Here is a 72,089-nt window from a genome sequence, read left to right as displayed (position 1 = left end):
TGCTTCCTTCGGAAGATTATACAGTGATACTTCCCCCGGGGAAGTTTCAATATATAGCTAGTCTTCCGTGGAAAATCTCGCTGTATATAGCAATTCGTCCCCCTTCATAGCAACCCCTCCCCCGAATAGTTTTTTTTAAATCGTAAAACAATGTTTATATACTAACGTTTTCAGTTTTTGAAGAAAAGTTATCCGTTCTATATGAATACTAGTAAATTTTTTAATGATATCATTTTAATAGTGGTTAATAATTAAATCATTTTAACCATTTAGTTAAACATAGATAATTTTCACGAGTATTAATGGATAATGACTCCCCCCCCCCATGGACGCAGCCCCTCCCTCCCCCCCCCCCCGGGTGCAGTCGCCCGCGTGGCACTGTGGTTACGGCGTCTGCTCTAGAGTCACGAAACACAGTAGTAAGGAGTCGATCAATACGTCGTGGGTTCGAATCATAGTCCCACTATGGGACGTGGAGTTCGGTCCTTCGGATGAGATCTAGACCGTATTATCCGAGGTCCCGTATCGCAGTAGGTGATGGCCCGAAAAAAGATCCCTCACTGCTCAATGGCTATAAGTGCCGGGTATATAGGACAAATTTGCAGCTCTCCACCGGCAAGAGGTGGCTTCTCCATTTGAGTTAAAAATTCTCCAATTTAAAGGGACGTTATACAATGTACAATCACACCCCCAAGTCTCAATATATATATACTGACTTCCGTCTGAACGACCTCCTATGGGGTAAGTTTCACCACATGCGCGGATCTAGAGGGGGGTCGGGGGTCAGCCCCCCCCCCGGAATTTACAAGGTTAAGAAATGTATATACTAAAGCAAGAAAAAAATTACCTTGGAATCCCCCACCCGGTAAACATGAATATGTGTGAAATGGGTATAAAAAGTGAAGGATTTGAGGCAATAGAAGTCATAGACTACAACCCCCCCTCCCCCCCCCCCCCCACCCCCAACGAAATAGGATTTTCACGTTTGGGCGAGTTTAGGTTGTTTTGTTTTCTTTTTTTGCTTGTCAAGAAATTTCTGGGATTGGAATTTTTTTTTGACAGGGGTGGACCCCCCCCCTAGAAAAAAAATTCTGGATCCGCGCCAGCACCGGTAGAGGGGAGGGTGGCCACGAAACATTTTCCTAAACGTAACAGACTTTTTACTACTGGCAAAGTTCAGCGAAAGGCTTGTTGCCCCCATCCCTTACACTTTTTGTTGCAGCACAAATAGTCAATTTATATTTTAAAAGTCATGTACTTAGTGAGTAATATATGGTACTGAGAAAAGTTTACGAAATCCCCCTCCCCTCTGTTCAATGTCTGTTCTAAGTCTATCTTTGGAAAGAAAAGTGGGGGCTAAGCCCCCCTCCCCCTCCCCGGTTCCGACGCCTATGTATTTTCAAGTTTGGACAATTTGAACATTGCTGCGTAAGTTTAGCCCCCCCTTTCCATGGACACGATGCAGTATAGGTTTAAAATGGGGAAAGTGGTGGTGTTTTGAAAAAAAAATTGGCACTGAGGTTCAACCCCCCCACCCCCCTCCACGAAATTGGATTTTTGTGTTTGGACAGTGGACATTTCTTTTTTTGGCTTGTCAAGTTTTTTTTTTTTTTGAAGTTCTAAAAAAAATTTCTTACACTTTGCCCCCCCCCCCCCCGGGCCCCAACTTTCACTTTGTCCGACGCCATTGAAATCCTATTTCGGGGCGGGGTGGGTTTTGGGTTAGATTCAACTTCTTCTATAGTATCAAATTTAATAAATTTTTCCCTACTATACTACATTAACCTTATTTGACCCTTACCCTTACAAAAAGTGGGTCGGCCCTTCAATGAACATATTCAGCAAATTATATAAAGTTATGTCTGAAATAAGAGGCCGCTATTCCTCTCTGCCCAGAGAAAATAAATATGGAGTTTCCATCATTGGATCAGTTCAGAAGTTCGATTGATAAAGTATTAAGGCAGAAAATTGAAAAATCTCGAATAACCCCGGCCCGGGTTTGCTTACCTAGTTTTACCAACACTCGTAGCGAACACCCCTGCCACCTAGCGTTATAATGCGGCACTAAATTTTGACAACTTGTATTCGTCTTCATTGAATATGCTTCATTCTTTGTGTGATTGAATTCACGTTCGTAATAGAGATAATCATTTAAGAAACTGAATCAATTTAAAAGAAAGTAAAATGAATCTACAAGAATAAAGCAACATAGAAGTAAGGGCAAAATGAAGAAGAATAAAAGTCAAAGTGAAATGTAATAAAGACGAATATGAAAACAATAAAGCGACATACAATTACAACAATAACAAAGCATAAAGAAGTAGGCAGAATAAGAATAAAAGCAAGATACATAGACTTTTGGCGGTAATTCCCTTCCATACAAAAAATCTCTATAAACCTGAGTCAGTTCATCAATGATCGCCATTGAAATTTTTGCAAACCTTGTCCGACCACCTGGGTCTAATCCAAGAGCCATTTGCATGTTGACTTATAGTATCCGAGATATATACTCATAAAAAAATCGTAAGTGCCCTCTGAATCTTCGACACCTCTCAAAATCACAGATATGTTTATATGGCTTCTTTTTTTTTTTAAAAAAAGGAAAGTACATGAACACAATAAGAACACACAAAATTTAGTCCCAAGACAAAAATGGGCCCTATACATTCAGAATAGTGTTTTAGGAACATAAATTCAAAACGTATTTGGATTTTAAAAAATCGTTAACTTTTTTTTTAATATTTTATTATCATTTTATCGAACAATGAATGATACCGGTAATTCGATCCGCGATCCGTTGGGTACTAGTAACCAAGCCAAATAACTACTCAATTAAATACTCATCCATGGTTGACCATGTTTTACACTTTAAAACTACGTAAACAAAGCAAATCATTGTAAACTTAATACAATAAACAGGTATGGGTATTCTGTGCTAAATGCAATCTAATTAAGATTCGATCTTTGATGCGCTCCAAGTTATATTTACAGTATTTTGTTTCGTTTGTAAGGGGTTAAATGTACTGAGAGGCGTGGCTGTCGAGTTCGCCTCTCAGTATAATAAATTCCTTACAAACGCAGTGACGTAGCATCGTTTTAGAAAGGGGGGGGGGGGGGGCAGCCATAGAAAATTTTTTTTACTCACCTGAAAAAGTTGACAAGCAAAAAAAAAAAAAAACACGAAAATAAAAAGTTGCCCAAACACGAAAATCCACTTTCGGGGGGGGGGGGGGGGGGGGGGGCATTTCTCAATGTCAGCTGTACTTTCAGTACCAATTCTAATACAGCATTTTTCGGTACATCACTAAAAGTGGGGGGGGGGGGGGGCAATCAGGTTTTCAATTAACATTTCCTATAGTACAAGAAAGGTTGGGAAAAAAGTGCCCCCCCCCCTGTTGCTACGCCCCTGAAACGAAACAAAATATCTATAAATGACTTGTGTCATGGTCATTTGCATATTCATTAAATAGTGAGAGTAGGCCTAAATAGTAGGGTATAGAATCTATATATAAATAAGCAAAGTATGTGTCTCAAGCTGTTCGTTGAAGCACCAAATTGAACGCGACATGACGTCATAAGTCCATCCTAAATGCACAGCGTCAAACTGCGCCGAAACTTAGACCATAGGCGCTCCCCATGTAATTCTGTAAATGACGTATGAAAAAGTATATATATATAGGTCTACCCCTCTATACTTTTATTTTATAGTATAGAGGGGTAGACCTATAGATATACTTTTCATACGTCATTTACAGAATTACATGGGGAGCGCCTATGGAAAAAACGTCTACGAGATTTTGATTGCGGATTTCTTTTCGGATAACAAGAAGTTTTTAAAACTGAGCCACCCCCAGAAACCCCCGAACCATCGGCATCCCCATAAACCGACTATCCACAGGGGAGGTTTGCAAGACCCATAACCGATAAGGAAATAAATTTTCTCACGGAGGATCAGGAGTGTAAGAATACCAAGTCTAACACGAGGTGAGCGGAGAAAATGGCGGGAGGAGAGAAATAAACTTTCGTCAAATACCGGTGAGTTTATTCCAGAATTTTCTGCAATACGAAAGCGAAAAAATATACTAGGCAATTAACATTAGGGCGTAGTGTAAGTGGTAGCATATGAAAATCAAAGTACTCAGAGGTACAGAGAGCCGGGCTCATTTACAGATTAGAATGGATTTCTTACACGAATCACGTTTATATTCTGATGAAAAAATTATTTTAAAACTATCAATATAAATGATAAGACACTGACAGTGAGTTTTTTAATCCTAATACCACGGTCCGATTGTGTCAGAATCAGAATTAATCTGGTACCGCAGGTGAATGTAAACAAACAGGCCAGTCTGGTTTCCTCTCCTGCTTTACCTCGTATGTGTAGAGATTTACAGTAACACTGATTATCAAAAATCCTCACGCTAATGAACTATGTTCTTTGACTTATGAAGTTTTCAAAGTCATTACTACTAATGTTTATTTTATATAGATAAAACTTGCGTTTTATTTTTGTTGCTTTATTTAGCGTTTGTATTTTCTCAAAAGCGGTTGAGAGTAAGAACTATATTTTTGCACGTAACTTTAAAATGGCGACTATGGGGTCAACATCCTGCCTTGAACAGGATCACATAAGCCGGTAATTGCTCTTTGAGCAATAAGCCCGGCTAAAAATGGTATTGAAAGAATTTGGACACCCCCCAACCTTTCATATGTTTCAGACGTGGTTTTCTGTTATTCTGTTATTGTAATATTTTACAGGGGATCGAAGTCTTTATGGAATTTTCGATTTGTATCTGACAACATTGGGCGACGATGGACTCTTTAATCGAAAGCCTTTACTTGGTACTAAAGCACTTGGAATTAACAAGCTCAAGTCGATGATGAAGGAAATGTGTACGGTCGGTGGTTTAACTATGCAAGCCACTCTGGTAAAAGAACCTGCGAAACTCAGATGTATTTGTCCGGAATCGATGAGCAAGAAAAAATGGCGCGTACGGCTCATCGTTAGGAGAACGCTGTTCGAAAGTACAAGAAATAGCTTGAAACAGTTAGTTCCGGACTGGATCAAACTCGCACCAATGAATATCAAAGTTGAACCACCGACTTGTTCTTTAAATGCCGCTACAACCGCTGAAGAGGAACCCATGGAATTTGATGTGAAAAGGTCTAAGAGTCTACTTCTCGTAGCACAAGGAACCCAGGAAACAGGAGTGTCTCTCGGAAATTACTGAAAAAGCTCTGTTTCAAAATTGTCAATTTTCTTTCAATTTCAATTGAATTTGAATAATCCCTGTATTAAATTTGTGTTATGCAATGTTCAATAATCAACGTGTTACATGTACATGTAAGATGCAAGTAGAGAACTGTTTAGGTTTCAGTTATTTGTAAAAACATTTACAATAAAATTGTAACGTATGTTCAACATATGTTGCACTTACGTTTATGTTCCGAAACATAATTATGTTCGCCATAAAAAACGATCAACATACGATTAACATGTTTCTAGACTAAACATATGTTGATTATACACAAGAAGACGAAGAGAAGAAAGACCAGTGGCACATGGGATTTGGGCATTGTTGCAGACAGGTTGAAAAGCTTTCAACTAAACGGCCAACCACTTCACTTATCCAATTGTGTGAGCGAGAGAAAATTCGGACTAGCACATGTTTTGATTGTTAAATGCAATTTTCCGGAATGTGGTCTCCTAAACGAAGTACCAACAGGTACTGGCTATGGAACGCCATCACTGCCTTATAGCATACAACTATGCATTTATTATGTCAGTTTACCATTACGCAGAGCTCCAGATAATTTTTTACCTTAAAGTGTATTTACTCCCTGATTTTCAAATCAATGCAGATTTTGGTTTTCATTAAAATGATTAAAGATTATTTTGTTTATATATAAATGTTTGACGTTTATTTTGATTTTGAGCTTGTAATCGAAGTTTTGAAGAAAGAAAAAACGTTAAAATTCGGTTACTGTATTTATTTAAATAAATTTTGAAAATACCAACAAGACTTTTTGCTAAGATTCTTTTTTGACAAGGAAGATTGTACAGTAGGTCAAGCTACCATAGAGTCAGAGAACTTTTCCTTTGTTTAAGATATCGTATCAAGAGTAAACTGAGAGAAAAGAATCTTCGTTAATATGGCAAGTTGAGAGAGATGAAAAATTGGTTATGAACCCATAAGAATAAAAAAAATTATGCCAAGTGTATAGTCTTTCTACATAGAAATGGATTTTTATCTAAATCTCCCGAAATGGAGATCGTCGTCGTCATTACTAGAAAATTCCTGGTCACTAAAAGGCTTTTAAATCTGTACTTCGTTTTGAGAAAAATCAAACACGGAGTTAACCTCAATTCGTATCGTTAAGTAAGTCGTACCTGTATTCTTCAAATTGTTGTACGCAGTACTTTCGTGATGTGATGCGTATCTATGATTGCTAATGCGTAATTGTACGCTCTATTTTAATTTTCAATGCGTATTATGTAAAATTTAATGCGTATTTACGCAAATACGCACCTTATCTGGAGCTCTGATTACGTGATGTGAACATATCTTTACGTTATGTCATTTTTTATGAGATGATGTGAAAATATCTTAACATCATGTCAATGCTGCATTACATGAAGTAAATGCATTCTTTTATTATGTCAGCACTTCATAACTTGAAGTAAAAAAACCATTATTTGAAGTGGTTATGTGTTTACATTGTGTTAAAACTTTATTACGTGAAATGAATGCTTCTTTACATCATTTCATTTCTTTAATATGCGAGGACAAAATTGCATTATGTCAAGCAAATTGTGTTTTATAATTAATCTTATCATTACATGAAGTCAAAAGTCCATTCCTTTTTGAGAGTGTATATTTCTATTATATCAAAACATTATTACGTGATATGCATTTATCTTTATTTTAAGTCGGAAGCATCATGATCTGATGTGAACACATCTTACCTTTATGTCAGTGCTTTATTACATGGTGTAAAAAGTGTATAAAATAATGTGAACATATCTTTATATTATATCAACACTTTATTACATTATGTAAAAACTCCATTCCGTGATGTGGATATATAATTACGTTATGTCAACCTTTTCTTATGTGATTTAAAAATATCTTTATGTTGTGTTAATTCTTCATCATGTTGATTCCAAAAGTTCATTACCTGATGTAAAAATACATTTTCATTATCTCAAAGCTGTATATGTGGTATATAATGAATGTTGACGACCGTGTTTTAATGACTGGTAAGAGGGGGGGGGTGCTCCTTATTGATTAGGACGAATTTCAGGCACATAATATCACCCCCCCCTCTTTTTTCATATATAACTTTACTATAGAAAATGTAATGTTCATGGAAAGCACAGCCCCATCCCCACTTTTTCTTGAAGCATAGTCCACTAAGGGTAATGTAGTTATGTTTGAGAAAAAAAAATTAGGACTGTTTTTTTTCGGATAGAATTTTTTTTCTGGCTGACCTCCCCTTTCAAAGAAGGAATTAGTAAATTTTTCAACCATTCCAGTGCCAGAATTGTATTACAAAAATCTATATACCAGTCTAAATCAGTTGAATATGCCTTTGCAAGCATGCATGGGCACATATCAGTGGCGGATATGGGAATCTTGAACAAGGAAGGGGGACGGTATATGGTTGGAGACCAAGGGGGGGGGGGGCTCCTAGGCTTTATAGTTTTATAGAAAAAAAGATTTCAACTTAATTCAGCTAATCTTATGCAATGTCCTACAGATTAAAACCAATAAATTTATTAATCTTATGTATATTTTGGTCACTAAAGATGGAAGGACGGGATTCTTGCCCCCAACCCCAAACCCACCGTTGCACGTTTGTTATACGGTGTGTTAACACTTTAATAAAAAGGAGAGGTAGAGACTGATAAAAAAAAAACATATGACAATGTTCCTAATAAGATAAGAAGTTTAAGACTTCTATAAAAAAAAACAATTCAAAATGAAAATAAAAAAATACTGCTCAACTCATAATATTTGATTTATTTAATTATCAGATTTAAGTAAACGTCATTGAAATTCGAATCTGACTTTAATTCACAGTTACAGTGTGAAGGCATTGCGCTGCACGTTTCAAGATTGTCAATCATTTGTCGCTTTTCGTTTTCATTTAATATGCCATTCCCAAATCGCCGAGAATTTCTCTCCCGCCATTTTTAGTGCCTGCGGAACGCGGAAAATACGTTATGCTCATATAAAGGCCGAGGATACCCGTGTTCGCATAACGTAATAGTGAATCGACATAATGTAGAAGAGTGCGCACAGTATGATATGAGCTTTCCACATCTGATCAATACGAAATAGCCTAAGATACATGTATGCTGACAATAGGCTGAGCATTTTTGACACAATGTAAAGACACAATGACATAACGTAATAACGATTTGTCAAAAAGAAAGGGCAAATTCACATCATGAAATTGATTCACGTCGTCATGTAGCATATTAATGACATAATGTAGTAAAAGAATTGACTATATGTGACAATTTTTTGACATCATATAATGAAATTCTGACATTGTATTATAGCGACTTGATATCAAATTAAAATAAATTCACATCAGGTAATGAATTACTTAGACCAAATAGTAGAGAGTGCACATAATGTAATACTGAGTTGAAATTATATAAATGTATCTTAACACCACGTAAAAATCTTTTGACATAATGTCACAAAGAGCTGATATAATGCAATGAAAGATTGCCGCAATATAATTGAAGTGTTAGTAAATGTCATAAAAAAGTTAACATAATGTAAAAGAAAGTTGTCGGAATGTAATAGTAGTGTGTGTAAATGTCATAAAGAGTTGACCTAATGTAAAGGAAAGTTGAGATAATGCAATAGTAGTGTTAGTAAATGTCACAAAGAGATGACATAATGTAATGGAAGGTTTAGACAATGCAATAGTAGTGTGGGTTAATGTCATAAAGAGTTGACATAATGTAATGGAAGGTTGAGACAATGCAATAGTAGTGTGGGTTAATGCCATAAAGAGTTGACGTAATGTAATGGAAAGTTGAGATAATGCAATAATAGTGTGGGTTAATGTCATAAAGAGTTGACCTAATGTAAAGGAAAGTTGACACAATGCAATAGCAGTGCGAGTAAATGTCATAAAGAGTTGACATAATGTAATGGAACGTTGACACAATGTAATCGCAGTGTTCTGCTATAAGGCAGTGATGGCGTTCCATAACTGGCCCCAGGTTCAGGGGTGCTGGTGTTATGACGGGGCTCTATTGATAATATAGTGAAAATACAATACATGAATTCTTTGAAAATATTCTCTGCGCGTAGGTATTAAATAAACTAACCAAGTGCATAGTTATGATGAGCAAGAGTGTCTCTACCAAAATTGTGAATTTTATGACCCCAGGATCAGGGGTTCTGGTGTTAGGGCGGGGCTCTATTGATTGTATAGTGAAAATACATGAATTCTTTGAAAATCTTCTTCTCTGCGCCTAGGTATTAAATAAACTAACTAAGTGCATAGTTACATTGTATGATGAGCAAGAGTGCCTCTACCACAATTGTGAATTTCATGGTCCCAGGGTCAGGGGTGCTGGTGTTTGGGTGGGGCTCTATTGATTATATAGTGAAAATACATAAAATCTTTGAAAATTTTCTTCTCTGCTTCTGGGTATTATGCAGATGAACTATCCTTATAGTTATGAACAAGGGTCCTAATCGTCCAGAAATGTGAATTTCAAGGCCCCAGGGTCAGGGGTACCGTAGAGGGGGGTGTACACTGTACTTATAGACTGAAAATGTATGAATTGTTTGAAATCTGGTCTTGGGTATTAATAAAACATTTTGAAAAGCCAGGATTCCTTTTCAAAAATTGTACAATATGTGGATTTAGGCCTGAGTTTCAGGGATTCATGTGTGGTAGGGGTATTAACTAACCAAACCAAGCAACTGCTTAGTGTATAGTTATGATGATCAATGGTGCCTCTTTCAAAATTGTGAATGTTATAGCATTGGCTTAAAACATGAATCAAATTCAATCAATGGAAAGTTGTTGTATACTGCAACCTATAAGAGACCTATAAGGCTCATGGGCCTCTTGTTTTAATTGTCATTTTGTCCAAGCATCTTCTTGTTAACCACTCAAGTTTGAATCAAAGTGTACAAAAAAGAAACTTAATTTTCAAAAAAATATATTATTTATGTTTTCAATTATGTAGTCTTGATATGATATTTTTAATTTTCACAAATGCCTCATACATGATAACTTAATGTTGGTAATGGATTAATTTTAGGAGTGAAGACAACCTGTCAGCCGTCAGTTTTGATGGAGCATGGCAGATGCGGGGCATAGGACAAGCACATGATAGCCTCACAGGTATATATTTACTATTGGAGTTTATGAAGAGACTTACTTTTACAATAGACGACTGACTTTTACAATTTAAACAATGACCAACTCCAATTACTAAAATGTAAAAGTCAGCTGTCGAATGTAAAGGTAAGTCTCTTCATAAAACTCCATTAAAAAATTGAACAGGTAAACTAAAGAATTATACTACATATTAAAAGTCTTATGAAATATGTAATAGGCTGTCACAGCAATGCATTAGCACCATATATTTACATAAAAGTATCAAAATCAATATCAATACAGATTTCATACATCAAATTAGGCCATGCATTATTTTTTGGGGAGAAAACAAAGAAACGTATTGGGTAATGGCCAAGGAATGTAGAATGTGTGCAGCAGCAAAAAGTTAAATCAGTTCTGCTAAGAAAACACAAATACAGAGTAAACTGGACAGGTTCTGCTAAAGCAATGGAACCTGCAATGGCCTATCAAATGCTAAAGAATGTGTGAAGATGAAGGAATAAAGGTTTTTTAATGTACTTAATTTTGCCATTCTATGGGAAGCTTAATAGTACGGTAATTGTAATGTTCAGTCCATATTTAAATCCAGTCAAATCGCTTGTTTTAATGAACAATATCGGCAGAGGGTCAGTTGGTATATGTATGAAAGCCTCTCATCACCATGTATTGTCTACTAGGTTCAAATGCATTTTCTTCTTTTTCTTCTTTTTTCTCCCTACCACGATCGGGAAACAACGAAAAATCCGCCACCAATATAATGTACGAACAATGGACCAACATTTAGCATGAAAAAGGCAAACCAGTATCAGACTCAGTAAGAAACTGCACCCACCGTTAAGGCTATCGAGTCGAACACCGAACCCACGAAATAAGTATACAACAAAAGTTCAATTATGTTCTTATTCGTTTCCACTCAAACGAACATAAATAATTTATAAAATAAATAACAACATGTATATAGATACAGAAGCGCTCTCGTAAATGTAGTTTAATTACGTGTACAAACAATAATACAAATACAACAGTTGCTTTGCTTCTCCGCAACTCTTAAATCTACAAAACAAAAAAGTATCATTAATAAAAACCAAGATAATATATGTGAGGGCGGGTGGGCGGGGGAATATGTCTGACTGCACTGTTAGAGAGAGAGCCTTCGAATGGCGTTAAACTGTAACACACAGTAAAGCGTGCATGCTTGAAAAGAATACCTGTAGAACAGGTATTCTATAAATACATTAACCAATCGGATCGATTATCTATTTTAAACAACACTATGTAAACACGTGTACGATAGATACACGTGTTGTGATACCTTCAATAAATACATTTATGTTCTTATTCGTTGCTACTGATGAGATACTTTATAGTTTTTATAACTAAGAAAATAGGCGGAACCAGCCAATTATTTTCTAACGCCCAGTTTTGCGTAAAAGAATCGACAGCTTCTGCCCCTGGGTTCCAGAAAAGTGAATTAAATCTAGACAATTTATTGTTCTTTGCACTAGCGAATCTATCGATAGTATGTGGACCGTATAGAGAATCAATAAATTAAAAAAAATAATGAGACACACCCCAATCTTCATAGTCGACAAGTTTACTTATATAATCGGCTTTCTGACTGTTGTCTCTAGGGATCCACTGGATATCGATAGAAATACTACAATGAAGCGCATTGAAGTGGTAAAATTTCCCGTTCGAATGGAACGTTTTGAGCTATCTTTAGAGTGTTTATTATCATCTTATGACACGCCCATTTCTTTAGAAATGGATAAAACGGTCAAGTTGTTTCTTCAAATGCCTGTAGAACAGGTTTTACATAAACATAATAGCCAGTCAAATTGAGGATCTAAATAAACACCGAGGAAACACGTGTTCGACCGAAACGAGTTGTGGTAACTTTAATAGACATGATAAGTTCAAAAATATGTACATATTCGTTGCAATTTGTGTTTTACAGAGTCTCTAACTATCTTTTATATTTTTTTTAAAGCTCCATTTCAGTGTAACTCATGATGCTTGTCGCGAAGAATGGGGTGTCCTAAAACTACGACGAATATTTCTTTCTCGTTTCTAAAAATATGGGCGTGTCATTATGTTATAATTGACGTTCAAAACATGACTCAGAACTTTTCATCCAAACGGGAAATTTTACCACTTCAATGCGCTTCATTGTATATGCTTCCTGCAAAATGAAAATATGTTAAAAGCTATTTCTTGCAATTCTGTCTTCATACTACCTGACTGTAAAATATTGACACAGCTCTGGTTATCTGTAAACCATTTGACACATTTTTTAAACATTTCATCAAATGAAATCAAAGCTAATTCTATTGCCTTCATCTCTCTCCATGTTGAACTTTTATTCATTTCATGCGGTACCTGTAAAGTGCGAAACGAAATAGAAACGAAACGAAACGAAACGAACTAAAACGAAACGAAATCTGCCGAAACGAAACGAAATCTACCGAAACGAAACGAAACCTACCGAAACGAAACGAAATCAAGACGAAACGAAACGAAATCAAAACGAAACCTGCCGAAACGAAACGAAACAAAACTATCAATTTTTTTTTTCAAATCAAGGTACGTGTATATTATTATATATGTGTAACTGCATATGGGCATTTTTTTTTTTACTTCAAATAAAATATATATAGTTCAAGCACTTGTTAATATAAAATTTAATTACCGATAAATTATGCTCCCTTCTCAGGCTAAAGATGTATTCACATGTTTGCCAGCTGCAAATATGCACGAGCGTACTACGCATGTATAGTTTCGATATGGGCAGTATTTTCAAATTTTTATACCTTAATCTTATTTTCAGTCCTTATTTATTTAGATACACTATATCTATCAACATTGATGTGTTACATATAAAGGCTCGTTTATGTACGGGTCGAAGTAAAGTCACTGTACTGTTCATTTTCGTCGAAAGCAAATTGAAAGTGGAGGATTAAGTATAAGAAAAAAAAATTATACCTTAAAAAGAAACACCTGACGAGCAAAAAAAAAGAGGAAATGTCCGTCCAAACACGAAAAGCCTATTTCGTGTGGGGGACGGGGGTTGAACTTCATCAGCAATTTTTTTTCCAAACAACACCACTTTCCACATTATTTTAACCTAAACTACAACCTTTCTGTGGAAAGGGGGGACTTAACCTACGTTTAATATCTATACTAGGTCTATCTTTGGAAAAAAAGGCGGGGGGGGGGGGGGCTTAGCCCGGTTCCGACGCCTATGCTGTTGTATTGCTATTGCGAATGTCTTAAGCATACGATATACCAGAGACTTAGAGTATTTAGTATTCCATTCCGAGGTATCTGGTTTTATCATTCAATTATACATGTAACAAAGGTGATATCACCTATTTGAATAGGTGATATCACTTTTTGCTAGTAAATTTTAAAACGGCGCCCCATATGTAACTCCAACAATAATCTTGTGTATCCTTTCTACGTACATACGGTCCTAGTTAATTTTAGGTGTTGGCCCCCCCTACTTTTTGCAAAGATATATATCATATAGGCATTGAAAATTGGGGTTTGCCTTTTTTGTTGGTTAAGCCCCCCCCCCATTCAATTTCCTTCCGACTCCTATGTATGAGCTTGAAGCGAAACAAGCAAATTCAAAGAATTGTGGTCCCCCGCTTTCGGTATCTTTGTGGGCAAGATATCATTTTTATGGTCAAGGTCAATAGGTCAAAGTTTTTGGTATCCCATGAAAGGTCTTGTCATAAAAAATACATATATTTAAGATATGAAAGTCCTAGTTTCTACCGTTCAAAAGTTGTGACCAAGGTTAAAGTTTTTAAAAAGTAGTTAAAACTCCAAGGTCAAGGTCAAAAGGTAAATGTTCTTGGTATCCAATTAAAGGTCTTCTTACAAAAATAAAATATGTGAAGTATAAAAGCCGTAGCTCTTACCGTTCAAAAATTATGGTCAAGGATATAGTTTTTTCATAAGAACGTAAATTTCCAAGATCAAGGTCAAAAGGTCAAAGTTGTTGGTATTTATTGAAAGACCTTGTCACAAAGAATAAATATGTGAAATATGAAAGTCCTAGTACCTACCATTCAAAAGTTATGGCCAAAGTAAAAATTTTGAATTTTTGTGTAAAAGTGGGTCAAACTCCAAGGTCAAGGCCAAAAGGTCAAATTTGGTGGTACCTAAAGAAAGGTTTTATCACAAGGAATACACATATGAAATATGAATATTATAGCTCCACTAAATCAAAAGTTATGGGCAAGGTTAAAGTTTTTGTGACGGACGGACAGACTGACGGACAGACAGACGGACCGACGGACAGACAAATGAGATTTAATGTCCCCTCGCTTTTGCGAAAGCGGGGGACAACAATTGTCTATGGTGCTTGAACTATATAAATTTCATATAAAGTAAAAATAGACCATATAAACATATGAAAGTTTTGTTTCGTTTCGTTTCGGCAGGTTTCGTTTTGATTTCGTTTCGTTTCTTCTTGATTTCGTTTCGTTTCGGTAGGTTTCGTTTCGTTTCGGTAGATTTCGGTAGATTTCGTTTCGTTTCGGCAGATTTCGTTTCGTTTCAGTTCGTTTCGTTTCGTTTCGTTTCGTTTCTATTTCGTTTCGCACTTTATAGGTACCCCATTTCATGATCATTCCACACCTGGTGGAAAAACTGTTCATCTAAGCCCACTGTATATGCCCCAGCACCTACTGCGCTAGCATCTGAATACACCAATGTACTTTCTCTTCGTGTAATCTTAAGTTTTCTTTCATTATACTTTCGGATATTTTGTAACCAAAATTTTAATTCTTTCATCGTGTTAATAGCAAACTTAAAACAAAGTGTACTATCCCATGATGTTTTGAGAACAATTTCCATATAGCAATATCTTGTCATTAACCTACAAACGTTATTCATAACTGAATGCATTGACATTATTTTCACCGCAACTCTGGCCAATGCCCTAGCCGAGACCTTGGGTAAATCTGAAAGAAATTGAGCAATGTTAGTCTCGATATCTTGAATTCTTCTTTCTGGAATAGAAATTTCAAACGCTACTGAATTCCATCTGATACCTAACCATTCCAAGTCTTGCACTGGGCTGAAAATCGATTTTCAAAATTGATTAAAAATCCTGCCTCGTCTAAGGATGACTTGATAAAACTTGAAGTTCTCTGACACTCATCGAATGACTCTGACATGGCTATACCGTCATCCAAATAAAAAACAATCTTTATATTGTTAGTACGCCAATATTTCACCATAGCCCGTAAGCATTTTGTAAATATATATGGTGCTGTAGACAAACCGAACAGAAGAACTGTAAAACAATAATAATTATCATTCCACTGAAAGCCAAAATGTTTGGCACTCCTTACAAATATCTATATGGTGGTAACCTGATTTCAAGTCAAATTTAATACAGAAGCAATTTTTCTCGAAATATTGTAAAGCCACTTTATAATCTTCAAACTTTACTTTTTCTTTTTTCAAGTATGAATTTAAAACACTTAGATCTAAAATCAAACGCTTCTTTTCTCTGTTTTCTGCGACGCTCAATGGGCTCACTACAAATGGTCTGAATGGTACCTGTATAACACAACCTGATTGAATCAAATCTTCAATGCTATCTGAAACAAAAGATAAATTCTGAAGAGCAGATTTGTTATTCTTCAAATGAATTCTAGGTGGATTAGCTTCAAAAGGAATATTATATCCATTTTTAACAATTCTCAAAATATCATCAAAAGCACCTATCTTTTCCCAGAAATCATAATGATTGCGCAAACTATTTTTCACCCCTGTATAAGACTCATTTGAATCTTGTATTGATAAAAATTTGCAGTGTTCAACCATTATCTCATTATCAGTTATCTGATCAAACATATCTAAAGATAGTATATACTTATCATCAATTTGACTTAGTATTTGAGCCTGCACTGCTTGTGAATTGAATATTGAGGGGACATCCTGTTTTCCAATGCCCAGTCTGGAAACACTTGTAGCAGACGTCGCTGGGCTGTGGTGTCCGCCTGCTACTGAAGCGAAAGGGCTGCTGAATAAATTTGCTGGTGCCGGCTTGTTGTACTGTGTTTGCCTGTTGCAATGCGAGTGCGGAAAGCTGAGCAGCGGAACCAGCAGCAGCAGAAGGGACGGGCTTGCCATAAGGTTGGAAACGAGGCTTTTTAATTTGTCTGTTGCTTCTGAGGGCCCTATTCTCCGCGCTCCTAATCTTTTTCTCGTCATCCGAGTCGTCGGCAATATCATTACATTGGTATTCTTGTACCGTCTTCCATCCTGCTGGGGACCCGTCTGCAATTCTGATATACTTTTGCCTGGTTTTAAGTTTATCATTGATTCGTTAAACAACTTTTTCATTATGGGTAGATAAATCTTTGAGTTTATCAAGTTCCTCTAACAATTCTTCATTATATAAACAAATACTGAACCTTGTTTCCTTCGTATTTTAACTTTCCAGCTATATTGTCCTTGAGCTTCTTAGAAAGTTCCTGAGCTGAAGATTTACTGTCTTCTTGCAGCTTTTCTGATAGTTGTTGAAATTAGGTGGATATAGCTGTAGGTGGATATTTGACTGCGTCTGTCAATGCGAAGGAATTGGACGTGGACTGTTCGTTATCTGGTAACTTAGAAATCCCTCCCGTTGTCTCGTCAGTCATGAGAATATCTTCCTCCTTATCCATGGAGAAAAAACTTATTTGGAATATGTCTGACTGCACTGTTAGAGAGAGAACCTTCGAATGGCGTTAAACTTTAACACACAGTAAAGCGTGCGTGCTTGAATAGAATACCTGTAGAACAGGTATTCTATTAATACATTAACCAATCGGATCGATTACCTATTTTAAACAACACTATGTAAACACGTGTACGATAGATACACGTGTTGTGATACCTTCAATAAATACATTTATCTAAAAGTTACACTTAAAATTGTGTATTATAATTTCTATTTCATGCTTCTGGATATGATCAAGGGAAATTAGGAGTCTTTAATATGGCCTTTAAAATTGTTTACGGTTGCTAAGTAACTATCAATTGCAGGATAGAGAGATAGAGAGAGCTAAGGTAAATATAATTTATTTTACCAAAAGCGATCCCTTACATTTTCAATAAAACAGAATTTCTGATTCAGAGTTAAAATTGTAGATCAAGGGCTTAAAACGATCTTTTAAATTGTTTACAGATGCTTACTATCAACTTCAAGAGAGAGAGAGAGAGAGAGAGAGAGAGAGAGAGAGAGGGAGGGAGGTAACTATTAGTTTTAAAACTATGTAACGAAGGTGACCCTTCACATTTTCAATAAAATAGATTTTTTTATGCAGAGTTAAAGGTGTAGATCTAAGAGGCATGATTTTAATTTTCGCCAGTTTTCGCACATGATAGGGAACATCAAGTCCTGTCTGTCCGTTGGTCCTAAAATCTTTAACCTTGGTTTGTTGTTTATCGTCCCTCTGGAGAATTGTTCACTTATTAGGAGATCTTTAATTTTATTCTCGACACTCATCTTCTTAATCCACGAAACTACAGCAGGCACTTTAACCACTGCAAAACGCGGGCGACCTTTAACCTCAGTAAAAAAATGACTGAGATTTATATGCGTAAGGACTTTTATTTTTCACATGTAGATAAGCTGTGACAAGACCTCTCTATAAGTTTAAACAATTGAGCAATTTCAGTCCATTTGTAAAATATAAGCACGTACAAAATTCAGACATTACAATTTCTTTCTGAAATTATACAGTATACACTTTATACTATACACTATATTATTTAATGACTACGAGGTAAACAGTCAAACTGTTGTCCCAAGGTAGTGGGGAAGACCTGGGAAACTGTTGCCAGAGGCCGAAGGCCGAGGGCAACAGTTTCCCAGGTCTTCCCGACTAGCGAGGGACAACAGTTTGACTGTTTACCTCGTAGTCATTAAATAAGTGTTTTATTACCTAACCTACTATATAATTAACTAAATTGGAATAAAACACTCAAACAATCAATAAAGTGCTTTTAACAACTGTTTATTCACAAAATAGTCTATTAATTGGCTGGAAACAGAATATAAAGATTCAATTAACATTTAATAATTTAAATGAATACTTAATAAACTGATTTATTTTAACTGTTCAAATTTTCTCTAAGATCAAAATTTGTAGTGAAATTAATTGTGATGATGAATGTGTACAGTGGAATTTGGAAAATAATAAACAGGTGCTGCTGTAGGAGTTGCTGCTCTAGGTAAGTTCTGTGGTTGAGCAACGGGCAGAAGATTTTGTATATCATTCAATATGAATGTTTCCTGGGACGATGTCAACTCTAGGAGGTCCATATCATCATAGGCAAACTCTTTACCTGATTAAAAAAAGATCATTTTACATAATTTCTTAACCTAAATAGACTTTAAAAAATTTGCTAGGACATCTTATCTTTATACATCCTAGTATCTTTGTACAAATTATATACAAACTGTACCTGAAGTCGATTCATTAAACTGTACAGTCATCTCCTGGTGGTAAATACCATTCAAAGAATTGCTTGGCCCCACATATTTGTCATCACCTGGATTTAATATAAAATAAGTCTAGGTTTGAACTTGACTTGTAATTTATTTTGCAAAATTAAAAGTGAAGTAGATTTTCAGATATTTTCAACTTAATTTCACATTTGTACTATAATAATTCAGTTTTGATTAATGCAAATTTTACTTATTAATTAAATTTACCTGACAATGCTCCAGCAACTGTTTCATTAAGTCTTACAGACTGCATTTTCTTCTCCTTATAATTGTGATTAATTCCATCCATTTGATCATCACCTGTTTATAATATAATCACTCAAAATAAGTGTGGTTTTTCAACTCTTCTTCCACTTTACAAAATCATACATACATGTATTAAACTATGAGTTCTTAGACTATTTTATTTGTAATATTTTAGACGTTATTTTTAAAACAAAATATGTCAATAATTAAAAAAAAATTATTAACCTGATAATGCTCCAGCAATTGTCCGGGCCATCTATTCTCTCTGTTCATTTCCTGTCCTAGAATAACTTCTAATACTAGTTTCTGATTTGTGGCCTGAAATGGTCATGATGTGACGTGCTTCAAAACCATCCAGTAATGTAATTGATGTGGCTCTTAGACAGTGATTTGTGTAGCTTCTACTCAGTTTAGCTTCCTCGGACAATGTTTTCATCTTATTTCCCAGGGTATTTTTCCCAACAGGGGAATTTTCGTACCAAGTTGACTTATCTTGACTCTGTAGGAGTCTTTTCGGGCGTTGGAAGAATGCCTTACAATCCTTATTTAACATAGACAAATACTTTGTAAAGGATTTGTATGGACAAAGTTCTCCATTGATTTTATAAATTCTTCCACCTTGGCTTTCACCATCTTGTTCATCTCCTTTATGATTCTTTGTTGCCATGTCACGCATTTCAATATATTTACCATTTTCATTGATAGAAAAGTCTGATTTCTGTAACCCTCTCAGGTTCTCCCTTCACCTGTTGCAAAAGTACATCATAAAGTCTATAAACACTTTATTTTGAAGTCCGCTAGGTGTATCCAGGTCGAAAGATGTGTCGAGGTTTTCTAAGTCCTCTTTTAACAACGGATCTTTATGCATCACCGCCGACTTTCCCTCTCGTTTAAGTTTGGCTAACATTGCGGAAAAAATTTTGTATGCTGCTTTAAAATCCGGAGAATTAACAATATCGACTCCAAGTTCTTTTTCAAAATGTTTTTGCAGACCATAGCGAATGGACATGTAGGATTTTTTGGAATAGAGCTCCCCTTTCTGGGTTCTTACTGCAGCATAAAATTTTCGTAGCAAATCATTCAAATCTTTGTTTGTTGTACATGTAACCGCCAGATCTACATCTTTTTCAGTACAAAAGTCTTTCAATACCTTCAGCGCTCCTTTCATTACATTCTTTGTACTAACAGAGTCTCTTTTTTCTAAAACTTCAAGCAAATCGTTTTCACTTACATCGCTAAACCTTGCCTGAGCTGCCATACCAAAAGTTAAAATGTCGTCAGGTAAATAGTGATGTCGTGATCATCAAAACGCTTCAATATCACGACGACGCTTTAAACAGTCAACATTTCATTCTGGGGCCCGGTCAACATTTCGATGTTTTATGATCAAGCAAAAACATAAAATGAATCGTGAAACAGTTCAAAATGCCTAATTACAATTTATATAGTAGGTTAGGTAATAATTTTAAATGTGACACTTTCTTTTATGAAAAACAATAATTGATATCCATTGAGACGGTCAATCAATAAATAAATAAATCAATCAATCAATCAAAAGAGATCAAAAAGAGAGAGGGAGTATATGTTCTATATAATGTTTATTTGAAGAAAAAACTGTAAAATATAGTGATTGGAATATACTCAGTAATACCTTGAAGTGCAGATCTAGGCGTGGACTTTCAGTATATGATAATCAATAATAAAAATATGCTGAAATGTACTACTAGTATATTCTAATTATAATCCATTCTATTTATACATGCATGATCGTACAAAATGAAATATATGGAGATAATGGATAGGTATTCGAGCTCAAAAAACCACTTAAACAATGCGATTTTGGAACAGATCAAACATGGACCTCCAAAACATCAGAGGTGGGGGAGGGGCAATGGAGGAGTAAGCATCCCCTGCCGCCTGGTCAAACCAACCCTGCGCTACTTGTCATATTCGCGGGGAAACGAGGAAATCCACTGTCACCTCATTGTGTAGATAATAGCCTACCAATCTGTGTGGAAAAAGTCAGCCAGCATTTTACTTAATGAAAACTTGTATTTACTGATAACTTCCGAAATGTTGACTTCAAACGAGACTGCTGATATTGTTGTTTCATCAACTTTCCAGTCAATAACCTAGCTGGTATTAGAAATAAATTGTTTATATTAAGTAAGAATATTTATGAAAAGATTCATAAATTCACTCAATTCACTGATATTTTATGTTAATTTGTATTTCATGCACAATTGAACTTCAGATCAGTTTTGAATCCAGAAGTAGAAACTTCCATCGTAAATTCTTTCTCCTGTCCACCGTGTACAACTGTAACCTTGAATTCTGCATTACTGACAGGTGTGCTATTTTGCACTGGTACAGAAAGGTTCCCCATGTAATCGCAACTGCTCTCCTCTAAACGCCTCGAATTCTTTTTTTTTGATCTGAACAGAGAGACCGATAATTCTCCATTTTCCCCATCACTCTGATTATTTTTCTGTGCTTGTGGGATGATTTGAAGCAGGATCGTATCATCACTTTCAATACATTTGCTTTTAACTCCAGCAATACATTCATCTGTATAAATTTCTTTATCGTGTAAAAATAATGCCCCTGACGCTACAGCAAAACTTGGATTCTCAGGTGTACGAATATTTATATTTGGAAATGCCTTCTTCATGGCATCTTTAAGGGGCACCGACGTAGGAAAATCACTCACCATATGTATTGTTCGAATTCCTCTGTCATTCGGTAGCCGAACAACTTCGTTGACATGCTCGATGATTCCATTACTTAATGGTTCAAAAAACCCAGAAAATATTTTAGTAGGAATTTTGAGTTTGTCATCGCCCAATTTTAAGGTGTATTTGTAAGAAGGATAATTTGTAAAATCAATATCAGGAAATTCCTCCGCAAAAACAGGCGGGATGAGCATGGTGATATTTCTCTGCTCACTTGTTTTCTCTGATATTTTTCTTTTGCTGAATTCAAATCCGTGGAAAAGACGGTTGTATTCCAATGGGTAGCTTTTAATAAATCCTTCCAATACCTCCTCTCCCCCCACAATGTCACAGAGAAATTCCTTGAAAGCTTTGTCAACACTTGTTTCTCCACAGTCTCCCCAGCTCGCTCTTTCTAACAGTTTAAGGCTTTCTGCTGTCTTGGCCTCATAGACAGTGATGTCAATTGATTCATCTTTTCAAAAAGACAATGCAGCACATAAATACTCTGGTGTTGGAGAATGGAAAAGGGGGAAATTGAAAAGAGAGATTATCAACAATATCTCTTGGCTCTAAAAATAATTTTAATGGATTTATGGATAAACATCCCAGTACAATTTTGTATCTACATGTATATTTTTGCCCCAAAATAGTAAATGTGATTATTTTTCATAAACATGCAAAAAATATTAGGGAAAATTAGAAATTAAGTTACCCCTGATATCAAGCACAAGATGTTTACTTCCTTCTTCAAGATTTTTTGTCTTTTCAACCAAGTCGTAACATTTTTCCAATGGGAAGTGTATACTATACATTAAAGCAGCCTCCGACTCGTATGCAATTATTACTTTAACACCATGTACCTCGGCCTTTGATAATAACAAGTGTAAACATTTGTACACATCATGGTATCTCGATAAATTAAAACGAACAGTGTTTTGATTGAGTGTTTTTCAAAAGAAAATAATAAAATAAGCAATATGCACTCACTTTTTCTGCAGCTTCTTTCAGCAACTGTTTACCAGTAGTGTCCCAGATTGCAGGAATTGTCAAAATCCAACAAATGTCGTCGTCAAGTAATCTTTCTGTAAAATTATTGCTTTGCAAGAAATGATTCTTCAGGAATCTGATAGCATGTGAAAAAACATCTACTGCTGGTAGTTCTTTGCCCCGAATGTCCGGAATAGTTGTACTCAAGGTTAGTCCCTGTAAATTTTAAAAGAAAATGGGCCAATGGGAGTAGAGTACAGAAAGACCAACCAGAATACAAGTTTAGCAAAGGCAGGAGGATTTATTACTTTAAATGAAAATAAATATATTTCTAGAAAAATTCATGATAATTATATGTCTGCGAAGAGAGGGAGAGGTTATTGTCACTGTCAAAACTGCAAGCTACTAACAATAAAACACGTCCCACTGAGTGTATAATGTTTACGTAGATGGCTCAAATACTATGGTTATTTAAAATCTATAAACTTATGTTAAAATTCTGAAATGTTATTTTGAAAAATTCACTAGATGAAATCCTGTACAAGCATGGAGACTTTTTTCCCTGCTGACTCTTCAATTCGCACTATATGCATGTATCTTATACTGTCTTCTGACTGTTAATTATAGTGTCATATTGTAATTTTGAAATTACCTTGTGGTAATAAAATAAATTTTGTATTAACTAACACCCGGAAAACTCAAAATTTACAATCAACAATATATTTATAGCGGGAAGAAATCAAATTATTTGTACAAAAAAAAAAAAAACACAATTCGTATAGCAGCAGAAGTGGGTAAGATATGGGTGAATTTAATTCACGATAATTACTATAAAATAAGTGAATTTAAATATATTTTACGGACAAATTATTTCATACTCATATAATTTGTGGCCTAATGTTTAACTTTGGTGCAGGCATTTTGAAGTTTATTCGCAAAATTTATTAATTTATTAGTATAGATTAACTAAGTTGAATTTCTTTAATGTATTCCCCGGAATACTCACTGTTGTCCTGATCTTGTCATGAATTAACATTTTAAATCTATGGAAATAGTAATAGTCTTCATTCTTTTCTCTTTCAACAAGTCTTCTGTAGTGATTCTCTGCTTCATAACCAAAGGCCACAAATTCTCTCTTTTTGTTTAACAAGACTGTTGTAGATGTCTTTCCAGATAACGTATTGTACATGTCATCATCATCCCATCTAGGAATATAAATTTCTGGCTGATCCTTGTTTAGAGCATGTTTACATCCAATTGCATAGCTTGAATGAGTTGTGCCAATGTGTATTGATGCTACCAGCCAATACGGATCATAATTAGCTTCCGCCATTCTGCCAAAAAAAAAGACAATCATGATTGTGCATACAGTTGTCCCGAGAGGGGGGGGGGCAGTCATTTTAATTTTTTCATGACACATGCGAGGGAAGAGCAGAATCACAATTAAAGACTTATTCATTCATAACATTAATACTCAATTGTTTAAGTAAAGTGGGTTAACTTTCTCAATACATATACGGTATACTTTAGGGTGTATTGTTTATTTTGGTACACAAAGCAATAAAACTGTATGATAATTTTATTTCTTACCTGTTTTCTCTATAAAACCAAAACGAAAGTTATCTGTGGTAATCTAAAACAAACTATAGGCCACCAGTAGTTCATTTCGTTTGTTCTCTTTCTTCCCTTACCTGTTCACCATTCCCACCTAGCCAAAACCAGTAACCTGTAGCAAATTCAGAATTTTTGCTCAGTAAATATTTAGTGGAACATGAGAATATAGTCAAGGTCAGTGAACACGGTAACTCTGACAGTGTATGCCTTCTGAGATATATTATCAGACACAAAAATACTTAAGGTTTTGCCAAAGGTATATATAAATGTCCAAAAATTATTTTTACAATAGCTCAAAACCATGGTATAAAATAAAAAAAAACTTGAACAGTTTATAAATATATCATTGATTAACAGATAAAAAGAAAGTATCACTTGAAAAAAATATTTTTTTTAGAAAAAAATCTATATAAAGTTGCATATTTTTAAATAAATGCACCTGCTAAAAATGTACTTTTAGTGAAAACCATCATTGCAGAAATAATATATGTTTATTGATAAAGAGCAAGTTAGACCTGAAAGTTCTCTGAATATCATGCAGTTACTGAAAGCATGACACCTATAAAATCCGCAATTTGCAATGTTCTTTTGGTTTCAAATCTTATAATATTTGGACAAAATAAACAGGGAAAACAACTTTCCAGAGGCTATAGAACACTAACTTGCCCTTCATTGATAAACATTGCTTCCGCAATGATAGCTTTCACTAAAAGTATGGAATTACTTTGGTGTTTTTTTCTATTAATTTTTCTCGATAAATATATTTTTTAAAGTATTTGTTATCAGTGATACTTTCTATCTGTTAATGAATGATATATTGATAATCTGTAAAAGTTTTAGCTTTATAAACCAGAAAGGCCAGAAGGGCCTATTGTAAAACTCTTTTGAACATGTTGACCTTTGGTAAAACCTTATCAAAAAGACTGGCCTGAGACTTTTATGCATACATTCCGATACTAGTATCATTTTATGATTTCATTCATCATGGACAATATCCTCGACTGACTACGCTTAGCTCCATTTGTGTGCGAGGTACGAGCCACCCGAAGAGATCAAAGTGCATTAAATTAAGGAATAACTGTCTTATTTTTCGATTTCATGATGTGATCAATCGATTGGGTTGCGTTATAAGTTGCACAAACGCCGAATGCATAAAATTAACAAAATTTAACAAAATTAACATAACATAAAATTATCACGCAAGCCAATCGATTGATCATCGTCATGAAACTAGAAAATCTGACAGTTATTCCCTACATTTACATGCTTTGAATCCGCCAATCCAAGTGCTCCAAGCCCTGTTTTGTCTAGCTGTTTTTTCCGCCCTGCACGTGTTTTTTTTTAACCGCGCCAATACATTGATGGGAAAAGAAAGTACATTTACGATTTGTAATTTTTTTTAGGAAAAAGACATTGGAAATGTAAAAATATAGACCGATGTTAGCTTATCATTTAACATGTATAAAGAAAGTACATTTACAATTTGTAATTTTATTTAGGAAAAAGACATTGGAAATGTAAAAATATAGACCGATGTTAGCTTATCATTTAACATGTATAAGATTTTTTCATAATTTGAGATAAAAAGAAAACAAAGAAATTTGAAAGTAACAGAATTCCATGACGTAAAATTTTATATGAACTTAAATTTTTACATCATATATCATTTAATTATTGTACAAGGTTTTCGCAATTGTGTTCTGAAATGTTCAGAAGGCCCCAAGGAAAACTAGTGAATTGCACTAATACATTGTGGAGTTTCCCTCTTTAAATAAATTATTATTATTATTACATACAACGTATTGATGTTGACAATGGAGATAAAAATATTGACATGCAAATTATGTTTTATGAACCTGCAAATTAAATATGTTGATTTTGAATTAATCTTACATTGCGATTTAAGGTTTCGTCAAAGGTCAACATGTCTAAAAATTATTTTTACAATAGCTCCAAAAGTATGTGTGGTATAAAGTCAAAACGTTTACAGTTAATAAATATATAATTGACTGATAAATAGAAAGTTTCACATGATAACAAATATTTATAAAAAGATATTTTTTTTGAGAAAAATTGTATAAGAAAATGTACATATTTAAAGAAAAATGCACCTGCTTAATTCTGTCCTCTCTGTGAAAACCAACATTGTAGAAATAATATATGTTTATTATTGAAGAGCAAGTTGGACGCGAATGGTCTCTGAAAGGCTGTTATTGAAAGCATGACATGTATAAAGACAAGACCCCTATAGTATCAGCCATTTGCAATCTACTTTCACTTTCATGTGTTAACATTTGGACAAAATAAACAGGGAAAACAACTTTCCAGAGGCTATCCAAGTCCAACTTGCCCTTCATTGATAAACATATTTTGTTTTTGCAATGATGGTTTTCACTAAGAGCACGGAATTAATTAGGTGTATTTTTTGAAAATATGGGCATTTTTAAGAAGAATTTATTCTCAATTAATATTATTCCAAGTATTTTTTTTATCAAGTGATATTTTCTATCTGTTAATCAATGAAAAATTTATTAACTTTAAAAGTTTTAACTTTATACCTCACATAGTTTTGGGGCTATTGTGAAAATAAATTTTTGGACATGTTGACCTTTGACGAAACCTTAAATAAATTTTTTTTCGAAAATAATGTTATGAATGAAAGAAATACAAAGAGTTTACATACAGTATTCAAGTTCAAAAGTCCATCAAACAATACAAATTAGAAACATAACAAACACAGATATCTAAAACATAAGAGGTGAGATCAAGTGCCATTTAGGATTGAGCATCCCCTGCCGAACAATCACACCCCTTTGTGTACTTCTGGTTCGGGAAATGAAAGAAAAATCCGTCGACGATTAAGTGTGAAAATAATGGCTTAGCAATTAGTATGTTAAAAAGTCAGTCAGCTTTTGACCAAATGATAGATTAGAAAGTAAGTCAATCATCATTTGACCTAAAGATAGATTAGAAAGTAAAGGGAAGTTGAGGATTGAAAAGTCATCACGTTACTGATAAAGCTATAGAAAGCTTTATTGTGAGGTTACAGTTAACGTCTCTTTCTTATAAAATATTCAGATATAAACAGATGTAACAGACTCCTAAGTTTTTGGATCTTGTGTCCAATCCCTTTGACATATTCTCAATAAAATATGTTCAAAACAACAGACTCCTAGTATCTTTTATTTCAAGCTCAATAGGATATATCATGCCGATATATGCATTGAAATAAGTATAATAATTGCTAATGGATAAAGCAACGTCATTATATTTGAATGTCGAGTTGAAGGCTACAGCAAGTGTTTGCTTAATCATATACATGTATATAAGATTTTGAATAAACTGTGCTTCAAATGAATGCAAAATGGGTCTGCTTATACGGAAGCATATACACTTGTATAATGAGACTCATCGAAATTCTAACAGATCAATTATCTTTTTAATACCAACTTCAGAGTACTTTTGTGTACAACCAGATTGTTTTTAAGCAAAATATACTTTTGCAAATGACCAATGACAAGGTAAGTAAAAATACGTAAACATACGAGTTCAATTTTATTGAAAAAAAAGGCAGCTGTCAAAATCAAAAAGTTCTCCTTTGCCATATAGATATATTAAGTCCCCATTTAATTAATATAATTATAGTCAAACATTTGTATTTTGATAAAGTCTTTTATGTAAAGAGGCACTATTTAAGATGATAGTTTATTGGGTAAAAAACTATCGCGAAGAAAGCTTTAATATCTAATAATCTGACAGGTATACCTATATACATTTTAACACTGTCCTAATATCTTACAAAGATATCTTCAGAACATTGTTACTCAGATGATTAACAAGATCTATTGGTCTCTTTTCACTCGTGAATGTAATTTTTAATGAAATTAGTTACTGCGTACCTGTTTCGAGGGCTTGGAAATCGTTGAATAACTGTTGGAGATGGTAGAGCTTCGCGGAGTTAAACTCCGAGACAGTGTTGTCTGTGGGGGACCAGTCCAGCTTTTCTGCCAAAGACAGTGATTACGCAAAATATTCCTCTCCATGCTACGCTTAAAAAATTTCACAGATTCTTTTTTATATTTACACCTTTTTCACAAATGTAAAGAAATTTTCAATAAATGTACAACACACGAAAATGTTCTTTTGAAATTCATTTCATTTGCTCCATGCATCGGAATTTGAAATTCAAACGTGGTCTATAGATTTAACATCCTTTGAAGGAAAAAGGTTGGATTTTATTGGCTGCTTCGTTTTATGCTTTAAAATGAAAAATAAACATCGTTTTTTTGAATAATTAATTGGATGATAGTTTCTCAAAATTAGCCAAGTGTAATATTACAGTGTTCTAAAACATTTCATAGGCAATCATGATAAAAAGTAGAAATTTGCATTATTTGTTCATGGATTTGATGTATAATTAAAGAGCATTTCAATACTTTGCAATATCCACGGGGAATATTTAATATTTGGGATATTTGAAGCGTTATCTTTGATCTTGGGGTGGCACAAAATCGATCCTGGTTTTCAACTACCGGGTAGTCATGTATGATAAATAAGCCTAACTGATGATCCACTAAAACATACTTCAAGTAATAAATAACACTTACTTGTCTATGATAATTGCAAATCATCAAGGCTTGGAAATTCATTGAATCGTGCTCAACCCATTATAGAGTTTCAAACTAACTCTTTATCAAAGCAGTTTTTGACCTCGGAATTTTTATTTGATGGAAACCAAACAGATTTTTTTTGGCCTCGTGATCTAATGGAGTCTCTCGGTGAAACAGAATGACGTAGACTCTAGCACTTTCAACTCGTTCAGTGTTGAATTTAAGGTTTTAAATAGAAATCACACTTGCACTTAAGGTAAAAAGTTAAAAATGTAAATATAAGCATTGAATCATTATTTTTTGAAAGATATAGTGTCATAACTGCAACGGTGTGTGCAAACAAATTTTCATAACGCGCTAACGCGCGTTACTCAATTTGTTCGCACAGACCGTTGCAGTTATGAGACTATATCTTTCATAAAATAATGATTCATTGCTTAATAAACATACAGTTTATTTTTTAGTTTTCTTATGGTGATAATTGTGTTTTTAACAGGGATTGGTGAAAGCATTATTTCTGTGAACCTAGTATGAGGCAAAAGGAAAAGTTGATGCAGATATAAATGAAATCTTAAAAGTTTAAGGAGTTTTAATCATGAAATAAAAATGATTAAAAGTGAAATAAATTGATAAGATTGTCCTTTTTCAACCTGTGAATTTAATTACAATTTATGACATTCTACTGATTTTACTCTTACGTGTAGGCAATCCCCCATAGCAAACTATACATCGGAAGAATTAGTTTAATATGTTTAAACCCTTAACCTAACCATAGAACTTTCCATTTAATCTTTAAAACTTCCAACAAAACCGTAAAAACAATTTCAGTTGGATTTTATGTTTTCTATAGTGTGCATATAATTTTGATTCTCCCTAAGATATTATGTTAAGTTCTTTTATCTGTAATAAAATATTGGTACATAATACCGTACATTTTTTACACATTACTTTCCAATCTGATGTCCCTTAATCGTTAATCACAATAAATACATTTACTTTATTTTAAATTACACATTATTAATTACTGTACATATAAAGCGAGATTAACATTATTGCACAATATATGTGGATGATTTTAAGGAAAGGGTGAGTGCTTGCTGTGTTGTAGACATCTATCAGAAAAAATATTGCATAGTTTTACATCCGGTAGGAAGATTTGAAATATTAGCAATTATACCACAATTTAAGATTCACTAAAAATCCAAGGTTTTTAACATAATTATTGACAGTTGCATTTTCCAATGAAAACAGAACATGTACCCGGTAAATTTACTTACTTGCAATTGTTAGTGGTCATTTGCAAAATTAATTTGTAACAAAATGTTCTGATCGTACAAAAGAGAACTCTAAAATTGATATTAAGAAGATGATTGCTGATCAAGTTTGCTGATTGACAATACATGTATCTATATAGTTTCTGAAGACCAGGTCTACCAACAATCTGTTAAAATTCTAAAGGCTACCAATTGTGTACCGTTATAAGTAGACTTATTCTTTATTCATATGAAGCAGAATTTATACAAAATTTATACATAAGAAGTAAAGTTTTGTTAGGCTTTCAACTCGGTACAGCTGTATATAAAAATATTTTAACGAAGCCTCAAGTTATCAAATGACAATAGTTACGTATTTCCATTCATATGTCGACATGATAGATCCTTATGAGCTTGATTTTTTAACATAATGATTCTAACTCATCTATTTCAAGCTGTGATGTTTTACTTATAAAAAGACGCCAATGGTAACCTAACAACAAAGATACAATGTATATAATAAGCGTAATGACTTTAGGTAGTTTTCACTATTTCTTAATCATCTATCCTTGAAAGTGAGCTATTTCATTTGAATAAACGAATCTCTCTCACCTAAGTGGCAAGTTTGATTGATATTGGCCCGGTGGTTGTTGAGAAGAGGTCGAAAATGTAAAAAATTTACAGACGGACAGACATACAAACTACAAACATATTGCGATCAGAAAAGCTCACTTGAGCTCTCAGCTCAGGTGGGCTTAACACACTGAATTATGATGTAGAATTCTTTGTGATCAGCCATTTAAAAAAAAAAATTAAATCCAGTAAACACATCACTTTGTTTTTATTTCAGATTAGAAAAAATACTTTAAATAGCACATTAAAGAATACATGAATTTCTTATTTCTAACATTCTCACATAAAATCATAAAAATATAAACATGTGTTTAAAAAAAGCTTATATACTTCTATATCATATTTATTGAGTAAAATACACTTGCACACTTTTCTTTAAGACCACTTGCTAAGTAACAAACTTTTCCACCAAAAGTCGAAAAAGACTCTAAAATATTTTATTATTCATTAAATATAAGTAGTAACCTTAATGTTAAACTAAATTAAATTCATTTTTCTTCAGGTTTTCTCAATTTAAGTTTCAAATGTATGTGAACATTTTGAACCTCTTGATACTTTAATATATACAGTAATAGAATTGAAAAAAAAATCCAAAAATATATACACCTCAGTGCATTCAATTTATTTTGTTCGAGAATGTGTTTTGGGGATAAGCATATAAAATAAACAGAAACATTGATATATAAAAGATAGAAAATGTCTATTTCACTCGGCCAAACTCATCTTTACTGATCTGCATGTTGAATTCCACCTCTTCTAATGATTATAATGCAGTGAGGTATAAACGTTGATAATATTTTAACTTTAACAATCTTAATAGTATGGAAATTAAAAAATACACAGAAATGTTTCTGTGGCAGACTCCTTCCGTTGATTCTATATTTTTTTAACTTTATGGTTCTTCTTCGAGGAAGTTAAACTTTGCACTTGAAATTTTCCCTGATTTCACCACCACTGCTTTGACTTCTATTTCAGTTCCACCAAAAATAAGACTGACCTTCACCTTACGATCTTTTCCCCCTGTTAGATCTGGCATTGCCACTTCCAGAGTTCCAAGGTATGTACAACTAGGATCATCGGTGTACATTGGGTTGGCTTTTATTGATTTGTACAGAGGGATGCCAATAGCCGTCTGGTTTGCTCTCAGAGGAGTATAGATTTGTTCCTCTTGTGCCACATTCAATAAGAGGGTGTCTCCAATTTTCACGTGAGTATCGAATAAATCTTCGCATTTAAAAATTCCTTCAACTTCAAATTTTCTTGATTCGTCATGCTTTGAAGGATCAAATGTCATATTGGTTTTTACGCCATATGTCCGCTGGGCAATTCTCGAATCTATGACTGTTGGATTCTGACCAAACAAAGCAGCGCCTTTTAAAACAACAAGACCTGCCTCTTGTGGAACGATAATTTTCAAGTTTGGAAATGCCTTTTTCATGGCATCCTGTAAAACAGGAGACTCGGAGAAGCCACCGACCATTAGGATAAACTCAATTCCTCTGACCTTTGGTAATCGAAGCAGTTCATTTACATGCTCAATTATTCCTTTACATGCCGGTTTAAAAAAACCATCAAAGGTTTTGGAATCAATCCTGAGTTTATCAGCCTCCCATTTTATCCCTTGTTTGTAAACGGATTGGTTTGTTAATGATCTAATATCAGAAAATGTGTCCATGAAAGTGACGGGAATTTTCAGGGTAATTTTCCCCTCTGTTGTGTCAGTTCTCTTTCGTTTCTTGATTTCAAAGTCGCGGAGCAGCTCAATGTAGTCGCCTGTATAACGATGAATATATCCTTCCATTGCCCCCTCTCCCCCTAGAATGTCGCAGAGCATTTTCTTAAAGGCTTTATCGACGCTTGTTCCGCCCCAGTCTCCCCCGCTTGCTCTCTCTAATTCTTTCAGTTTTCCTTCTGCCTTGACCTCATGTACAGTAATGTCAATTGTCCCACCTATGTTAAACACAACTTTTGTTAATGAAGAGTCGCTTAACAATTTATTGCGCTTTAGTTGTATCATCAATTTATGTACATTAGAATACGTTAGAATACGTAAGAATATCCATTTTAATTGGTCAGGAATTCAATTTGAAGAAGTCATTTCACAAACAAGTGTTTGGATATGTATCCTCTTTTCTTAATTCATAAATTTAAAAATATGTTACCAAATAAATTCCTTTTTAAAAGGAAAATCAATGTAGATCACGTTAAAAAATTGAACTACTGATATCAAAAAGGTTACCTCCAGCATCAAGAACAAGATATTTGCTTCCTTCTTGGAAAGTGCTGATCTTTCCTTCAGAACCATGGAGTTTTTCCACCGGTAAATGTGTACACCAAATTGAGGCTGCCTCCGGTTCCAGAGCAATAGTTAATTTCGAACCGTTTAATCCGGCCTGTGTTTAAATATGTGAAAAATAAGATATCTCGAAAACTTATAAATTATAAGATTTTTTTAGAACGTGTATAAAAAAATAAAATCACTCTGTATATTCACCATTTCTGCTGCTGTTCTCATGAATTGTTTTGCAGGATCATCCCAAATAGCGGGAACTGTCAAGACCCAGAAAATTTCTTCTTCTACGATGGATGTTCCCTTTTGTTTTAGGCTATCCACAAGGTGATTTTTCATGAACTTAATGGCATGAGAAAAAACGTCTATGGCGGGTAGTTCTTTACCACGGATGTCTTTAACAGTTTCATTCAAAGTAAGCCTCTGTAATTCAATAGGAGAAAATAAATCGGTATTAATGAAATTCTACTATTTGGATACTAGTAATCACTTTTTAATTTTATTTTTAAACGATAAATAGAAAATATTTGCTTGAATTTTTAAAAATACAATTTCTGTTGCCATTAAAATTAGATTTATGCAAAAGTAAAATACTAAGAAGAAACCTATTCAATCATCCTCTAGTCTGCATATTTGCTTGTAAATGTAAGCTTTTGTAGGATTGATTTGAACTATTTGATTTAAAAGAAAAGAAAATTTTAAAAAAGGGAGCATAGTAAAACTTAACATTAACTAGAATAATTAGAATAAATATATAAAGAAGTGGAATTTTTTTTAGACATTCACATTTTGCTTTACAAAAATGCCTTTACAAATAAAAAATAACCCATTATTATCAATTGACAAAATTTGATTGATTAATAGATTGATTGTATAGACAAAATTTGAAAAAAAAAATTTAATTAAACTAAGAACAAGAAGGCTTCCAGTCAAATATTATATATAATTTCTGAGTTTAAAATATGCAGAATGTCTTATCAAGATTTTTTTTTAAATTAATTTCAAAAATATTTGGCCTTATACCTACCGCTGTTCTGATTTTTTCATACAGCATCATTTTAAATCTGTGAAAATAGTAGTGATCTACATGGTCATTTTCGTCAGCTAGTTCTGCATACTGCTCCTCGGCATCAAATCCAAAGGCAACAAGTTCTCGGTTTTCATCTAACAGCACCGTAGTAGGTGTCTTGTAAGAAATAAGCCCACCATCAGCTGCGTGCCAGGTAGGGCAATATACTTTTGGGGGGTCCTCAGTTAACTCCCTTGTCATTCCAAAAGCATACCCAGAGTAGGTTGTGCCAAAGTCTATGGCCGCTACCATTAAATCTTTGTCTTTATTAGCCTTCGCCATTCTATAGCATGAGAAGTTTCACAGATAAACAGAACAACTGTAAAAGTAACAAATGGGTAAAAAAAATCCGTATTGTGTACTATATGTAAAAAGAAAGATAATCAAGAATGCGTTTTCTTAGACATGCGATTATTTTTTCTATCTATAAACTTTATCTTTTCCCTGAACAAAAAGTATATATAAAATGTTCTAAAGCAAGTTAAGAATTACCTATTATAAATTAATTTTTGTTTACATACCTGGTTTGTCCCACACACCCAGAAAATCAAACCGAAAGTGTAGTTTTTTGGCATATGTCCAAACGAGCCGGTGTATAGTCAAGAAGTATAACTCCACTTTGTAATAAGAAAAGTGACAAATAAATGTATAAGAAAATTAAATAAATTCCAATTTTGCATAATTAAAGAGGAAACATCATACATTGAACCTATTTTACATGTATATGTCACTCGCATGTAGCCTTTAAGAAAGTGGACAGAATCTCTGAAATAAAATTTTTTTTCATTTAATTTTTATATAGTCATTGAATTTATAAATAGGAAATTGGACAAAAAATTCTTTATTCATTAATACAAAGCTGCACAGAGGAATCAATAGGAAAACATTTTGGGAACGTGTAAATTAAAAAAATATTTATATATTTTAGAGGTGCAAGGATATGTAGAATAATAATTAATATTCAATATTTTTAAACGTTAGTAGACATGTGTTCATATTCATACGGAGCAGACTTTATTATTTTAAAAAAACACTAAATGAAAATAATTTTTGTTGTAGCCTTCAATTCTTCATTAGACTTTATTGACGATGTTTTATTCATTAACAATTGTAACTTCCATTAATGTGTGGGCTAGATATATCCTAGCGAACTCAAAATTATGTGTGCCACATCTGTTTAAGATTTTGATGTTATACTTACTAATAACTGAACTTTATCGGTCAGGAGTGGATCAAATGTTTTCCTTCCTCAGCTTCCCTTATTTATGCTAAATAATATTCCATCTTCAACTGCATATGGAATAAATGTCTCCTAACTGATGCTATATACAAGAGTTTGCTGGATCCTGGGTACTTTATCTTTCCATTTATCTTCAATTTCCTTTGCTCTCTTGCAGAAAGAATTTATCATGATAAAATGATATTTTTTAAAACCAAAAAGTTTAATTAGTATATGTCTCACATAACAATTAAATTAAACAGTTTATAATTTCCTTGATACACACAACCCGTCTTCTTCCCTACAAGATTCCCTTTTCCAGACAGTATCATACACAAGATACCTGATATACATTGAGACTTCAAGATAATTTCTTCAAAATAAAATATGCAGACAAGATATCATGTCGCTTTGTGATTCTTTCACATTGACCTGTGGCATCCTAATAAGTTCACATAGAATTGAACATGTTTTCTCTTCAATAGGTTCATCTAAGAAAAATATTTGCAAATTTTACAGAATGTCAACATGGTAGCTGATTATGTTGATATGCAATTACAAAAATTATAAGAGAGTCTAATTTAAATGTAGTTAAATTTACTTAAAGCTACTAATAACTACGGAAACGTATAACCGCCTCGTGTTGTTGTATTAGAACGCGATATTATGATAAAAATGTCAAATACAATAACTTCAAGGTTTGGCGATTTGATTATGACGACAATCTCTGGTGAATAATACTTTTCCGATATGTTTTAAACGACTTTTACACTTTGATATATCCAAGGTGAATTGCTAAATGTCGCACATAAAATAATGTGTAAACATTATGCCGCTTAAACTAAATATCGCAGACAATATTATAATGCAATATAACATACTAGTCTAGTATATGAAGACTACGCTTAGACGACTCGATTTAATCAAAGAGAAAAATTTAACAAAATTTGAACGACTTGTAACATCAGATTTATACCAGATACAAAATTTTATCAGTCCAATTTGGGCCACTGGAGGAGAAAAAAAGAAAGACTTACAAACAAAAGAAGGAGGGGGATCCAATTGATAGAACAAACATGATCTTACATAATATAATGAGACTCGTAGCAGTTGATAAAAACGAATATAAGAGATATACTGAATATACATGTATATTCAGTATATGTTATAATTACATTATACATATACTCAAGGGCAAGCAACTGGGAAAAGTACATATATGCATATCAAAATATCTCAATTAAGGAAGATTACGTAGGAATCTAGCAAGTGATCTAAGGATGTCAGGGTCTTCATTAGTCATGAGCCAATCAGATTGATTATCATAAGATTGAAACTGAACAATTTTACATTTAATTTTACAAACATTTATGAGTTCAAGTCTTTGTACATTAAGATGAGGACAGACAAGAAAAAAAATGAATTTCATCCTAAATATAACATATTGCACTGAATTGTGTCTGATTTAAATAAAATAATTCAAATAGTTAAAGGATATCTTGCAGGCTCTTCCCTAAATGATAACTTTTATGAATGCTGCTTCAATGGACAATCACTGTATCGGGTAATACTTGTCCACTATTCTATGCAAACTATGAAAAGGATATCTTTAATCACATTATTATCTTGGAGAACATATACAGACATATAAGCATCAACTATTTTCGTCTGATGTGATGCCATGCATTAAATATGACCTCAAAATATTGTAAATTCAAAATTTCAAGAAATTTTTATGTTTTCTTTGATAATGCAATTGGAAAAAATCGAGCACAGTCTTCACATACTCTATTATGTAATAATATTTCAACATTATGTGTAGATTGATAAAATGATATAATTATTTGCATTTTGTCCTCTTTAATTTAAAGCTAACACACAAGCTCATTAGTTAGTGCTGTCACAGACACAATTTGTTTTCCCCAATGAAATTTTTATTTATTTGGTAAATTCAGATTCATGTTATTATTTATAAAATCATATACATTCTATGATGTTGCTCTTTAAGCTCATTTAAAAAGCATGTTCATAAAGAATCACAAACTGCAAGTTTCTTTTTGTTAATTCTGAGAAAAAAGATTGCACGAAGTTTTAGATCTTTATTTTTAAAAATCCTTTTTTTTTAAAATAATCAATTTCGAAGAATGAAAATCAGGCACATAGCTACGGTTTTCAAAGAGTATCCCGGGTCCTAAGAAAAGCACACAGTCAGAAAAAGAGGAAAGCATTGTCTAGACATGCACTACGGGCCTGCAAGTAGTGCTATAACAATTTGATTATTTTATTTAAATCAGACATCGATGCAATGTATTTACGTTATATTAATAAATCTTATGTTACAAGTCGTTCGCCTTTTGCTGAATTTCCTCTATGATTAAATCTAGTCGTCTTCGCGAAGTCTTCATATATGTTATATCGCACTAATGTCTGCGATATTTAATTTTAGCGGCGTAATTTTTACACATTATTTAAGTGCGACATTTAGGAATTCAACTTGGATATATCAAAGTGTATAAGTCGTCTAAAACATAGCAGAAAAGTATTATTCATCAAAGAAAGTCGTCATAATTAAATCGCAAAACCTTGAAGTATTTGTATTTGACAACATTTTTATGGCATAATATTGCGTTCTAAAACAACAACACGAGGCGGTTATACGTTTCCGTAAATAACACTATTTTGACATTATAGATGCAACCATAGACATAAAGCTTAAGGTCTTTGATGCAACATAACAATCCTGACATGCGATTTATTTATGTTGACAACCGATATAATTATAAACAAATGCGACTTATTTATGTTGACATGCAATTTAATAATGTCAAGATTTGAAGTTCATTACATGTACATGAATGTTAACGTATTATTAGTTCTGTAAAAGAAAATGGCGTTATGCGTGGTGACACAACAACAACACTTAATGATAATCATGATGAATTCCATTTTTCTATCGTCAACTTCCCTTATTTATGTAGCAATATTGCTTTATCATCTGCATATGGAGTTTATGCCTCCCATTTGATTGAATACGCAAGAGCATATGCTCCATGTACGAACAATTTCTAAAACGAAGCAAGCTATTGAAAAATATGATGTTCATGATCATGTTAAGGAAACAAGGAAGTTTCGAATGAAGCCAAACTTTTTACAAATTCTATGGTCGATACAATGACCTTGTCAGAAAATACAATCAATCATTAAGTCAAATGCTGCCTAACGTTTATTACTGGCTTAGTAAAGCTGAATTGTCTACGGATTTTCCCGTACTTATCTCGTTACACAGGCTTTTTCTGTTTACAAAAGTGAGAAGTCAATTCGGACGCAAAGGTTTTTCTCACGATATTCAAAACTTGTGTTAAAACTTCTATGAAAAAGTGTATATGGACAGGCGCGGATCCTTTTTTCCGGGGGGGGGGGGGTCCACCCCAGTCAAAAAAATTTCAATCGAAATTTGCTGACAAGCAAAAAAAAAAAACCTAAACTCCCCAAATGTCAAAAACCTATTTCGTGTGGGGGGGGGGGGGGGGGTAGTGGTGACTTCTATTACCTCAAATCTTTCACTTTTCATACACATTTCACACATATATGTTTACCAGTGGGGGGGTCAGCGTTTTCCAGGGGGGGTCCATGGTAACTTTTTTCTTGATTTAGTATATACATTTTTTAACCTGGTAAATTCCAGGGGGGGGGGGGGGGTCCTGAGTAGCCCCCAATGCATTGATCCGCGCATGTATGAATCTCGGACCATGTTGTGAATGTAGAACTTCCTCTTCAGGAGGATTTCGGGCAATTCAAAATCTTGTAAGTTATCTATTGGAACTTTTCCTGGTATCAAAATATATAACTTTCTGGTTACTGAGTATGTAAATATTCGATGTTATGTGAGTAATATTCTTTTTAGATGTTTATGGATTTTAAGATTTTTAGATATCACTTATTCCTTTCGAATAGGTGATATCACCATACATTTTGAATAGGTGATATCACTTATTCGAAAAGGCGATATCACCTATTCAAATTATTTATGAAATAACAACGGCTCCCAAGACTATAGGTCCTTAAATCTTATTTACTTTCACTTTCGTTTTATAACTCATTATAGGAAAAACTCCTACATAAACAATTACATTGGCGCAGACATTTTGGACACAAAGGTTGTGCGGAGGAGAAAATGCTACCTGGCACGTGATTGGTCAAAAAGAGAAAACACACGTTATGTATCTGACAAGTGAAATAAAGTTCATAAAAATCTCATATCAAGACTTGGGCGTCTTTGAGATATCTAGGAGTTACAGGTAAAAATTTGAAGGGAGGGATGCACTTTGGTTGGGGATTTTCGTTTGGTGGTGAACGCACCTAATTGTAAACAAATGGAATTTGAAAGTAAAAGTGCAACGGCACGGCATATTTTCTCTGGCATGTTTTGTTTTCCAATATCTCGAACTTTCACGCCAAAAAGGTCATTTGCCCAAATTTCAAAATATGTATCAGTGACAGGGGCTCAAGTTTGTATGGAAGTATATGGGAAAACATTTGGCGGTTTTCGCCCATGATGTTAGGAGACAATGGATTACAGTTTTGCATTTAATTTTAAGCAATATCCCAATAGAAATTGTAGTTTGTTTTGTTCACTATCTATTTCACTTTTATATCATGTATACTATGAGAAAAATCGTGAAAAAAGCAGGAAAACTGGGTAGTCCGATTTTTCTTGGTTCCAGTGGTACCCTATATATAATAGGGACTTCATTATTTATTGCCTAAAAATAGAAAACAAATAGGTGATAACACATCAATTAAATGTGTGATATATTAATTGCAGAAATTGTTGATAAAACATAAATAGTTTGTATCAAACTGAAGAAATTGATATGAACCTTTGTCTAACTCAACTAATAAAGTATTTTGATAATTTAAAACTGAAAATATTAACTGTAAATAACACTTGTAGACAAAGTACTATCCTGCGTATTATTATGACTGTGTACGCATCATCCATTGTTTACTTCCAAAAATTATTAGTTCGTACCTGATGAAATTATATTATATAAGGTCACTCAAAGTGAAATTCTACTTCAACATCAAATTAAATGAAAAATGTGAATGTATATTATTCGCAGTTTTGTTAAAAACACGTATGTTAATGAAAAAATTACGTTGTAATTAAAACTCGTAAAAAAAAATCACATTTGTGAAATCTAGCATGAAGATTATTTTGACCCCGTCTTTCAGTACTGTCTCAGTACTTTGATTCTTGGTTCCAGTGGTAATCTATATAATTATATAATAGGGAGCATTCAATATTAATAATCATCTATTCAAATAGGTGATATCATTTATTCGAATAGATGATACATGTATTGTCTATTCAGCACGAATAGGTGACATCACCAATTCATTTCCAATATGTGATATCACCAATACAAATAACTGGTATCACCTATTCAAATAAGTGATATCACATAATGGAAATGAATAAGTGATATCACCTATTCAAATAGGTGATGTCACTTTTCGCCAGTAAACACCAAAACTGCGCCTCATATGTTTCCTTTTAGACACCTGAACGAACAGAAAACATTTTGAATTTATTATCTTTAAAAGTCCGTTGAATTAAAATCTGTCCCAATTACACCGAATTTATAGAACAAATATAGAATTATAACCCAATACGATATACACTGTACTGGAGCTTTCACTGAAACAAAAACTGATAATATAGACTGGCATTTCCTGTCTCATTCTGGGTTGATCGATGCGCCATCTATCTCCGCTGCATCTATCGTCGCCTATGATATCACGTTCTGGCGTGGGAAATAACCACAATAAACTGTATGCGACTATATGCTCAGTGAGTCGTCCTAAGCCGATAAATGTTTAAAATGTGTCATTTTCAATAATAAATGTTGCAGTTTCTGAAATGAAAATTTATTCAAGTAATGTAGGGTATGTAATGTGATAAGAGCTCTGCAAGGTAATTAAAATACCTTCAGGCGAAGCGAAAGGTGTTAGTGAATTTCAGTGAAATATATAATATATAACACAATTTTCTGTATTTTTTATCTTCTTATTTATGATGTACTGCCTTTGTCTACTAATGTATCTTTCATGCCTCTCTAGGCCTATAATTTTTCAAAAATTTTGATTATTTACCCCTTCCATGGCAAAGATTTTAAGCATTTCTAAACAAATTGATATTAAGGATGACGTTTACTCAGGTTTCAGAAAACAGAAAGGAAATTTTATAAAGTATAATATTTCAAATAAAAAATTGTTCTAAATAGATAAAATAAGCAAGTTTTAAATCAAAATCAATTTGAAAATTTAATATTCTATTATTTAAAGAAAACATACAGGAACAAAAGTCAATGTATGGTAATGCAGAGGAAATTCGGACTAAATTTTTAATTTTCCATTTTTGTAAAAAAAATTATTTTTTGCAATATTAATCCCAAAGCAAAGGTTACATGTATTTTTAAACATCATTTTGCAACTATTATATGTGTTAAAGCTTATAAATTATTTCAAATAATTGAATGCTGTAAAATAATGAAATTCAAAAATAAGTTCAAAAACAATTTGAGACAACATATCTCAATAATTTGATCATTGATCCCATATAATATTAATACCACGAGAATTAGGGCAACAAAAGTAATCTAAGGCTATCAATAGTTTAGTGTTCTTATCAGTAAGATTTTTGTAATATTCGATTGAAAATGGGGAAAAAATATAAATATGACAGAGGAAATTCGGACTGTAATAATTATTACATTTATGGCCCAAACTCCAATCCATTCTTAATATGAAGCAACGATGTTCCATTGCTGTAATATTTCATTGTTTAAAGAGTTAAGTTGCTTGTAATATTTTGTGTGTATAGAAAAAATTGGTCATAGTGTGAAAAATTGAGATATTTCCACCTGAATCTAGAAATATTCTTCAGGGGCCACTAGCATGAAAAGTAGGTCATTGACCTAGTTATTTGAAATTGAAATTTAACGCAAGAATCATAGGTGTACGATGTGCAATAGGTAGGTTTTCGTTCTTATCAGTGGAATTTTTTGGTCATCTGAGTAAAGGTATACCTTAAGATTTCAACGCATTTTTTCGGGTATTTCTTGTAATTTTTGTATATATCAATGTATATATATTCCGAAAGCAGGTATTGTGTAGTTTCCAAATATGATTATATAAATATAATTTCAGTTGCCATGGCAACGAATTACACAATAATCATGCTTGAATTTCCATTTATTCAAAAATGAGTTTCATTTTGGTTTTTTTTTTTTTTTTTTGCTCAGTTAAATATATTTAAAAATATTTTATTGCTGTGATGAAAATTATGAGCATATTGTACATTATTTAAAAAATCCAATTAAAGTATTTTAAAGAAATGGGGTAGGGTTGGTAGGTACATGTAATCACCAGAATTTAGCATTTTTACATATTAGATGTTACCACCACATTGATTTCGATAATGGCAAAATGGCTCGAATAGTGCACAAAGTTTAAGTCAAGCTAGCAAAATACTGGTACAACCAATAAAAAAATTTTCCATATATTATTTTATTGTAATTATGTTATCTTTCTAACGGTAGTAGAATTATCCTGATATTTTTAGTATTAACGAAGTTATGAATGTTTGAACACAATAAACTAGTTTTTCAAGTCAGATGCGTAGAAAAGCGTATATGCCATGGAAGGGGTTAAAGGTAACGTTATAACGGCCGATGTCTCTGCACTATGTGATCTGTTTTGGTTTCATCGACACATTTAATTTTTTACGCCAGCTTGAGTTTTAATCAGCCAACGAGATGTCTGATGTCATTTTTTATGACATATTGTGTGAAATTTAAATGCCCTATCATATGTCATTTAGAAATTTTTACTGAAGTTGATTTTTTAACAATAAGGTCAATCGTGAAGTTCAAGGGGTCAGAAATCATAACATGCTTGGAAATATCTTGTTATAGGTAATGAGCATGTTAAATATGAAAGCCTTATCTCTTTTCAATACATGTGCGTAAGGAATAAGATATGTTTGTGAAACACTGATGAAACCGTATGGCAACATAGCAAACTTTAAACAAGAAATCCCTAGCACCACCTGTTCAAAAGTTATGGCCAAAGATAAAATTTTGAAAGGTCCAACTCCAAGGTCAAAAGGTCAAAATTGTGAGTCTATTAAGAAAGGTCTTGTCACAAGGTTCGCATATATGAAAACCCTAACCCTAGCAGTTCAAAAGTTATAACCAAGGTTAAGATTTTTAAAAAGTAGATCAATCTTCAAGGTCAAGGACAGTTTTGACATCCAATAAAAGTTCTTCTCACAAGGATTACTTATGTGAAGTATGAAAGCCCTAGCCCTCACCATTCAAAAGTTATAGACAAAGTTATTTTTTTATAAGTACAGAAATCCCCAAGGTTAAGTTCAAAGTTCAAATTAAAGTTCAAAGTTGTTAATATCAAACGAAAGGTCTTGCCACATAGAATACATATGTGAAAAATATGAAAGTCCTAGTATCTAATGTTCAAAAGTTGTGCCAAGGTTAAAGTTTAAAAAAAGGTCAAATTTCTAGGTCAAGGTCAACGGGTCAAAGTTCTTGAAATCCAATGAAAGGCCCTCTCACAAGAATTACATATATTTATAATGAAAACCCTAGCCGTTACCATTCAAAAGTTATGGCCAAGGTTAAAGTTTTTTAATAAGTATGAAATCTCCAAGGTCAAGGTCAAAATGTCAAAGTTGTTGGTATCCAATGAAAGGACTTACCACAAAAAATACATATGTGAAATATGAAAGGCTTAGTGTCTAACATTCAAAAGTTATGGCCAATGTAAAAGTTTGGAACTTTTGTGTAAAAATGGGTCAAACTCCAAGGTCAAGGTCAAAAGGTAAAATTTGGTGGTACCCAAAGAAATGTCTTGTCACTAGGAATACACATGTGAAATATGAAAGGCATAGCTCCACTTTATCAAACGTTATGGACAAGGTTAAAGTTTTTTGTGACGGACGGACATACGGACAGACGTACAGACGAATGAGATTTAATGTCCCCTCGCTTTCGCGAAAGCGGGGGACAATAAGGCTGACCTACCTCGTAAATTTCTTATGCAATTACGCACTGTAAATACTAAAGCTCATTGGAATATATTAAATTCTTCTAATAAAGAGGCAACGAGTGCTGTAGATATTGAAGATGGATTTCAATATTTGAAAGATGTTAATGAATGCAACAATTAGAATGTACTGCATTATCAAACATTAGGGGAAAAAAGTAAATTAATGAATACTACTTTACTACACCAAACATACTTAAAGTTTCTCAACTGATGACAAAATAATACGCTAAGACATTGAAAAAAAACTCTGTAAACTATGTTAATATTTAAAGTATATGATTAGTCTGTCCTCCATGATATTTACCTCGTTTGTTTAATTATTACATGTATTTATTGTATTATATGTGTTTTTCTTTTTCCTGTTTTCTTTCTCTCCCATTTCATTTTCTCCTTATATCATACTTGTACCTCTGACCTGAAGTTATATGCTGTTAATATTTTTATTGTCCTCATGTACCATATATTTTAAATGGTTTTGAGTGAATAAATAAACTTGAACTTGATAAATGAGACGATAATTTAATTAGGCTTTTTTCACGGCCTTATCAAACCAGTTAACTTGACAAGTCAAACTTCTAATTTACGTAATTCGCCAGGTATAAATAAGAGTTAGAACTTTTCAGAAATTTCAGTGCCTTTGTTAAAGGTTTAAAACATCTGAATTTGACGATGACAAAATGATTCATAATGAATTTTCTCCGAAATTATACTTATTAGAAAATGAAAAGTTCTTTTTTGACAATCAGAACTTTGCATCTTATAGGAAGGTCAAAGTTTTTGATAGAGAGAGAGAGATCGCCAACTTCCCTTAATCCCTTACTTATGCAATATACCTTCATCACCTGCATTCGGGGTATATATATCTCAGTTGATTCGATACGCAAGAGCATGGTCTACGTATGAACAATATCGAAAACGAGATAAATTATTGACAAGCAAGTTGATGAAATTTAAAAAATCAGCATTCTCGTTTGAATTCATTTCGTAAGTTCTATGGTCGATACAATGACTTTGTCAGCAAATAAAATTTCATTAAGTCAAATGCTGACTGACTTTTTTCATACGAATCTTTAGTCCATTATTTATACACTGAATTGACGACTGATTTTTCCGTTATTTCCCAATCATGAAAAGGAGCACACGGCGGGTGTGACCGGTCAGCAGGGGATGCTCACTCCACCATGGCACCTGATCCCACCTCTGATGTTTCGGAGGTCCGTGTTTGCTCTGCTCCTATTTTGTATTGTTTAATGGACTTTGAGATTGAATACTGTTCGTAATCTCCATATCCTACATTTAAAAATCATTAAAAGACGTGAAGTGGAATATATTTACAACCTTATTCACTGTATTGCAGCTAAGCATGTACAATCTATTTGATATTATGCTGAAATGTAAATATATAAATCTCCATACTAGTATATCCTTTTGCATAGAAAATTATGATACCTATTTGAGTTTATATTTCATTTCCTGCTTATTTATGATATATGTAAGCTTTTTTGTGTGTTTATTCACAATTGAACTTTTAAATTATTACAGTATATATAAATGTGATAACCATATAATTATATTATATGATATTATATCATATAATATTATTATAGATATTAAATATTAATAAAATAAGGAATATTATATAATTACATAATTATAGCATAAAATATCATATAAACGGAAATAATACATAATGCACTTTTTGGTATATATTTTTTATATAATAATGGACTATGTAAGCTATGTAAGCTTTTTTGTGTGTTTATTCACAATTCTTTAGTTCCTTACCACCTTGTACAACTGTTATTTTGAATTCTGTATTGTTGGCAGGTTTTATATCATGCGCTGGTACCGAAACGTTCCCCATATATTTAGAATCACTGTTCTCTAAACACGTAGAATTCTTATTTTTTGATTTAAACAAAGAAACTGATAATCCAACATTATTTACTTCACGATGATTGCTATTAAGTTTATGTGGGATGATTTGAAGTAGGATCGTATCATCACTTTCAAAGCGCTTGCTTTCGATTCCAAAAAAACCTTCCGTTGAATATATTTCTTTATCATGCAATAATACAGCACCTTTCAAGACGGCTAGGGATGGATCCTCTGGTATGAGAATGTTAAAGTTAGAAAATGTCTTTTTTATTGCATTTTGCAGAGTCGGTGAGTCAGAAAACCCACCAACCATAAGTATAGACTGAATTCCTCTGACATTTGGTAATTGAAGCACTTCGTTGATATGCCCTATTACACCTTCACAAGCTGGTTTAAAGCACTCCTCTAACGTTCTGGTATCAATCCGAAGTTTATGAGCTTTCCACTGCAAACTGTCGTTGTAGATAGACTGGCTTGTACGAAATTCAATATCAGGAAAAGTATCCCAAAAACCGATAGGGATAGACATGTGTACTCTTCTTTTTTTACTGAACAATTCTGCATTTCGTTTTTTGATTTCAAAAATGCGATTTAGCATTAGGTATTCATCTGGATATCGATTAAAATATTTTTCCAATTCTTCCTCTCCTCCCAAAATGTCACAGAACATTTTCTTGAATGCTTCGTCAACACTTGTTCCTCCCCAGTCTCTCCAGCTAGCTCTCTCTAATTCTCTCAGTTTTCCTCCCGCTTTGACCTCCAGGACAAAAATGTCAATAGTTCCACCTATTCAAAATAAGTATTCTTTTGTAAAACAAATGTCCGTTTGGTTTAATTGAGTTTTTACAGTGCAGAATGCATAATCACACATGAGAAAGGGAGAGAGAGAAAATTATCTCTTTCTCCCTCCCCCTCTCTCTATTGTGAAATTTATTCTCAATACTTCCAAAACACAAAAATTACGTCAGGTAGTCAACATATGGATAACATCTTTAGTCACATGATATAACAATTTCTTTAAAGAAGAATCCTATTACTAATGATAATACCTCCAGCATCAAGCACGAGGAATCTACTTCCTTCTTCAAAATGACTTATTTTTTCTTTTGAACCATGAAGTTTTTCAAATGGCAAGTGTGTACACCACATCGAAACAGCCTCCGGCTCAGATCTGATTTTTAATTTGGAACTGTCAATGTTCACCTGTTTTAATATTAACAAATAAAAATAAAGGTATCACGATGAAATAAAACATCAAGATATCTACCAAAAATGTATTTACAAAAAAGCATGGAACAAACGCCAAAAAATGAAATTAAGTATCGTAGCAATCTTTAGTCACCATGTCTGCAACTTTTGTCATGAACTGCATTCCAGAACTGTCCCAGATTGCAGGAATTGTCAAAATCCAGAATATATCTTCCTTTTCAATGAAGATTCTCAGGCGTTCAATGTTTCTAAAAAGGTGGTTCTTCATGAATCTGATAGCATGTGAGAAAACTTCAATGGCCGGTAGCTCTTTATTATGGATGTCTAGAACTGTTGTATTCAAGTTAAGTCCCTTTAAAATGAGACAATGACTGTATATAAATAAGTAGTATTTCATTCAAACTTTATTTAAGGAATCACTGTCTAGTTAGTATAGTATGACAGGGCATAAACAATAGTGGGAAACATGGAATAATTTGCATAACAGGGGAAGCCCGTTATGCATAAATCATCCCATGTTTCCTACTATCATACTATACTAACTAGACAGTGATTCCTTATATATTTCCATTCATTGTGAAACAAAATTGTAGATTTAGACTTTGAAAATGTAAACATAGAGTTAAATTACACGAGGACACCCATGCCAATTTCAATAGTCTTCGCCCACTGACGTCAAACAAAAGGGCAGCCGCACGAGATTTCATGCATATTTGGCCTCCTTAGCGTCAGACACAGAGACAGATGCGCACGAGATTTGCATGCATATTAGGCCTCCTTAGCTCCTGACCTATCGACCTGCCTAATTTACATTCCGGTAGAATTATCAGCTAATCAACTCCGCTAAATTTCAACTTTCAGTTATCACAGAGAAAAAAAATTAGAAATGGAAATACTGTAGACGTACTTATTTCCACGGGGTCATAATTCCGCGGAATCTCAATTTCTGTTTGATCCACTTGTAGAAAATTACACGGATTTCTTAGACTGTCCTTATATTTTTCTAACATTAATATCAAATACGCTTGGACAAATTTCCGCGGAAATTTTCTTACCGCGTACATAGCGTAAATTAATTCCACGCGAAAAAGTACTTTAACAGTATTTAAAAATCACACACACAAAATAAATCAATAAAATATATTTTGATTTATATGGCAAGTCAAACATTGCAATACTCGATCTTTTCCATTTGTTTTGTAAAATTTTCCATTTGTATTGTATAATTTTTACCTGTATTCTATAACTTTCCATTTGTATTGTATAATTTTTCATTAGTATTGTATAATTTTTATTTGCATTGTATAAAAAAACCTTTCTGTGGAAAGACCTATTGATATTGTTCTGTTTTTTATTATTATTATTATTTTTCCGCCGAATGGTTTTTTGTTTCTTAAGATATCGAAAAGATTTATAGTTTATATGAATGTACTTTTAAAATGATTTTTTAGTTAAACCCTGCGTAAATGAACTTTTACCCCTTTTAAAGTTATTGCCCCTTTCGCAAGAAATGCTTGTTATCGCTACTCCTTTGAAACCGTAAACCGTAGAGGTATGAAACCTTCACCAATGTCTTTGACTAATTGAGAGGACTCTGGAATCTATTCATTGCAAAAGTATTCGGTGACTCCTTCAATGAGTTATTGCCCCTGAAAGTTTTAAAGCTTACAAGAAAAATTAAAAACTTTTAAATGACAAGTGGTAAAGATATAGGACCAAGTGCATGAGATCTTATGACCGTTGACCTTGAATATAGGTCAAGGTCAAAGGTCAAGGTCATTGGAAAAGTAGAGAAATTGTCAATTTAAGCTTAAAATCCAAATGACCTTGATGTTTGACCTTGAAATTTGACATTGACCTTGACCTCTGACCTTGACCCTTACTTAGAGGTAATAAAGAAATATTCATTACCTTTATCGAGATTCAGCTTCAAGTGTTAATCTCAAGTTTACCTCTGTTTCTCTCTCTCTCTCTCTCTTTTTTTTGATGACCTTGACCTTTGACCTTGATAAATGACCTTGACCCTTGACCCCATTGACCTTAAGGTCACAATCAAGCTAAAGGTCGTGGAGGTATTTACAACCATCACTCTAACAAATGCTTATAAAATAAACCCCCCCCCCCATAAAATAAAATAAAATCAACACAAACTTAGAGAAAATGTCTACAAGTCAAACGAAACGAAGTATTGACATAAGATTCGTAATAAAAGGAAGAAGAGACCTGAAAGAAAGTGTCCTGAGAGTTTTAAGGTGACTTTAAAGTATAATGACATTTTAGTGAATATCGGCAAAATCTGCATTTTTTTTTCTGTCTGAAATTAAGTTATTGCTGAGCATAAAAATTAATTAAAGCTCGTATTGGCTATTTCTGCAATTTTGGTTAATATCATTCGATTCTCCTGCTCTATTACGACATTTTAATACCAAGTATTCTTGCGTTCCTTAGGTGTATGGAATTTATTTTAATTTTATTTAGATTTAAATATGAATCGGCTGAAACTCGGAAATAGCGATTTTTCATATAAAATAAATTTGCACGCTCTCCGTGACACCGTCTTCTTCATGAAATGCATGTTTCAAGTTTAATTTATGCTCATAACTATTAATTCAATCCAAATAGAGATGATTATTTAATCTAACCTCTGAGTTTGCCATTTCTGTCAAAACGAACGCGCCTATATTTTCCCAAATTGTAAACACAGTGCCGACACGGAAGTTCGAATGTATCTTAATCTCTGTATGATTAACTAAATCTATTCAAACTATAAACAAACTCAAATGATTTCTTTTTATAGGAAATCTCCATTTTCATTATCCACCAATCGTTTCTCTCAGAACTATTCATTATTCCTCTCTATGTTCCATCACAAACAAATAAATACACGTGTTTCTGTACTATTTTTATTTAAATCCACGTGCTTTCATTTCTTCTTTTTTCTACACTCTTAGTTTACGGAAAACAATTTCATCGGAGCCTGTGGTGTAGTGCATAGAGCGCTCGCCTGGAAATCTGAGGGCTGAGGGTCCACAGTTCGAATCCTGCTGGCAGCACTTTTTAATTTTTTTTTTTTTTTTTTTTTTTGTTTTTTTTTTTGCGTTTTTTTCTTTTTTTTTACAATTCAAATGACACAGAAACACTTAGAAAGGTGGAAATGACCTCTAATTGTTCTCTGAACAATTAGTTTACTAGTTTTGCATTTGTATTCCATACAAACTGAGAAAGAGGTATATAATTTTTATGCTTATCACAATATCTTCAATTAAGGTAAATTACCAAGGAATCCAGCAAGTGATCTAAGGTTGTCTGGGTCTTCATTAGTCATGAGCCAATAAAATTGATTATCATAAGTTAGAGACTGAAAATTTTTACATTTAATTTTACGAATATTTGAGTTCAAGTCTTTGTACATTAAGATGAGGATATACAAGGAGAAAATGAATATCATCCTGAATCTCGTTGTGATGACAAAGTGAACAAATTCGTTCCTCTTTAGGTATTTTTTGGTACCGTCCAATTTCAATTTTTAGCCTGTGAGCAGATATTCTTAATTTTGTTACAACTTATCTATGTTGATTGTTTGTAAGAATATCTAGATAAGGTTCAAAACAAAATTTAGTCTTTATGCTGGTAAAGGTAGACAATTTGCCATCTTTATGTAAATTCCTGTCTTTTCATTTCTTTCTTTTCTTTATATTCCATGACGAATAAACAATGCTTATTACTTATATTTGCATTCTTTGATGTAGTCAATAATATCAGAGGAGGAAATCCTTGCCTACATAAGGACGCGGCTTATTGTCTTAAGATTTCGCTCGGTGTAGGGACATACGTACTGACGGAAATGGCAACTCCTTTAGCGCCTTTATTTGCTCAAAACTCAAACACAACACTGTAAGTTTTTCAGACTATTCACAGAGTCTGTTTTCTGATAAATGTAATCTGTTCTTTTTTTATGAGAATGGATTGAAATAAATTTTAAAGCATACTAAAGAATATTTTGGTATACACATGTACAATATGTACATTTAGAGTAATACATGTATCATTTAAAATGACATCAGTTTACGCCTTTGGACAGCCCTTGAAGATAGGGTTGCTGTACAGCAACCTGCTTATGAAAACTCCATGACCACTTTAAGTGTACATACACTCAACAATCTTGTTTTAAATGTCATTAGCTTTAAAGGTGAATATCATTTAAAGTATTGTAACGTATTTCCTTGAATGATTCAGATTTATTTTTAAATGCCTGAACGTTTGCAATTAAAGTATGTCATATCAATCAAGTTTTCTCGATTAAACATATGTAATACCCACCGTTGTTCTGACCTTCTCATACAGTATCATTTTAAATCTGTGGAAATAGTAATAATCCTTATGTTCATTCTCATCTGCTAATTTTGCATACTGCTCTTCCGCCTCATAGCCAAAGGCCACAAACTTTCTATTTTCATCTAACAAGATTGTCGTAGATGTCTTGCAAGAACTAGGCCCATCTAAAACATCCCACGAAGGACAATATACTTTTGTAGGGTCTTTGGTCAACTCCCGTTTCATTCCAAATGCATAGCCAGAATAAGTTGTGCCGATGTGTATGGATGCTACCAGAAAATCTGCACCATCATCAGCTTTCGCCATTCTACAATAAAACAATTTTTAAGGAAGTACTGAACAAGTAGTTAGGACAATTTTTCATCAAATTTTATATTTCGTTCTAAATACAAAATCTTTCGTATCACGAAAGAAATCCACCCATACATGTTTACCCACATAGAGAATGTTGCAGTTCCTTTGTTATCTTCCCTTCATGTAACTAAGAAAACATTTCTACGAGGGCTGTTCAATAAATGATGCACTCATTTCTATGACATACAATTTGGATACCTTATGACATTCAGCTTGACTTTCTTTCATTATTGAATCTTTAATGAATTGATTACAATTTATATGACCACTTTTCCTCAATAGTTTGATTGTGAGAAGCTGGGAAACAAGGGCTATTAGAGGCAATGCCTTTAAAATGAATGGTAAAGAATCTGTAAACTAAAGTGAAAAATCAACGCTTCATTAAAGCTGCATGCTGTAAAACTTGTTAAGAATCGCAAAGAAATATTCGCTGAAATTTGTGAAATTTAGGGCAACCAATGTCTGTTTTATGTACAAACGAGCAGGTGAATTTCAATGAAAAAAATGATAAAATGGGCATCAAAAATGGACACCGTCCTTGGCGACAAGAAATTATGACAACCAATGCTCTGTTTGCAAAATTTCAAATAATTACTGATGATGTATGATTGACTTTAAGACACATAGCAAATTTGATAGACATCATTTTGGGAGTAGTTCACACTGTTTTCAAGTAATATTTGACAGTTAAAAAAATCTTAGTACTCAAAGGTCACCTTATGTGTTGAAAAATGAGTGAAAACGACAGCATGTAACAGCATCTAAACAATTATCTTTAAAAAAATAGAAATTGTAGTTATCTACGTTTGTCGAAACTTGAATCTATTGCTAAAAACCCTCAAAACCAAATAAACCACAAGTTTGGCTTTCCAGAAAGCCTGAAATATCATCTCTTTGGTATCAATAATGTCAAAGAAATAAAACAGAAAGGGAGATATTTTAATGCAATGAATATATGGATTATTACACCTGAAGTTCCCAAATGACTTATTCAGCAAACTCCACAGTAAAGTACGCAATTTCTTTTGGCCCCAGTATATATATATATGGAAAGCATGGACGTCTGCGAGAGCACCCAAGGCGATTTTTGGTGAAATTTCATTCTAGCGGTCTTTGTGGTTCTTGATGTTTACAATTTACTTAAATTCAAATACTTTCCTTGAACTATATTTTCTTAACACAATACGGAATTATCAACAATAATTATCATTCATTTAAAAGCAGCTAATCATTAAAGTTTGACAGGAATTAATTTAATAAATCCAATTACAGACTAAAAAATTAAAATAAAATTAGCGTTGACCACTCTTCATTCATTTTTTGCAGAATCTAATTGTAAGCTTGTTCTTTCGTGCGAGAACCAGTTTTCCCTTCCCGTCAACAAATCTATATATAGAAATCACGTCATTGTCAATTCTCCTTGTGTGGCTTACCCATTTAATAAGGCATAGTACTGAGGATCAATATATATACGACACACCGAAACTATAGATATTTATAAGCATCGTACTTCTTTTCTAAATTTTCCTTGGCTTTCAAATAGGCCTAAACCGAAAGTAGATCACACACTCCTAAGCTAGTTCTTCTAAAAGAAAACCAGTTTACAGGCTACTTGGAACTCTGTAAAACATCGAGGACTCCCGAAAGATTAATGGAGGCTTACACTATAGTGGACTTCACTTCCGGCATACAATCTTAATGTGTCATCTCCCGAGGGAGATGACAATAAAATGCACTTGACAAAAACAGCAAAGGTCCGAGAAGAGCATATAATTCAAGAGCTCAAAGATAGATTTAAATGCCATTTTCGTAAATATTAGTGGCCTGTGGCAACGCACTTTGAAAAAATTAATCACTTTGAAAAAATTTTTCAAAGAGCGTTAAAATTGGGACATACTCAACGCACTTTGAAAATTTTTTTCAAAGTGCGTTAAGAGTTTACATCAATATATTTACCATGGATATACTTAACGCACTTTGAAAAAAAAAATATGTAAAATCTAAAATTCTGATTTTAGATTTTAGTATTGGAAAGATTCTATTCCAGTGTTATTTATCTTTCAGTAAACTTATGAACTGATTTACTCCCGTCGAGAAGAGGAGAAGACGGGTACAAGATCTCTCAGATTAACTCTTTCTCTTTCAATATAAAGGCGTCGGTAAACAATAAAACGGGGGAGGGGAGTAATAAACCCACAAAAAGGTAAGCCGCATTTTCCATGCCTATATGATGCATATCTTTCCAAAAAAAGTGGAGAGGGGGGAGGGCTAAGCTCCCCTACCCTTGCCCTTCGCCCGGTTATGATGCCTATGCTATACCCAAACAATTGATATGTATTTACATTACCGGTATGACGTTGAAAACAATCAATAATTGAATTAACTTAAAACAGTTGAAAACTAGAATTTTATAAGTACAGTAAAACGTATGAGAGAAAAAGAATTTTCATAGTCTTGGAAAATCAAATTACCCCTATTTCTTAAGATAAATGAATTTCCTTAAGTAAAATTCACTTTTACCCCCCCCCCCCCTCCCCCGCCCCACATACACACACATCTACTAATTCATACTAGAAATTTTAAATAGAAACGGAATAATGATATTAAACAATCATCTATCTCTATTTCCCTTTTACAATATTTATCAAAACAAGCTAATTCAGAGAATTCGTGTCCCCCGCTTAGGGAAAAAGTCGGCTCCCCCTGACTGAATTTGTAGAATTATTAAAAGTATACATGTATACTGAAGGAAATAAAATACATGTATGTCAATATGCATATAAAGATTTGATTGCTTATTCTTTATCATGTGTATAGAAGATTTTTTTATATGGAATATTTATCACACTGTAATGATGATTTTATAACCTCATAAATTTTTCATTTCACATGCTGAATACTATCATTTAGTAAAAAAAAAAGTATTTAAAAAAAAAAAAAAAAAAAAAGAGAGGTTCGACCGAGATTCGATCCCGGGACCTCTCACATTTGAAGCGAGAGACATAACCACTAGACCACGGAGTCGCTTTACACGGAAAAAAGTATATGCAGAACTGAGGTCACATACATGTATATATTCATGTTTTCATGTTCGGTATTCTCAAAATTTTACACAATCCATGGTGTTTGATTTATTTAGCCTTTATTAAACAGTTCTAATAGATGTAATAAGAACATAAAGTCCGCCGAGAACCTGTTTTATACGCAATAACTCTCCTCATGCCCCTGAGCTAAAAATAGCGACATGTAATACTATAAATACTAATAAAACAAACGGGGCGAGGCAATTTGAGAGGGGCTAGAGACGTCCTAGGGAGTTTTGGTATAAAATTACATTGCATAAGCTCAAAATCTTCTTGAAATATCGCCCGGAAATGATAGTGTTACACACAGACAGAATGTATAAATTTACGACCTTGAACTTTGACCTTTTGACCTCAAAATCAATAGGGGTCTTCTTTAGGCCACAGGGAGTTGTTATGTAAAATTTCATTGCAATAGCTCAAATGGTTCTAGAGATATCGTGTGGAAACGAAAGTGTTTTAACAGACAGAATTTGCTTATTTATGACCTTGACCTTTGATCTTTTGACCTCAAAATCAATAGGGGTCTTCTTTAGTCCATAGGGAGTTGCTATGCTAAATCTCATTGCAAAAGCTCAAAGGGTTCTCGAGATATCGTGTGGAAACGAAAGCGTTACAGACAGACAGAAAGACGGACGGACGGACGGACGGACGGACGGACAGACGGACGGACAAACCCAAATTAATATCCCCCACTTTTCAAGCGGGGGACAATATCACGGTGTGATTTTTGATAAAAACAATTATAGTGACATTTAGCAGACTTTGTAATATACATTTAATTACTAGTAACTATAATTACTTTTAACATCTTGAAACACTATAATTATGATAATTACTGTGCAACTCAATGTGTCAATTTAAGCAAATTTACTCAACGTGGCATGAGTTTTACTATCTAAGCCATCTGTCACTCATGCTCAGAATATGCTAATTGCCATTGTTATATTTTATTATTTATATGTTACATGAATCATTGTTAATCAGTTAACTCCTAGGCTTCGGATTGTTCGGGTGCCATTTTTGGATTTCCAGAATTCACCCTACCGACCTAAGTTTATAATAAAGTGCTATTCCATCGTTAGCATTTTTAATGTTTTATTGTTGCCGGAAAGTTTGACACTTATTTTCCCCGGTGATAATTTGGTGGAGATATCCTAAGGGTATAACACCCGGGACTGCTGCATATATTTTGTAGCAGTTTGATCCTGAGTACCATCACTTAAGCGAGTTCCCCCAAGACGACCCATCTTCAACAACACCATGCCAACCTGGAGAAAAGGACTTTACCGCTCCTCCCTAACATCTAACCAGCGCCATTGTCTTTTGCGTCCTTGGATCACACCAGGAACAGCACGAATTTTCTCGACACCAGGATCCATCCCACGGTGCTATAGGTGCGGGAAACACTTCTTCGATGGCCACCTTCTCACGTGTCCAGCTACACGTTTCGAGTGTTTCGTGCACGGAAAACATGGTCAATATGCACAAGTATGTTTCTCTTCTGCAACCACACCTTACCGTTCCTCCCAAAGGAAATCATTTCCAGTGGCGTCCATCGATCACGCACCGATCAAAAAGGATCAAGCCAAGGGGTCAGGACGGGCCTGCTTGAATACAAACCTGGAAAACCCGTCTGTAGGATCGTCTGACAACATGTCAGCAACAACATGCGATTCTACTGCAGGTGTGTGTTTTTCTCGGACTGCTACCAAATCTAGTCCGATGAGTGTTGCTGTTGCGGAGACGCAAAGGAAGAGCATACTTTGTCCGCAGACTAAGTCCGTAAGCAACTGGCGCAGGGATTCAAGAAGAATAAGGGATTATTTCGATAGACTGCAGAACGAAGAACAATCAACTCAACCAAACGTGTTACCAAGCAACATCAGTTCCTACCGCTTTCTACGCCAACCATTCTTTTTACTGAAACCAACAACACAGTGCTCCGAATTTCAGTTCCCGGTGATTCCTGAGACGAGGACGTCTCATTTTCCGAAGCGAGAGGGAATTATCACGGTTTGATTTTTGATAAAAACAATTATAGTGACATTTAGCAGACTTTGTAATATACATTTAATTACTAGTAACTATAATTACTTTTAACATCTTGAAACACTATAATTATGATAATTACTATGCAACTCAATGTGTCAATTTAAGCAAATTTACTCAACGTGGCATGAGTTTTTCTATCTAAGCCATCTGTCACTCATGCTCAGAATATGCTAATTGCCATTGTTATATTTTATTATTTATATGTTAAATGAATTATTGTTAATCAGTTAACTCCTAGGCTTCGGATTGTTCGGGTGCCATTTTTGGATTTCCAGAATTCACCCTACTGACCTAAGTTTATAATAATGTGCTATTCCATCGTTAGCATTTTTAATGTTTTATTGTTGCCGGAAAGTTTGACACTTATTTTCCCCGGTGATAATTACCTAAAATATTTAAAATATCAATATCTCAGGTCCTCAAGTGACCTTATCACCAAACAGTTATCCAACAAGGGTCAATTATTTATTATACCGATAATTTGTAAATATATTGATCAAGCTTTACATTTTTTTTTTCAAAGTGCGTTAATATGGTCGATATTAACGCACTTTGAAAAGAAATCTTTTTTTTTTCAAAGTGCGTTAGCTTGGTCCCAAATTTAACGCACTTTGAAAAAAATTTTCAAAGTGCGTTGTAACAGTGGCCTTGTTCAAATCCGTACTCGTGGAGGCAGTTCAATTTCTGGAGGAGTCTAGAAAACAAACTTTTTGCAAAAAAAATCGACATTTTATGAGAGGAGGGAATCGGAATCAGGAATCCACTGCAATAAATTTCTCCATGACAGCGTCTAAACCCGCACGCCCTGAAAAGTAAAGGAGTTTTGGGATAAACAGAAATTTAACGTTTTTTCACATCAATAATATTCGCCAGATCTTTCACCTTTTGTCTTGTTTCATTTTTAAACATAAAAAAAACACCTTTCAGAAAGGAGAAACAAGTCCAGGGAAACATATGATCTGTCATATATTCAAGTATACGAAAGACCGTAATCAAAAATGAGTTCTAGAAGCAATCAACCATTGGATAAAAATGTTACGGGCGTGTATTTTAATTAAATGAGAATACTTTTAAAAGTGAAATCATAAAGACTAAATCATTGAAAAGTGTTTTTTTTTTTCGTTTCTTTCCGAGCACAGAGGACATTATTTATTGAACAGCCCTCGCAAAGCGGAGCATTCCCACGCAAAAAAGCATATCTTGAAATCATGACAGTAATTGACAGTGATTAAATTACGTCCCGTCCGTTTCATTGCTCAATAACTCACGATTACGTTACTATATCCCCATTCAACTACTTTATTGCGAGGGGATAATGAAATGCAAATTATAATATTTATGCAGAAAAATATGATAATGTTTCCCCTTTATGAATAGGGAATCCCATTGTTTTAAAGTTTTTGAAGCAGATTAATTTGATATGAACATTGAGCTTCAGGAATTTTCCCTGGAGGGAAAATGACGTACTTGTAATCACATATTTGTTGTAACTTATTCGTTGCGACTTACCTATTATGATGTTCTTGCTAGTTAAGTGTAACGCAGCTATGAAGAAGGTATAGTTTAGCTTGCGTTTATCATTTTAAAAAATGTTATGTTTAGTTCTAGTTTAACGGAGGTTCTTGATATTAATTGTAGTTCAGTAAAGTTATGACAACTTGATTCTTATCTGTGTAAGCTTAAAGAGGGTGGGCGCATTTGGCGTGTGATCTGCAGGGATCATTTGTACGAAACATTTAGGGTTTAAATGTCCATGATTTGGTTGGCTGAACATAGCTGTTCAGATTTTACAAACACGTCCATACGTTTTTTTTCATTTAGTTTGAAAGTGTGAGATTGTAACATTTTTGTCCGTTTTTCCTAGAGGGTACTATAACATAGTAAAGTTTCACAAACTAGAAGTCTCTGTCGAGTCTGAAGCTCTACTGGTTTGTACTTATAGCAAAGGAAGAGAAAAGTACTTAAGCAGTTGGGAATTGAAACTTTTCAACAGCAATGAATGGAATAATGATCCTTGGTTAAGTCTCTTTATGTTCTTAGTGTAGTGCATGCCACATTATATTATAATCAGACTAAAACTATATTTGGAGTAGCATTTTGAGAGTATTTAACAGAAATTTCTATTTTTAGTAACCGTGGTAACACCATTCATTGAAGTGAAAAACTGATACACAGAATTATGTACCTTAGTGTAGTCTACTTGTGCATGTTGTGTGCCAAGTTATATTGAAATCAGACCAAAACTGTAATAGGTGTAGCATTTTGAAAGAATTTCGCAGAAATTTCTATTTTTAGTAACCACGGCAACACCGTTCATCGAAATCAAAAACCGATATTCATAATTATGTATCTTAGTGTAGTCTACTTGTGTGCCAAGTTGTATTAAAATCAGACCAAAACTGTAGGAGGAGTAGCATTTTGAAAGAATTTCACAGAAATTTCTATTTTTAGAACCACGTCAACACTATTCATGGAAATCAAAAACCGATATACAGATTAATGTACCTTTGTGTAGTTTACTTGTGTGCCAAGTTATATTGAAATCAGACCAAAACTGTAGAAGGAGTAACCTTTTGAAAGAATTTCACGGAATTTTCTATTTTTAGTAACCACGGCAACACCGTTCATCGAAATCAAAAACTGATATACAGAACTATGTATCTTAGTGTAGTCTACTTGTGTGCCAAGTTATATTTAAATCAGACCAAAACTGTAGGAGGAGTAGCATTTTGAAAGAATTTCACGGAAATTTCTATTTTTGGTAACCACGGCAACACCGTTCATCGAAATCAAAAACTGGTACAAAAAATTATGTATCTTAGTGTAGTCTACTTGTGTGCCAAGTTATATTGAAATCAGACCAAAACTGTAGGAGGAGTAGCATTTTGAAAAATTGTTTACAGACAGACAGACGGACGACGGACGCAATACTACCGCAAAAGCTCTTCTGGTCTCTGACCAGTAGAGCTAAAAATAAACACCTAAAACATTTAATGCATACATTATATGCATGATACTTGTACATGTGCATTAAAGAATAGATTAGAATTGATTTCGCTAGAACCAAACTAAACCAAAATTTATCTAATTCAAAATTTTAATACATCAGTACATAAAACGAAACTGAAAAAATAAATGGTTGTTGAAAAAAAAATTAACACCCCATGTCAGGCTCGAACCAAAACATTACGATTCCAGTGCACTGAACAGGTAGCCCAAGTTAATGAGCTATCGTCAGTTGCGCGTTTAAAATAACCAGAATAAACTTGACGTCATTCAAAGCTTGTGTCCGATTTAGCTTACTTGAAAATAGCCTGGGCCCGTTTTACAAAAGGACTTATGACTTGAGACCAAATTTAATTATTCATGTAACTTTTAATAAACATTATATTTCAAAATTATTTTAATCTTTATAAAGAAATGTGGTAAGATGTTTTTACACAAATAATTTTGAAGAGAATTATCAACTTTGCAAAATTTTACAACCATTTGAAGTTTTTGGTCTTAGTCGTAAGTTCTTTTGTAAAACGGGCCCCTGGTTCCCTGTCCCTGTTTTGCTTCATATACTGCGCGTCACTACCTTGGCAAGGATGAGACAGGGGACCAGGCTAACTTGAAAACAACAAACGACAGACGAAACATGCTAGTGTAGAAATAACGAAACTTTAGATGATAAAGGACTCTTAGTGTCTCAAATAAACAATAAAGAGGTCAGTAAATCTTTTTCGAAGTAGCAGGGAGTTTGAAAGCTTTCTAAACGTGAACGTAAAGACGATCGACGATTTTTTTGCTGACTTCCTAAATTAAGTGAGATTTGGTATAAAAAATAAATGGTGCCTGTTTTAGAGGGTAACAGTTGAAATTGACGCGTCGGTTGACAATGGTTTTCCTTGGGGTGTCAATTTCAACTGTTACCCTTCAAAACAGGCAACATTTATATAATGTAGACATGTACATGTACACTGTAACACATTTATGTCAACATGCAAGTTAATCATGTTGACATGCATGTTACCAATCTTATAAGAAAAAATAATTCAAATTTTATGGGTAAATTTACTTACTAACGTACGGAAGCGTAAATGACTCTACACTTGTTGTGTAATAACTTTATATATTGTCTTATATATTATCGACTTATTATAGGATTAAACATTCTTTTTTTCAGGATTTATCGATGTGTAAACTCTGTCTTTTTACTCCCAAACTGAACTTTTATGTAAAGTTTGTGATTAAAAGGCAGAGTTTACACATCGATAAATTCTGAAAAATGAAAGTTTAATTCTTAAAATTCCAATTACGAATTTTTTAAATTATTAAAATAATTTCTCTTTGAGGCCGCCATACAATCCGTTATTTTGTACGGCGTAGGAATACTTTATGCCGCAAAGAAACGTATACAAGATGAATATCGATAAAATCCAACTTAAATTGTCAAAACAATCAATAAATAAACTAATAAAAACTCATTGAATGTTGTTTAAGTCAACAAATATCATAAATGCGCGTATTCCCAGAATAATTCGTCCTTGACCATGGCCATGTTGACATTAACGACAACGTCATTATGATAGCGAAAGTTGCAGACCGACGAAGTCCTCAATTTGCTCTGGTTCGTTCAAAGATTTAGGGAGAATATGGGATCTGTAGGCTGTAAATATATGAATTTGATGCTGAAAAGGCAAGAGTCAAGGTACGTTTCTTTTCCCTATCACAACGATACCAACTGAGCTGATGGAACGTCGAGAAAATGACAGCATGACACAGACGCTTGTTTCATACAGTGAGCTTAGTTTTCTACTATATAATAACACAAGGTATCCATCTTTCTCGAGACCAAAAATGTAGGTCACCAATTCAAACCCCTTTTTTATTTATTATCCGCAGCTGGCAACAAAAAACCCACATGTAATTGTTATTGGAATCCCCCTTCTTGGACCTCATGTATATTTCCTTACCTCGCCCCCTCGCGAACTTTCACATTGACCATAAAATTACACCTTCGTCAATCGAAAGAAAAAGTACATCTCTAAACAGCTCAGCACTTCCGGTTTGGCAATCGCGATTTAAAACACAAGATCGCATTGGCTACTGGTACATTTGCTCTGGAGTAGAGAAGATCTTTAACAAAATATTTTTGCTTAAATAATAACCATCAAATCATCTTAAAAATCACCAACACGTTGTCATCTTAAAAAATATTTGACAGATAACTTAGAACAATATCGATTTTCAAATTTGCGCCAAAATAATATTTCGGTTTTCCCTTGTGCCTTATACAATTGCATAGAAAACTCCCGAGAGTACCAGTAGCCAATGAGAACTTGTGAATCATATCGCGGTTGTCAACCCGGAAGTGCTGAGCTGTTAAGAGATGTACTTTTTCTTTTGATTGACGAAGCGTGTAATTTTATGGTCAATGTCAAAGTTCGCGAGGGGGTGAGGTAAGGAAATATACATGAGGTCCAAGAAGGGGGATTCCAATAACAATTACATGTGGGTTTTTTGTTGCCAGCTGCGGATAATAAATAAAAAAGGGGTTTGAATTGGTGACCTACATTTTTGGTCTCGAGAAAGATGAATACCTTGTGTTATTATAAAGTAGAAAACTAAGCTCACTGTATGAAACAAGCGCCTGTGCAGCATGATCAGCGATTTTTAAAATTAAAATTCACACTCGTGATCCGACAGTGACATAAACATTAATATGATTTCTTTCGTTTGAGGAACGAATTAGACAGAAATCAATTTCTACTTGGTGTAATAATGAATTACTTTTTCGGAATTGCAAGGTTTTCATTCGAATACCTGGTGAATATCACGTGGTTCTTTAGAACCGGTCTCGTTAGCAAGGCTATATAAGAGGTGAATAGTGGTTTAAATACCAGGGGCCCGTTTCACAAACGTTTCCTAAGATATGTCGTAAGACATAACTTAAGATATGCCTAAGTTATAACTTAAGAAGTTCCTAAGATTTGTCACAGCTGTTTCACGAAACAATCTTATCTTAAATTTTTCCTAAGTCGTTTCTTAAGTTGTGTATGATTTAAAGACTATTGAAATAACCTCTCCGCTCTATCTACAACTCTCAGTATGTTAGTATGGGTTATATTTTTAGCTTAAAAAAGGGAGGGGCGGGAGGATTGGGGATTACCCCCACTTTCAAAGGACTTGGACAGAAGTATGTTTTAACTTTGCGAAGTTTGCTGGTAAAACTAAGCATTCACAGACACACCCTTTCAAGCCCTCTTCCCTTCCGGGCACCCGATACTTGTATTTTTTAAACATTGTTCTACGTGTTAAACGTTTAATTTATTTTGCTCTTTATAGGGTATCTAATTGTAAATGAAATTCAAAAATGATTGCTTCGTTATAAACACATGCACATGTGATGGCATTCTTAAAAAAATATGACTACTCAACGTTAGTTATTCGTGCTGTATAAAGCTTTCTCAAATATATAAAATAAGAATGCCACGCCAGAAAAAAAAGTCCCAAATTCGTGACTACAGATATGAAAATACTAAAAGAAGAGGTTAAAAGGAAATCTATTGAAATCTCATGCATAGCTAGTTATACATTGTATTAAGCGGAGAGGAAGACTGGTTGTAATCTCACGGTCTTAAGAACTGACGGAGCATAGGAGGAGGGGGGGGGGGGGTAATAATAATTTTACCGATGTATAGAAAACAAAAATGCGTTATGCTTGTGTCCCCTCAATAATAACGTCCTAGAGGAGATTAGATGGAACCATTCTTGGGAGAAACATCTATATATCCGGAGCTTGGTTGGTGGTTCATCAAAAATCATGGACTTATAGAAATAGATAAAAAAAACATAATGTGTACATGCATGTATAATAATGGATCAAATCACTTGCTAGTTTTTTGTTTACGAAGACGTGCTCTTCAAAATGATGGGGAATTATTCCAGCATGTGTACATCTATTTCGCCGGCCCCAGTTTTGTGAACGGACATTTTCATATACTTTTGACTAATTTTGACACATGTTTGCCAATTATTGAAATCCTAGTACTGAGTAATTTCATGCAAAGTTAAGCAGTTTTAATCTGGAGAGAACGTAATCATCCATATACTTAGTCCATTGGATTTTCTCTCCTCAAACACATTCTTTCTCTCCATAAGAAATCTTGGATATGAAGCCGCAATATTTAGTTTCTTCCTAAGTCATCGATTTACCTGTCCTAAAGTTACGACATAACTTAGGAATATCCTAAAATAAGACGAGGTTAGTGAAACGGATAAGTAATGAACTTAGGAAAAAGTTCTTTCCTAAGATAGAACTTAGTCCTAAGTAGGCTTTGTGAAACGGGCCCCAGTTTAGGACAACACGTAGAGCACGATAAAGTTTAAATTTTATCATGATTTATTCAATCCAACATAAACATGTATATATACAAGTTGATTTTCATATGTTACATATGTTATGTACACTGTACAAATAAAGCTGCTGCGTGTCGTTGCTATGTCCAAATGGTGTGTTTGTTGTTTATTGTACTTTCATTTGAAAGTAATGAATGGATTTAGAGTAGAATGCCCGGTATTCCTGTCTGTCAGTCCTGTTTATCTCCTTTTCATTCATTCATTTTTAAAATCAAGTTTCTTGTAATCATAATTTAGCTAAAACAGACTAGAAGTATCTGTTTTCATTGTTTTTACAACAGTCAAGAAAGTAGTTCTGATTGAAAAATTCATCGATGTGTAAAGTTTTTCTTGAATTTGTTTTCGTCCAATCAAAACACAGGGAATAAATAAAATTAAGATTGGTATTATCAACATATAAAGTGTTATACCTCCTTATTTATACACATATTTTGAATTGTATTGAGATGTATTTACATAATTGAAGGCAACTTCTTTTGTTCAATAGATTATATTTACATTTTCTGTGTTTTTATAGTAAGCCAACTATGAAATTGATTTGAAAACTATTTTCGTGTATACACACGCGAGAAATATACACGGAGAAACGTGCGCTAACGTGACGTCACAATGAGAATACAGCGACGTTAGTAAAAGTATAACGATATAGGGCAGCGAGAAATTCAAATATTGAGTATAATTTGCAATTAAGTGCTGGCAAACTTGTAAAATGTAAATATAAGGAATGTTTTTAAGTTTAGTGTGAATTATTGGTGTGAGAACCACACAGACTTGCACGTAGGCATATTTTTCACGAAGCGCTAGCCTAATTTTCAGATATCGATCAAAACAAGATAGGCCTATTTAATCATGTCAGTAAAGTAAGAAGAAGTAATAAAAAAAAGTGTTTTTGAATTAACTTGGCGGGGCGGGAATTGTAATAATAATCACTTCACTTGAGTAAGCTTATGTACCTTGTATTTGCTATGTGTACGAATATAGGCTGAAGCAAAGAAGAAGGTATGGTTTCCATACAAATTTTGCCCTGTGATTTTCTAAAAAATGAAACTGGTGTAAAAGTTGAAAACTCATGCTTGTTAAATAATTGAAATTCAATGCAGAAAAATCATACTAGTCATTTTTCTTAAGAAATAAATAACAAGTTCATAAACTTCAATGGGAATTGAAGTGGGTCGGTCACGTGATCAAATCCTGTGAAGGCCGAAGGCCTTCTCAGAAGATTTGATCACGTACCGACCCACTTCAATTCCCATTGAAGTTTATAAACTTGTTATTCATTACTTATATATACATTTGAGACAGACAATTGAATATTTTCGATTTTAAATTATTGCACTAACCGTCCGTCGTAGATTTTGATAAATGACGCAAGGTGTAAATCGGCTTGCATGGCGGTTACGCTTCGAATTCATTAGGCTAAGAAATCTATTTCGAAGAGAATATTTTGTGAAAGGCTACTTGTGATCAGTAATAGTGAACAGATTGTTGTCTGGGGATATTTTTATTCGTGAAAATTGATAATCAATGCTGTAAAGGCACAAGAAACACGTCCGAAGTTTGATGACAAAAAGTTGGATGAATTTCGGTCGCCGGAAAGGGATGGATGGATCCGATGGATTGAGACACTTGTTCGAGCCAGTTAATTTGCAATTTGATCAAAAACATTCTACGATTTCAGTAACTTAAGGCATACTTATCGTAAAACTCTGATCAACACGGAGACACTGGCGACAGCTTTAGTTTAGCATACATTGAACTACGAAAACGCCGAGGTGTTTGGCAGCTGTTCATGGCATGATATTTTCCAACAGATTTACACATTTATCGTAAGTAGAATTTAAAGAAAAAATAATACTTTATTACAAAATTTAACCAAAGGTCTACCCAAAAAATAAGGATGAACGTTAGAGACTGTACGTGCAGCTGACAAAAGTGAAAAATGTAAACAAACGCACTATAGGCCTAGTTTTCTCTATGTACACAGGTTGAATCGATAGCCAAAAAACTGTATAAAATACTTGTTTACATTGTAAATAAAATAATTATCATTTTACTTGCTTATTTTGTTTATTTTTGTACATGAAAAGCAAGTAGAGCAGGTCATTTTATAATTTATTTACCGGTAGATATTATTGCGCCATGTGATTAGGTCACGTATTGACCTCTGACCTCTGACAAACTTCATACAGAATTGAAGATATTTTCTCTCTGTATGTTTATATAATGGAGACATACCACAAATGTATATATTCACATGTGTTTTAAATGCTAATTATGACGTCATAAACATGTGCATTTTCCCGTATTTTCTTAAAAAGTTGCAGAAGACACCAGTTTTTAATGGAATTTTCTTTCAGAAAACATTGTCCACAGGCCTCGCCCACAAAGATCTTGAGATGTGCTATTTGTTATTGAATTTTGCACAAAATATCAAAAAATTAACGTGGGCGACGGCTGTGGACACTGACATATAAAATAATTTGTGATTTAAGCCAATCTGTATAAGCTTAGACTCAAAGTTTAAAGGAGGAAAGTGAAGTGACAGCCAAATTAAATATATAACAAGAAAAACACCACTTACAGAGATTTTAATTAATAATCCAACGGGTTTAAAGCTGAACACGACTCGGTCGTAAATACCCGGTAGGCGTTACTCATATAAAATATCTTATATGTCTTACATTGTCCTTCTTGTCTACGCTTTTCTTTTTATACTAAATATGTGCATTTTTATTTAAATGCACTACACACTTTTTTCACGTTGATATCGATTAAATTTCATAACTTTTTGCTGGCAGAAGCAAAACGAGGTCAATTTTGTCGCGCTCAATAAAGCAGTCAGGTGTATAACGAATGCGGCGTATGCTTAATTACGAATCGTGTTAAGCTTTAAGGTTTTGCCAAAGATCAACATGCCCCCATTTTTTTCTAAAAAGTTCCAAAACTATGTAATTTATAAAGTTAAACTTTTTACAGTTTATATAAATGTAATTGATTTAAACAAATAGAAAGTATTACTTGATCAAAAATACTTTTTAAAATATTTATTGAGAAAAATTCTTTAAAAAAAGTGCATATATATTTTTTAAAGTACACTGATATCAATGTACATCTCATGAAAAAAAAAATAAAAACATTTATTTTCAAGTGATACTTTCTATCTGTTTATCAATTATATATTTATATATTAACATTTGCAAATGTCTTTCTTAGATGAACGTACTGAAGATAAAATATGTTCAGTATTCTGGATTAATTTTATTTGGGGGTTCAAATAACCAACCGAATCACAGAGCGAGGTGATATTTTGTTTACATATTTCTGTCACGTTGCAACTTGTTTTGGAAAATTTCCAAGCGAATAAAAAAGAAAAAGATAAAATGATAAACAATATGGATATTTTCACGAGATGTACAATCTTGATAATTCACGATTATTCTTCTTTTAATTTGATATGAATAATGTTTTGAATACTATAATGAGCCTAAAACCGCACTTACCTTTTTATAACCCGAAATTCCTTAGGAGTATGGTAAACTAAAACAGGCAATGTCACCGCTTTTGACTTCAGATATTTTAAGAACTTATGACAATAGTTAAATTATTCTCAGCAGCAATTATTGTTCTTTCACTATATAAAGAGATATTTCCTGAACTGAACTGAGCACTAAACATGAATAACATTCAAATGTAATTGGAGCGAGGTGCTGGAGTTATATAGCAATTTTTCCTAAAAATAAAAATACAACACTATAAGGTCAAAATGAAATGTCATTTTTCATTACTCTGTCTTCATACAATGGTATATTCTAAATGAGATTTGCTTATACACCTTCTAGATTTTTCAAAATTAAGTGATAGGTAGAGCCTACCTTAGACAGTGATGTGTGTCTCAAGGGGAAGGAAAATTGTGAGTTAGGAAGGATAACTCCTATCATTCTCTATCCACAGTTATCAATATCTTCTGCTACACTCACAACACCTCTGTCACTCAATACGATGGCCGATATGAGGCTTCAAATTACAAGTAAGGGTACTTCTATTATGTACGCAGAATTATTTGACTTTGATAGCATTACCTGTATCATTTTGTACATGTACACGTTGTCAATGGCAAAACGCATGTAGTTGTAACAGTAATTTGTACATCTACAAATCTTGAGACAAAATACACTTGAGACTACTTAAATTCCTTAGATTTAATGGGAAGATTATCTGTAAACTTAGAAGGGACAAAATAAAAAACATGAGTTATCTGATGTTTTGGGTATTTTTTTGAATGAGGGTGGATAAGTACATGTTAATGCTGTATTTCAATTCTTTTAATGATACATAAAACAGTAGGATTGATTTTAATTTTACAAACATTGTCAGTGATCTTATCTGTCGGGGTTTTCCATCATTGAAGGCATATTTTGCATGTTTTGTGAAAGTCTTTTTTCAGATTCCATCGTAAATCAGCTGCATCTTTATGTAATACGTTATGCATTTCCTAATTCTTTTTTTTTTTATTCGTTCCAATGAAAAAAAAATAATGAAGAAAAAAGTAATATGGAAACAGGGCAAAGCATAGAATGAAAAATAAACACATTTTTACACTGATCATCAAGGACAGATTTTCATCTGGCGGGTAAAGAAACAATAAAGATGCAGCTCCATTGTATCTGGAATGTATAACCATCATTTTGGGGCCTACGAATGCAAGTTTTTTTGTTGTGAAAGTTAGAATTTACAAAACCAAGAAAAAACTTAATAAAAAAAGACACTTACAAAATATTCTATGATGAAAAAATTTTAATTTTGAGATCATGCTGCATTTTGTGATCAATTGATGTAAGGTAAACAATATTAAACAGGCGCGGATCCAGGAATTGAAGTTAGAGGGGGCGCCAAAAATAGGCAAGGGGTCTGAGATTTTGTAGGGTAAAAAGGAGGTCTACCAAGTAAACATATTTACATTTTCTAGACGAAACTGTGATTTACGCTACCTTTGATAATTTTAGGGGCACCCCCCCCCCCCTTAAATCCGCCACATAAACAACTAAAAATGAGGGGAACAGGAGGAAATAGAAGAAAAATCAGATAACACGTTTTTTTTATTTTGTTCCTTCTAAGTTTACAGATAATCTTCCCATTAAATCTAAGGAATGTTAAGTAGTCTCAAGTGTATTTTGTCTCAAGATTTGTACATGTACAAATTACTATTACAACTACATGTGTTTTGCCATTGACAAAGTGTACGTGTACAAAATGATACAGGTATTACTACTAAAGTCAAATAATTCTGCGTACATAATAGAAGTACTCTTACTTCTTACTACTTGTAATTTGACGGCTCATATCGGCCATCGTACTGTCAACGCTCGTTGTACAAGATTCTTGTACAAATTTTAAACAGCGAAGATTCGAAATTTAAATGATAATTTATTATTGTAAATATTGATAAAGATGATAATTCATTATCTATTTTAAATTTATTTCTTTGTTTTAGTGTAGCATTACAAAGAACATGAAAAAAATGGATGCATTTAAATTACACATATTCATTATATATAATATCATCCATAATCAGATGTTGCTATTTTTTACGGTAATAAAATATATGATGTACATGTATATAGAACAAAATAATAAAATATATGATGTACATGTATATAGAACAAAACTTGTATATGTATACAATATCACACTGTATTATGTCGATATGAATCGAATCCATCTTTTTCTATGTAATTGATGTGAAATCAAGATTTATTTGTGTAGTAATTGAACGAAACATAATACACGTGGTTGCTAATTGATTTAAAAAGTATGGAAGCCAGTTGTGATCTTTATTACATAAGATAATAAAAAGCTATGGAAACACATTATGGTCATAATTGAAAATTCTGAATTATCTTGTCATTATTATTGCATTTTATTGATTTATTGTAAACTGATTGTTTGTTTTGTTTTGATTTTAGCTTTTTACTAATAAAGAAATGGGATACAGTGTGTTCTAGTGAATTCGTCCCATAACAGTAAAAAGACTGGATCAGGATTTAGCACACTGCAGCGATGGATCCAGATGATCCAACACTTGAGGCTATGGGTCGCCCAAGAGAAAAACAAAACTTACCTTTGTAGGAAAGGAACTATTTGAACAAACAGTGACAAGTTTCTTAAACAAACAGAAAAAACTCAGAAGGAAATTGGAAGACGAAATGAAAGAAAAAGCTTCACAATCAAAAGAGTCTGATGTTCTACAGAGAGACAGAATTGGCAGACTGATGTTGGAGTATCGTGATCTTCATGAAGATTTCATGGCTTTCCTAGAACGATCCAACTCAGATGAGAGCTACAGAGACAAGGCATCACAATACTTACTTATGCGTTCACTGGAAGACAAGGTGAATGACTTTATGCACGAATTAGATGCAATGAGGCAATCGTTTGTTGACTACAGTCAGAAACAAATCCAGGTCAAAACGGAACCAAGAGCGAGTCCTACTCAACCAAAGGTTATTCCAGATAATACATCTGCTCGCTCCCATAGGACTTCACATTCATCTCGTAGTTCATCTCACAGCATCTCATTAGCTCAACAACGTATGGAAGCTGAGGAGGCAAAGGCAAAATTAGAGTACACACAGAGAGAAGCCAAACTTAGGAAGGAACAAGCATCTATTCAAGTTGATTTGGAGGTTCTTGGAGCCCAAAGAGATGCTGCAATAGCTGAAGCCAAACTACGCGCACTGGAAAACATGCAAGATTGCATATCAATCTCATCACAGTCTATAGTCGGACCAGTTCTGGAGAGGGAGGACCCTATGAACTATGAAGCGAACCAGAAGATATATTGAGGAAATTCATCAACAGCCAGTCGAGTCCACAAGGATGCTTTCACCATGTCGTGCACTTGATCCGTTTGAATCAAAACACAGCGAGTTTACAAGTTTTCTTCTTAAGAAAGAACTAATGATTAACAAACAAGTGAACTTCGACGATAAACCTGAGAATTTCTGGGCATGGAAAACTAGTTTCAAGTCCGTAATACAGGAAGCCTCCGTAACACCGGCAGAAGAACTAGACCTACGCATAAGGTGGCTAGGACCAGAATCAAGAGA

At 33.6% G+C, this 72,089-nt stretch overlaps 4 protein-coding genes across 5 annotated transcripts; all 4 read right to left on the bottom strand.

Annotated features, from left to right (window-relative positions):
* Positions 1-16,282: 16,282 nt before the first annotated feature.
* LOC134254579 (uncharacterized) lies at positions 16,283-17,072 on the bottom strand. Its single transcript, XM_062737108.1, has 2 exons — positions 16,993-17,072; positions 16,283-16,706 (listed from the first exon to the last, which is right to left on the bottom strand). Exons 1-2 carry the CDS (start codon positions 17,070-17,072, stop codon positions 16,283-16,285), a joined length of 504 nt encoding a protein of 167 aa, XP_062593092.1.
* Positions 17,073-18,433: 1,361 nt separating this feature from the next.
* LOC134254604 (uncharacterized) lies at positions 18,434-20,444 on the bottom strand. 2 transcript variants are annotated; one of them, XM_062737131.1, is made up of 4 exons: positions 19,373-20,319; positions 19,109-19,201; positions 18,859-18,945; positions 18,434-18,738 (listed from the first exon to the last, which is right to left on the bottom strand). In XM_062737131.1, the coding sequence occupies exons 1-4, from the start codon at positions 19,401-19,403 to the stop codon at positions 18,548-18,550; spliced, it is 402 nt and encodes a 133-aa protein (XP_062593115.1). In that variant the 5' UTR covers positions 19,404-20,319; the 3' UTR covers positions 18,434-18,547. The 2 variants fall into 2 exon arrangements, 1 of the variants encoding a protein (XP_062593115.1); XR_009989340.1 differs by lacking the exons at positions 19,109-19,201; positions 19,373-20,319 and adding an exon at positions 20,334-20,444.
* A 10,853-nt stretch (positions 20,445-31,297) lies between these two features.
* On the bottom strand, positions 31,298-34,935 carry LOC134254565 (heat shock 70 kDa protein 12A-like). Its single transcript, XM_062737093.1, has 5 exons — positions 34,839-34,935; positions 34,276-34,600; positions 33,453-33,671; positions 33,198-33,351; positions 31,298-32,908 (listed from the first exon to the last, which is right to left on the bottom strand). Exons 2-5 carry the CDS (start codon positions 34,597-34,599, stop codon positions 31,851-31,853), a joined length of 1,755 nt encoding a protein of 584 aa, XP_062593077.1. The 5' UTR covers position 34,600; positions 34,839-34,935; the 3' UTR covers positions 31,298-31,850.
* Positions 34,936-46,424: 11,489 nt separating this feature from the next.
* On the bottom strand, positions 46,425-68,688 carry LOC134254621 (heat shock 70 kDa protein 12B-like). The gene is made up of 5 exons (XM_062737160.1): positions 68,484-68,688; positions 52,073-52,394; positions 47,886-48,104; positions 47,593-47,746; positions 46,425-47,329 (listed from the first exon to the last, which is right to left on the bottom strand). Exons 2-5 carry the CDS (start codon positions 52,391-52,393, stop codon positions 46,425-46,427), a joined length of 1,599 nt encoding a protein of 532 aa, XP_062593144.1. The 5' UTR covers position 52,394; positions 68,484-68,688.
* Between the last annotated feature and the right edge of the window lie 3,401 nt (positions 68,689-72,089).

The sequence above is a fragment of the Saccostrea cucullata genome, unplaced genomic scaffold (genome assembly GCF_032062105.1).
Source record: "Saccostrea cucullata isolate Sc308-1 unplaced genomic scaffold, CSIRO_AGI_Scuc_v1 ctg354, whole genome shotgun sequence".
In the NCBI taxonomy this organism is placed as follows: Eukaryota; Metazoa; Mollusca; class Bivalvia; order Ostreida; family Ostreidae; genus Saccostrea; species Saccostrea cuccullata.
Note: the sequence above shows the minus strand (reverse complement) of the source record. Positions and strands in the feature narration are given on the sequence as shown.

What these genes read in the sequence shown, in the direction of transcription:
- LOC134254604 (XM_062737131.1), bottom strand. Translation starts at nt 19,403, where the DNA reads ATGGCCCGGACAATTGCTGGAGCATTATCAG. An exon ending in AGTTGCTGGAGCATTGTCAG is followed by an intron (nt 18,946 to 19,108) that starts GTAAATTTAATT and finishes TATTAAATCCAG; the next exon opens with GTGATGACAAATATGTGGGG. An exon ending in GTTTAATGAATCGACTTCAG is followed by an intron (nt 18,739 to 18,858) that starts GTACAGTTTGTA and finishes TTTTTTAATCAG; the next exon opens with GTAAAGAGTTTGCCTATGAT.
- LOC134254621 (XM_062737160.1), bottom strand. Translation starts at nt 52,393, where the DNA reads ATGGCGAAAGCTGATGATGGTGCAGATTTTCTGGTAGCATCCATACAC. An exon ending in TGACAAAAGTTGCAGACATG is followed by an intron (nt 47,747 to 47,885) that starts GTGACTAAAGAT and finishes ATATTAAAACAG; the next exon opens with GTGAACATTGACAGTTCCAA. An exon ending in CCTCGTGCTTGATGCTGGAG is followed by an intron (nt 47,330 to 47,592) that starts GTATTATCATTA and finishes TATTTTGAATAG; the next exon opens with GTGGAACTATTGACATTTTT.
- LOC134254565 (XM_062737093.1), bottom strand. Translation starts at nt 34,599, where the DNA reads ATGGCGAAGGCTAATAAAGACAAAGATTTAATGGTAGCGGCCATAGAC. An exon ending in TGAGAACAGCAGCAGAAATG is followed by an intron (nt 33,352 to 33,452) that starts GTGAATATACAG and finishes ATTTAAACACAG; the next exon opens with GCCGGATTAAACGGTTCGAA. An exon ending in TCTTGTTCTTGATGCTGGAG is followed by an intron (nt 32,909 to 33,197) that starts GTAACCTTTTTG and finishes TGTTTAACATAG; the next exon opens with GTGGGACAATTGACATTACT.
- LOC134254579 (XM_062737108.1), bottom strand. Translation starts at nt 17,072, where the DNA reads ATGGATAAGGAGGAAGATATTCTCATGACTGACGAGACAACGGGAGGG. An exon ending in CCAGATAACGAACAGTCCAC is followed by an intron (nt 16,707 to 16,992) that starts GTCCAATTCCTT and finishes ACTTAAAACCAG; the next exon opens with GCAAAAGTATATCAGAATTG.